The sequence below is a fragment of the Nicotiana tomentosiformis genome, chromosome 2 (genome assembly GCF_000390325.3).
Source record: "Nicotiana tomentosiformis chromosome 2, ASM39032v3, whole genome shotgun sequence".
In the NCBI taxonomy this organism is placed as follows: Eukaryota; Viridiplantae; Streptophyta; class Magnoliopsida; order Solanales; family Solanaceae; genus Nicotiana; species Nicotiana tomentosiformis.
This window is the reverse complement of record NC_090813.1, coordinates 106139086-106211174: the sequence shown is the minus strand read 5'-3', so window position 1 is coordinate 106211174 and position 72089 is coordinate 106139086. Positions and strand designations below refer to the sequence as shown.

Here is a 72089-nt window from a genome sequence, read left to right as displayed (position 1 = left end):
GGGACTAACCCATTATTTGCCTCTCGGATTTGGAAACTAAGGCTACTGAGGCAGTTGTGTTGGAAACTCGTTTGCAACAAAATGAGCAGGAAGTGGAGATCCTTAGCCAAGAGATTGCCCCGTTGAGGGATCAATTTAAAGAGGCTAGGGCCAAATGGGCTAAAGTCCATGATGCAATTCTTGCTGCATCCGATCGTGAGGCTACCTCTGCTGAAAGATTGAACAACTTAGAGGCAGCCTTGAATTCCAAGGCTGAAGAGTTTGTTGTTGCAGGGGTGAAATATGCCCAACTGGAAGAGAAGCACAAGAGGACCATTAAGCATAATAAGATTTTCAGTTCTATTATCTGTGAGCTCGATGTTAACCTCAAGTCTGTTAGATGCGCCCGGGAAAACCTTTCTGCCAAGGTCACTCAACTCAAAGAAGAATTCAAGCGTCGAGCGGCTTCCCTCGTTGTTGAGAAAACTTACGCTATGTACAACATGAGGAAGAAAACCTTGGAAGAGGCCAAAGATGGTATCATTGATTTTGATACCGAAATTGCTAAGGCCCGTGAGCTTGAGTTAGCTGCTAAAAGTGGTCTCCCAGTGAGGTCTGATGCTCCTGGTCCTTCCGGTTCCGGTTCTGAATTTTCGAGAACTGAAGAAGAATCGGAGGATGATAATGCTGAAGGCCAAACTGGTGAAGACAAAAATGTTGAGCCATTGGTGGATCCATCTACTGCTCCTAGGGATGCGGATACTTCTCTTCCTCCGGATTTTAGAGATAGTGCAGTTTAGCTTTTCTTTTCTTTTTCCAATTCTTGTATCTATGCCATTTTGGCACGTTATTGTAAATAGAAACATATTTTTGCTCAAGTATTTGTTTGAGTATTTCTTTCGTTTGAATATTCATGCAAGTCTTTAACCTTTGCATTTTCTTCCTTTTGCTTATGAGTTTTGCGCAAGTTTTTCTGTTTGCGTCTTATTATGTAAAACCTAGAGTGTATTTTCCCTGAAAGCATTTCGGCTCTGGAAAAAAGGGCATCCTGGTGCACTAAGCTTCCGTTATGAGCGGGGGCCGGGGAAGGACAGGACTATAAGGGTCTATTGTACGCAACCTTACCCTGCATTTTTCGTGAGGGCTTTTGTAAGTATTTGCACAAGTTTAATTTTTGAGTCCTTTTGTATACGACTTCGGGTGTATTTTTCCTCGAAGACATTTTGATTGCGGGCATGGATTCATCCGAAACCAACCTTTTAACGTGAGGGTTTTTATAAGAGATGGCCCTCTTATGTTTACGGTGCTCTTAAAGAGGACGTCTCCTATTCATTACGACACTAGCATTTGAAGTACTTGTTTAACTTTCAAATGACAAAGTTGATAAAAAAAAGGATTTCATTTCACTTTATTCCATCTATTTTCAAAAAGTACATAAGCATTTGCTATGCTGAAAAGAAATTGTCAGTACTTATGACTAATTTGTACAACTTGTTTCTACGGGGCTGTCCGCACAGTCCCCGGTCCCGATGACATAATTTTACTTCTAGTTTTTCATTCCCGGTTGATGTGGCAGTCATTGTATATTCATATCATTCCCCCTAGTATTCGAATGCGAAGAATGTGAATTAGAACACTGGAAGTCTCGTATCTTCGAAGATTTCACCAATGAATTGCTAGGTAATCCTTAACTTGGTAACATACTTTACTTCCCCTCAGGAATTTATGGTGTCGAGTGAAGGACTATCTAACAACCCTCTAGTGGTTTGCGCTTGTGAACGGTCGAGTAACCTTCGCTCAATAGCAAACTTAACTTCCCGGTAGGAATTTTCTATAGAGCAAAAGATTACCTAATCATTCCCGAGTGGATCTTTGCTTGTGTGCCTTGCTATTAAAGGTCTTATTGTTGCTGCCTTCGTAGTATGCTTTTTGTTGCTGTCTCATTAAAAACCTTGCCAGAAAAATCCAATTGGGACAAAAACTGAACGAAGGGAAAAAGAGAGCACCACATACTTTCCGTTCGGACAATGTTCATTAGCAATAATATCTTTTGAGGTGCGCCATGTTCGAATTGCTGGGCAATTTTCTCCATTTTGGTTCTCCTATTCATATGAACCTTTTCCGGTGACAGCTGAAACCTGGTAGGGGCCTTCCCACATTGGGCCTAACATCCCTGTGTTGAACTCCTGGGTGTTTTGAGTTACTTTCCTTAGGACCAAGTCTCCAACGTTGAAATAATGGAGGTTGGCTCTTCGATTATAATACCGCTCCATTCTCTACTTTTGGGCTGCCATTCTTATATGCGCCAAGTCCTTGCGCTCATCGTGTAGCTCTAAGTTGACTAACATTGCTTCGTTGTTTGATTCTTCATCTGCTTGGAAATATCTCAAGGCGGGTTCCCCTACTTCTATCGGGATTAAAACTTCTGCACCGTACACAAGGGAAAATGGAGTTTCTCCTGTGCTCGATCTGGCCGCCGCTCGGTATGCCCATAGAACTCCGGGTAATTTCTCGGGCCAATTACCTTTTGCCGCTTCCAACCTTTTCTTGAGATTTTGAATAATCACTTTGTTCGTTGACCCCTCTTGACCATTTGCGCTCGGATGATAGGGTGAAGATATAATCTTCTTTATTTTTAAATCTTCGAGGAACTTTGTAATTTTTGCACCGATAAATTGCGGCCCATTATCTCATGCTATCTCTTTTGGTATTCCGAACCTACGAATTATATTTCCCCACAAGAAATCCACCACTTCGCGCTCGCCGATCTTCTGATAAGGACCTGCTTCCACCCAATTAGAAAAATAGTCAGTCAAAATTAAAATAAATCTTACCTTTTCAGGAGCAGGCGGTGGTGGCCGATGATGTCCATCCCCCATTTCATGAGCGGCCATGGGAACAGAACCGAATGTAAGGGTTCTACCAGTTGATACACCAGTGGTGCGTAGCGTTGGCACTTATCACATTTTCGTACTAAGTCGTTGGAATCTTGTTCCATGCAGAGCCAATAATATTCTTCCCTCACCAGCTTCAATACTAAGGAATCTGCACCCAAATGGTTGCCGCATATCCCTTCGTGAACCTCTCTCATGACATATTTAGCTTCGGATGCCCCTAAGCATCGGGCCAGTGGGCCTTGGGAAAGATTTTCTATACAATTGGCCTCTCTTAAAGCTATATCGTGCTGTTTTGGCTCTCAGTGCATGAGATGCTTTAGGGTCTTCGGGTAGCTTACCGTGCTCGAGATAATCAATAATTTCATTTCTCCAGTCCCAGACCAAATTAGTCGCATTTACCTCATAGTAACCATCTGTATCCAGGACTGAGTTCATCAGTTCTACTACCGTCCCGGATTCCGATTCCTTTATTCCCATCGATAATCAAAGGTTAGCCAATGCATCTGCTTCTGCGTTATCTTCCCTCGGAATATGAGTAATCGACCACTCCTAAAATCGCTCCATCAAAGTCTGTACCTTTACAACATATTGTTACATGCGCTCTTCTTTGGTTTCGAAGGTTCCGTATACCTGATTTACCACCAACTGTGAGTCGCACTTTATTTCGATGACCTCGGAGTCAGGTCCTCGGGCGAATTCGTGCTCTGCAATCAAAGCTTCATACTCGGCTTCATTGTTAATTAAAGGAACCGTTCTAATGGCTTGCTTTAGGGTTTACCCTGAAAGCGTGATTAAGACTATACCAAGCCTGGACCCTTTTATGTTGGAAGATCTGTCTGTCAATAAGGTCCAAACCCTTGATGCTGATTCCGATACCATTACTTCCTCCTTGATTGCCAGAGGCAGTAATCCTGGACTGAAATCGGCCATGAAGTCAGCCAATACTTGCGACTTAATTGAAGTCGTTGGTTCATATTCTATGTGGAACTCACTTATTTTGACGGCCCATTTGGCCAATCTACCCCAGAGCTTAGGTTTATGGAGGATATTCCACAAAGAAAAAGTGGTCACCACGGCTATCAGGTGGCACTGGAAATAGGACATCAACTTCTGAGCAACGACTACGAGAGCTAAGGCCAGTTTCTCCAAATGTGGGTAGCGAGTTTCTTTTGGTCTTGAAAGCAATGGAGGGCTTGACAACTATTTTTTCAAATCCCTCAAAGCCTGCTGGCACTCCGGGGTCCATTCAAAATTATTTTTCTTTTTGAGCAGTGCGAAGAAACAATGACATTTTTTTGATGACCGGGAAATGAACCTGCTTAAAGCTGCCAATTTTCCCGTGAGTGTTTGGACTTCCTTCATGTTTGAGAGTTGGTTCGGGATATCTTCTATGGCCTTGATCTTATCGGGGTTTACCTTAATTCCCCTTTCCGATACCAGAAATCCCAAAAACTTACCAGAGCTGACACCGAACGCGCATTTCTCGGGGTTAAGTTTCATATTATGCTTCCTTAGGATATCAGAAGTTTCTTGTAAATGTTTAAGGTGATCACCTACATTCAAATATTTAACGAGCATATCGTCTATATAAACTTCCATAGTTTTTCCTATTTGATTTTCAGACATCTTGTTCATGAGTAGTTGATAAGTGGCTTCGACGTTTTTCAACCCGAAGGGCATCACATTGTAGCACTATGTACCGAAATTCATTATAAATGAAGTCTTTTCCTGATTCTCTCGGTTCATCTTAATTTGGTTGTACCCGGAATAAGCATCGAGGAAACTCATTAACTCTTGTCCGTCCATGGCATTAATTATTTGATCGATGTTTGGCAGTGGGAACGAGTCTTTTGGGCATGCCTTATTAAGATCTTTGTAATCTGCACACATGCGAAATTTATTATTCTTTTTAGGAACTACTACTATATTGGCTAACCAGTCTGGTTATTTTACCTCTCGAATTGAACCGATATTAAGTAAACGGGTTACCTCTTCTTTCACGAATTTATTCCCAGCTTCTACAATAGGGCATTTATTTTATCTTACAGGAGGTATGGTGGGGTCCAAACTTAACTTGTGTACGGCTACCTCCATCGGGATACCTTCCATGTCCTCATGCGACCATGTAAAACAATCGGCATTAGATTTAAGGAATTTAATAAAGTCAGACCTGAGTTACGGGTGCAGTCTTGTCCCCAAGTGGAACTTTCTTTCTAGGAATTTTTCGAACAATGCAACTTGCTCAAGCTCTTCCGCTGTGGATTTCGTTGCATCCGTCTCTTCTGGAACCTAGAAATATCTCGGCACCTGATAATATTTCGACGCCTCTATCCCGGGGCTAACTTCATATAGTTCAGGAGCAGGTACCGGTTCCTGTAATTGCTACGCAGTGCGTTCCTTCCCTTTGCTGTTGGAGACTGAAATTGCATTAATCTCCCTTGCCACTGGTTGATCACCCCTTATCTACTTAATTCCTTTGGGTGTTGGAAACTTCAGCAATTGATGATATGTTAATGGTACAGCTTTCATCTCGAGCAACCATGTCCTTCCCAAAATGATGTTATATCCCATATCACCATCTACCACTTCGAAGAGAGTTATTTTTATTACTCCTTCGGCATTTGTGAGTAATAAAATTTCTCCTTAGGTTGTCATGCTCGCGAGGTTGAATCCAGCAAGGAGCTTTGCGGCCGGAATAATGCTTCCGGTAAGTTTAGTTCGTTGCAATACTCTCCATTGTACGATATTAGTCGAACTTCCTAGATCCACTAGAACACGTTTAATCTTAAAATCTAGCACATTTAACGAAATTACCAATGCATCATTGTGTGGTAGCAGCAATCCATCTGCGTCTTCCTCCGTGAGAGTGATATCATCTTCTTGGAGCCTTTGTTATTGATACTTTCGTCTTATTTGCTACCGAAAAGGTGACCCCGTTGATCTCGTTCCCTCCAAAGATCATGTTGATCATTTGGCGTGGGGGATCTTCTCCTTCTTTCGAGGGTTCCGCATTGTCCCGGTTATAACCATAATTGTTCTTAGCTCGGTCACTCAAGAATTCTCTAAGGTGACCATTCTTCAATAATGTTGCCATTTCTTCCCTGAGGTGTCGGCAGTCCCTTGTCTGGTGGCCATTCATCCCGTGGTATTCGCACCATAAGTTGGGATCCCTCTTGCTAGGATCAGATCTCATTGGTTTGGGGAACCGTGCTTCCTCATTGTTTCTCAAGGCTGAGACCAACTCCACTATACTGACATTGAAGTTGTATTCCGACAACTTGGGGTAAGAAGGATCCCGTGACCCTGACGCTTCTTTATCCTGCATTAATCTATTGTTCTGACCGCAATATGTCCTTCTGTCAATGGCGGACTTGTCCGCTGTCCGCAAGCTTCTGCCGCGTCCCTCGATCCGTTCGTAGGGAAAAAATCGGACCCTCAAAGTCCGTCTATCCATGTCATAATCATCCTTTGATTTTTCTCCATTCTTCTCTCGTCCATTGGTCGACGATGGAAAACCAACCTCATCATCTTTGATCCTTATCTTTGACTCGTACCGGTTGTGTACATCCGCCCAAGTCGTTGCTTGAAACTCAAGCAGACTTTCCTTCAATTTTTGGGAAGCGCCTGAACTTCTCGGATTCAATCCCTTGGTGAATCCTTCAGCCGCCTATTCATCCGGGACAGCTGGGAGCAACATTCTCTCATTCTGGAATCGGGTAACAAATTCTCGTAGTAACTCAGACTCTCCTTGCGCAATCCTGAATATGTCAGCCTTTCGGTACTGTACTTTTCTGGCCTCGGCATGAGCCTTGATGAAAGAATCTGCGAGCATGTCAAAGGAGTCTATGGAGTTCTCGGGTAACAATGAATACCACGTCAAGTCTCCCCTCATAAGAGTTTCTACAAATTTCTTCAGCAAAACAGATTCAATTTTGTGAGGGACTAAATCATTTCCTTTTATAGCTGTTGTGTAGGTGGTAAGGTGCTCTTGAGGGTCTGAAGTTCCGTCGTACTTTGGCACATCGGGCATTTTGAACCGCTTTGGGATTAATTTTGGTGTCGCACTTGGCTTGTATGGCAATTTTGTATACTTCTTTGATTCCAGGCCTTTCAGTACTGGTGGCGCACCGGGGATTTGGTCCAAACGGGCATTCACTTCCCTCATAAACCGTAAAAGTTCATTCTTGAAAGGATCGTTCTCGTTATTTAGGCCGGATCCGCTCCCCCAGCCCCATCGGAGCTAACTTCGCCCCTAGGAGTATTATTGTCGACCCTCTGTGTTGTTTGATTTGGGGGAGCACCAGGAGGAATCAGATCTCGTCTATTCGCATTATTCGAAGCCCCCAACAATGCCCGCTTCAACTCCATCATAACTATATCCTATCACGTGAGGTGGTCTAGAATGATCGCTTGCTGATCTTGCAAGACCCTTATCGCGTCAACGACATGTTCCTCCTCAGCATCATCGGGAGTTATCCCCCGAACATGTCGAGGATATTGCCTGTCATGCACCGGTGTGGCGCCATTCCCTTCATTGTGGGTGTCATTGATTGAGTCCTCAAAATGAGGTTGATCCCCTCGAATCTCTGGATTGTATATGTTGTCAACAGCGTTATCTACCATTTCTTATTATTTTTTATAAGATAAAATAATTAAAACACGTTAGTAAAAAATACAAGGATCAATTTAATCGCACGACTGTCTAGGCCCCACGGTGGGCGTCAAACTGTTTACCCGTAAAACGGTACAGATAAATTTATACGTGGTTTCTAGATAAGTGAATTAATTTTATCCTGAAATAATAAAATAATTGAAGGATTATGCAATACTTAGCCTTTAGATGGAGACGAAATAACAGAAATAACAGTTCCGGGAACAGGGTTTCCGGGCACAACAGTAATGAAATCGAAAAGCAAGAAGATAAGATTGTATTAAACTTTGAATAGAATGTAGCATAAGTTTGTCAGAAAATTCGTGTCCCTTACAATGATAACTGAACTCACTATTTATAGCTATGTCTAGAGAAGGAGGTCCTAGGATCGTGCTCCTCTTTTAATGTCAATTATGAGGGTCATTGATGAAGATATAATGGTGAACATAAATATCAAATTCCCTGTAACGGGTAATCGTTCTTAATGCCACAGAATATTCTCTATTAAATGCTACCGGGTGAAGAGTATTTATCACATCTGTATGAGCGTTATTCTTTCTGGTGACAAACGGAACAGTTGCCTTCGGTCTTAGTCATACCCCAGTCTTGGGTTCCATGTGTCCCTCGTTTGGGTGGCCACGTGTCATAGTATATTTTACCCCTATACAATAGGTCAAGCTAAAATAAGTATAGCTAGTAAGAACTATTAATTACATAACTAAGCACTAAAGAAAAAAGATAAACTAATTTATGTATTTTCATTGCAAACCAATGTAAAATTAAAAAATAGATATCCAACACTATTGTCATTCCTAGTGTTGAATTGAAATTCTTTTGCTAGCATTAGTATTGATTTGAACTTTGTTTGAGTTACTACATTTATGGGCTATAAAATTTATTTACCATTCAAAAATGTTACGTCCAAACTTGAAATAATACGTTAAAAAATAAAACCGTGAAAAAGATTAAGAAATATTTATAAATTACATTAAAATAAATATTTATTGTATAAAATATTTTAAAAAAAATGTATAAATGTACTATCAAGTTGGTTTGGTTTCGGTTAGACTTTTTTTTAGTTAAAACCAAATCAAACCAATTATGATCGTGGTTTTTTTTCAATACCAAACCAAATCAAACCAAACCACAATCGAGTTATTTTTTTGGTTTGACTCGGATTATCGGTTTGATTCGGTTTATTAAATATCTTTGTACACCTTTATTGACAATAAATGATATTTGTAATCTGAAAAATAGGATAGACATATGTTAATTAAAATGCACAAATAATGTATTAATTCTTTGCACTATTAAGTTAAATTGATAACTATACTGTCTTCGGGAGCAACGAAAATAATTGATAGTGCTACACGAAAAAGACACGGATTCAGATGGGTTTCAAAATTGAAGCCTTAGTCCTTACGGAGCTGGTCTACCTAAGGGACGAGGGGATGCTCAAAAATATATAGTAGTAAGTAATAAGAACTCGGAGACTCAAAGGAATATGAATATAAAAAGAGATCGACACCGAAAAACACATGGTTCCATCCTCGAAACTTTTCACACGTGTATTATTTTAAGTAGTGAAAATATTCCCAAAGAAGTAATATTAGTCCAAAGGAAGTATTTCCCAAAGGAGTAATAAACATACATTGAAGACTCCCACATGGGATGTCTGATCTCTTTAATATGGTTAGGCTAATACTCATTTTGAGCTAGTTTTTGATTTAAGTTAGGCACAATGTCTATTTCATTAATATGGTAATAAACCATAATTCTTCCCAATTCGATGTTGGCCCGTATTATATTGTTCACGCTCTATATATTCAGTCCAAGGCGTTGTTTACCTGTAAAACGGTATGGTTGAATTTATACGTGGTTTCTAAATAAGCGAACTAATTTGATCCTAAAATAATGCAATAATTGAAGAGATGTACAATACTTAGCCTTGAAATATAGATGAAACAACAGAGATGATAGTTCGGGGAACAAGGTCTCCGGGCACAACAATGATGAGATAAAAAAGCAAGAATTTAAGATTGTATTAAGCTTTGTATAGAACGTAGTATCAGTTTATCCAGAAAATTCGTGTCCCTTACAATGATAACTGAGCTCACTATTTATAACTATGTGGAGGGAAGGAGGTCATAGGATCGTGTCCTCCTTTAATGTCAATTATGAAGGTCATTGATGAAGATGTACAGTGAACATAAATGCCAAATTTTCTGTAACGGATCGTCGCTCTTAATGCTGCAGAATATTCCCCATTAAATACTACCGGGTGCAGAGCATTTAACACACCTTTATGAATGTTATCCTTTCCGGTGACAAGTGGAATAACTGCGTTTGGTCTTTGGCCATCCCCGTCTTAGGTTCCACGTGTCCTCTCTTTGGACGACCACGTGTCATATCATATTTTACCCTATACAGATAGTCCCCCTACTTTCCGGCGACATAACTTTGTGTTATCGGTAAGTTGGTAGAAATACCTTTTTGGCAGGAATTATTACAACTTCCTCTTAAGGTTCCTGATAGTTGATTAGCCGCACATCTCTCCGTATTTAATGCCCCGAACACGCGTCATCCCATGATTCAGCACAGTTTTTGCCGATTATCGAGGTAATCATGGCCACGAATTTAGCCGCCAAAATTTTACTTATACGCGACATTTTTTTCGTTTGCGTTTCATAATTTCTCGAGCTTCTGATTTGCATCTTTGTTTCCATCCTTTCTCTAATTCTCTTCAAACACAAAACCTTTTCCTCCTTCTTTTTCAATGGCTTCTTCCTCCAAACGTGTTGGTTCTTCAAAGAACAAAAACAAAGCTGAGGACTTTGCTCCTCCAACGGTGGATTCCATCATCCCAAGAAAACTCAGTACCACAAAGGATCTTGAAGAGAAATTCCCTACTACTAACTCTCGTACATGGGCTGTTAGTAGGTACCCTTCTTCCATTAGTCCTTCCAGTATTCCTGCTGTGAAGGAAGACTGTTGTTGCCATGAGTTGGATATCATTGCTTCTGATCTATCGGAGTGAGTGACCATTCCCAAGGATGGTTTTACATACTTTTACACGTATCCCTTTACTTTATGTGCGTTTTCTTTGAGTTGTGAGCTTGATTCCGTGATTGCGGAGTTTTGCCTTCGCTACCAAGTGTGTTCGGCATAAGTAAGTCCTTCAGTGTGGAGGACGGTCGCCTGTCTTTGACGCTTGTGCCAGGAAACTGGAGAGGAGCTAACCTTAGTTCATATGATGAATCTATATTCTCCCAAAATCTTCCGCGAGGGAATGATAAACCTCTGCAAGCGTGGCCACCATGCTTTGCTGTCTAGCATGGATGATGACAATGACCGTGGGTGGATGGAATGGTTCGTTGCGGTCGCCACCAACGACATCATTCCGACAACGGCTTTAACCTTTTGGTCGCTTGGAACCGCACTCGTAAGCTCTTTGTTTAGTATTTCTTTTTACTAGATATTCTTTTATGGCCATATCAACTCTTCACCCTTAGCATGTTTCAGCAACTCGATGGATCCCACCAGTAGTGGAAGGTTTGGACCAGGGGGTTCAGAAGATCCTGGACGTCACGACGCTCGAAACTCATTTGTGGAAAGAATTGGCCCTGAAATACGGGTGGAAGGCCAAAAATCATGGTAATTTTAATTTACCCTGCTTCTATTTTTTTGTATATGGAGAACTTGGTTGAACCCTTCTAACTTGTCCACGAAATTAGGTCTACCTGCGGGCTCTGTTGCTATCCCCGAGGAGAAAATTTTGGTTGATCCTGCTGATGTAGCGAGGCTGTTTCAGGAAGCACTTACTCGAACAGGTATCTCCGGGCCTGTTTCAGGCGGAAACACTTCTTTAGGAGTCCCCGGCCGGAGGAAAAGCAACCAAAGAGAAGACGTTCCTCCGCGGTCAGGGAGAAGATAAGAGGGCAAAGACTGATGCCCCCGAGCCATCTCCGGTGGCGATGACGATTGGTCCTTCTTCCATGCCGGTCATAGACACTGTGATGATTGATGATGATGAAGAAGCTAGTGATGAGGGAGCTTCTCTACATAGAAGGCGATGACTCTCATCATATCAATAGGATGCTCGACCTGTTGAGATAGTTACACCAACTGAAGACGATGTCGCGACACCTTTGGGAGAATCTGATTTGGTAGAAAATGTCAACCCCCATTTTCAGGCCCTAATTGCTGTGACCGGTGCTGCGGGGCTAAGTACCCGGTCCTTGCCATCATTGGTTGGCGGGCATTCAACAACCAGCACTACATTTGATGCAGTTGCTTCTCACTCTTCAACTCCATCAGCTTCATCTCTACTTTCACCAACACCAGCAACTGCTATATCATTTCCATCTTCATCCACTCTTCCACAAATAGTTGCTACATCACCTCCATCGGGTACATCTAACCATGAAGGTGTTCCTCTTCCACAGTCCCCATTTCATGGGATTTTGGGGCAAATTTATGCTGCCCCTTCTGAAGATCCACAAAGGAGGAGGAATGTTACTCTTTCGATCTCTACCGGATGCAACTTGATATCCCGGCTGGTCAAGCTTGCTAATTATCTAAAGACTTTGGCTTCAGAAAAAGACTGGGAAAAGATTCAGGCACTCGAGAGAGAGTGCTTGTTGAACAATTCCATGCATAATGCCACAGCAGAATGTTCTTTTCTTCCTTCATTACTTCTTTTACTTTTGTATGAATGAATTCTAAGTTTTACTTCTTCTTGTTTTGTAGGACAACTTTATTGCTTATGAGGGCCTTCAAAGGTTGATTCGTGAGAAGGAAGAACTTACTTATGAACATAATCAGCTTTTGGTGGAATGAGAACAAACTGTTCTCCGCCTCTTGGAACTGGAAACCAAAGCTACTGAGGCCGTTGTTTTTGAGGCTCACTTGCAGCAACGCGAGCAAGAGGTGGTAACCCTTAGCCAAGAAATTGGCCTACTGAGGGTTAGTTTTGATGAAACTAAGGCCAAATGGGCTAAAGTCTAGGATGTCGTTCTTGCTACAATCGAGCGCGGGGCTGCTGCTACTGAAAACGTAACTAACTTAGAAGCAACATTGAACTCCAAACTCGAAAAGCTTGCTACTGTGGAGGCGAAACACGCCCACCTAGAAGAGAAGTACAAGAAAACTATTGATCATAATAGGCTCTTTAGTTCAACTGTCTGCGATCTTGACGTCAGCCTCAAATCTACTAGGTCCGCTCGGGAAAGCCTTTCTGCCGAGTTTACCCAACTCAAAGAGGAACTTAAGCGCCGAGCGGCTTCCCTCGTTGTTGAAAAAATTTAAGCCATGTACAACATGAGGAGAAAAACCTTGGAGGAGGCCAAAATTGGTATCATCGACTTTGATTGCGAAATTGCTAAGGCCCGAGAGCTTGAGTTAGCTGCTAAAAATAGACTCCCGGTGCAGTCTGATGCTCCTGGTTCTTCTGGTTCCAGTTCAGAGTTTTCAGAAACTGAAGAGGGATCGGAAGGTGACGATGCTAAAGACCAAACTAGGGAAAATGTCGAGCCATCGGTGGACCCACCTACTTCTCCCAGGAATGCGGACACTTTTCTTCCTCCTGGTTCCAGAGGCGCTGCAGTTTAGCTTTTCTTTTCTTTTTCCCAGTTTGAACTTTTATCGTTTTGGCACGTTCTTGTAAATAAAGACATATTTTTGCTCAAGTATTGTTTGAGTCTTACTTTTGTTTGAACATCTATGCAAGTCTTTAATCTTTGCATTTGCTCAACAGTTCATCGCACGTTTTCATGTTCGCGCTTTACTATGTGTGGTCTTGAATGTGTTTTCCTCGAAGCATTTTGGTTCCGAGCATTATCCCTTTTATGTGAGGGTTTCTATAAGTATTTGCAAAAGTTTACTTTTTACTTCCTTTTCATATGTGACTTCGAGTGTATTTTCACCCAAAGGCATTTTTTATTCCGGGCATAGATTCTTCCGGAACTAACCCTTTAACGTGAGGATTTTTATAATAGAGGACCCTCTTATGTTTGCGGTGCTATTGAAGAGGACGTCTCATATTCATTACAGCACTAACATTTTAAGTACTTGTTTAACTTTCAAATGACAAAGTTTATTCATTGTTCAGACAAGAAACAAGATAAAAACAAAAGGATTTCATTTTATTCCTTCTATTTTCAAAAAATACATAAGCATTTGATATGCTTAAAAGAAATTGCCATTACTTGTGGCTATCTTGTACAACTTGTTTCTACGGGGCTGGCTACACAGTCCCCAATCCCGATGATGCGTTTACTTTTCGAATTTTCATTCCCCGATTGACGTGGCAATCTTTGTTGCCGTATCCTCATATCATTCCCCCCAGTGTTCGAATGCGAAGAGTGCGAATTGGAACACTGAAAGTCTTGTATCTTTGAAGATTCCACTAATGAATTTCTAGATAATCCTCAACTTGGTAACACAACTTTACTTCCCCTTAGAAATTTATGCTATCGAGCGAAGGAATATCTAACAACCCTCTAGTAGTTTGCGCTCGTGAACGGTGGGGTAACCTTTGTTCGGTAGCAAACTTAACTTCCCAGTGGGAATTCGCTATCGAACCAAAGATTATCTAACCGCCCCGAGTGTAAGCTTGCTTGTTTGCCTTGCTATTAAAGGTCATATTATTGTTGGCTTCGTAGTATGCTCTCTTTTGCTGCCTCATTAAAAACCTTGCTAGAAAAACCCAATTGGGACAAAAACTGAACTAAGGGAAAAAGAGTGCAACACATACTTTCTTCTTGAATAATGTTCATCAGCAATAATATCTTTTGAGGTGTGCCATGTTCCAGTTCCTAGGCAACTTGTCTCCATTCTGGTTCTCCAACTCGTATGATCCTTTCCCAGTGATAGCTAAAATTCAGTAGGGACCTTCCCACGTTGGGCCTAGCTTTCCTAGGTTGAGCTCCAGGTTATTTTTGGTTACTTCCCTCCGAACCAAGTCTCCTACTTTGAAATAACGGAAGTTGGCTCTTCGATTATAATATCGCTCCATTCTCTACTTTTGAGCTACCATTTTTACATGCTCAAGTCCCTGCGTTCCTTGAGCAGTTCCAAGTTGATTAACATCGCTTCGTTGTTTGATTCTTCATTTGCCCGAAAATATCTCAAAGTGGGTTCACTTACTTCCACCGGGATTAGGTCTTCAGCACCGTACATAAGGGAAAAAGGAGTTTCTCCTGTCCTCGATTTGGTCGTTGTTCGGTAGGCCCATAAAACTCCGGGCAATTCTTCAGGCCATTTGCCTTTTGCCGGTTCCAACCTTTTCCTAAGGTTTTGAATGACCGTTTGCACTCGGATGATAAGGGAAAATGTGATCCTCTTTATCTTCAAATCTTCGAGGAACTTTGTAACTTTTGCACTGATAAACTGTGGGCCATTGTCGCATGCTATTTCTTTTGCTATTCCGAATCTGCAAATTATATTCTCCCACAGGAAATCGACCACTTTGCATTCTTTGATCTTATGATAAGGACTTGCCTCCATCCATTTAGAAAAATAGTCAGTCATAGTTAAAAAAAAAAAAACTTTCCGAGAGCTGGTGGAGGCGGTGCGACAATGTCTATCCCCCATTTCATGAACAGCCATGGAGACAAAACCGAATGTAAGGGTTCTACTGGTTGATGTACTAGTGGCGCGTAGCATTGACACTTATCACATTTTTGTATGAAGTCTTTGGCGTCTTGTTCCATGCGAGGCCAATAATATCCTACTCGTACCAACTTCAGCACCAAAGAATTTGCGTCCGAGGGATTGCCGCATATCCCTTCATGGACTTCTCTGATGACATAATTAGCTTCTGACGTTCCTAAGCATCGGGCCATCGGGCCTTGGAAGGATTTTCTATACAATTGTCCTCTCTTGAAGCTATAACGTGCAGCTCTGGCGCGTAACGCCCATGATGCTTTGGGGTATTCGGGCAACTTCCCGTGCTCGAGATAGTTGATTATTTCATTTCTCTAGTCCCAAACCAGACTAGTCAAATTTACCTCGTAATAACCATCCATATCCAGAATTGAGCTCATCAGTTGTACTACCATTCTGGATTTCCAATTTCTTTATTTCCATCGATGATCCTAAGTTTTCTAATGCATCCGCTTCTGCATTATCCTCCCTCGGGATGTGAATAATTGACCATTCCCGAAATTGTGCCAAAAGAGCCTGGACCTTTACCACGTATTGTTGTATACGTTCTTCTTTGGTATTAAAGATCCCGTAGACCCGATTTACCACCAGCTGCGAGTCACATTTAATTTTGATAACCTCGGAATCGAGTCCCCGGGCCAATTCGAGCCCTATAATCAAAGCTTCATACTCTGCTTCATTGTTAGTTAAAGGGATCGTTCTGATGGCTTGCCTTAGGGTTTCCCCCGAAGGCGTGATTAAGACTATTCCGAGTCCAGACCCCTTTACGTTGGAAGCTCCGTTCGTAAATAAGGTCTAGACCCCCGATATCGATTCCGACACCATTACTGCCTCCTTGGTTACCAGAGGCAGTAGTCCTGGACTGCAATCGGCCACGAAGTCAGCCAAGACTTGCGACTTAATTGTAGACCTTGGTTTATATTCTATGTCGAACTCACTCATTTTGATGACCTATTTAGCAAATCTGCCCGAGAGCTCGGGTTTATGGAGGATGTTTTGCAAAGGGAAAGTAGTCAGAGATTGGAAGTAGGGCCTCAACTTCCGAGCGGCGAGTACGAGAGCTAAGGCCAGTTTTTCCAAATGTGAGTAGCAAGTTTCTGCTCCCGTTAAAATTTTGCTAACGTAATAAATGGAAAATTGCGTACCTTAATCCTCCCGGATTAAAACCGCACTTACCACAACTTCTGAAACTGCGAGATAGACTAGCAATGTTTCACCTTCTTTTGGTTTTGAGAGAAGTGGAGGGCTCGATGAGTGATGAGCGCAAAACATACACTCAAATTGTGCTTGCTAGTCAAAGATAGTATAATATAATATCGTGTCCACATGGATTGGGTTTAAATAGTATTCTCGTAGTTTTTAGCTTGATTGCTATCCAGAAGGATCAACCGTTGAGATTTATATGATTAATAATAAAATTTTAACTAAGAATCTAAAATCTACAGCTATTGACTAGTGACTATTGAAACAAGGAATAAGCAATGAAGGTTATTAGTGGAAGAGGATAGGGTTTTGACAGAATAAGTGCAAGATAATTGTTCGGGATCTAACTCTAGATAATTCACTTCCAATGCTCAAGTGAGTCTCTCGAATTCACTTTATTATTAGTTCAAACGTTCAGTAAAAACTCCTCTCTCGATTAAGTCTTAACCTCACAAGATGAACCAATTTAAGCACTGTGAAGATATGCAAGAATGCGTAGTGGATCGGTCTTTAGGAAAACTTCTTTCGATTATTCTCCTAACTAGATTTAATCAATGATTCAACTAGTATCTTTAGATTACTTAGAAGAATCTATGAACTCAGCCAACAATATAATGCAAAGATAACATAAGTTATGCCTCTTTTAATTACAAGAACAAGTGAATATAGATGCAATAATTAAATCTTCCAAAAATGATTCAAATACATAAAAATAGAGTTATAATCCACAAACAATCATCAATACACCAAATCCATCAAAACCCAAAAGGATCTACTCCATAGACATGGAGAAGCTCTTTATAAATGTAACTAAAGTATAGGAAAACATAAATTCAATCGAAACCCGGATCTTGAGTGAGAAAGGAATGACTAAATCCTTGTGCTTGTGTTCTTCCAACTCCTCCTTAGCCACCTTGCCCTCCTTAGGACGAAATTGTGTCAATAGTCATCTAAAATGGTGTTTTGGTGTATTTAAGCCGCCCCCAAAACAAATCCCGGAAGAAACTACACTTTTTAGCGAATATGGGAAATCACTCTAACATATTTGGGCTACCGCATCGCGCCGCGCGACGCCCCATGCGGCGCGCATGTAGGAAAGTCCAGAAAGTGTGAAAAACTCATTTTTGGCCACTTTTTGCACTAGCGCCCCGCGGGGCGGTAGTGCAGTTTTCTCAGAGTGAATTCGTTTTCTCATTTTTTGACGTCCAGACTTGTTCTTTGACCCCCGAACATGATCCCGACTTAGTTTCTTGGGCTTTTACTCAGACTTCAAAGCTTCAACTTGTTCAAATTAGCTCCAAATTATTTTAATAGCTTGGAATCACACCTACAAGGAATAAAATACACAATAAGTGCAAAAACACTACCAATTAAAGCTCAACACAAGTAAAGTGAAGTGATTTAGAGTGCAATAAGAGACTAAAACACGAGATTATAGCCTACCATTAACACCGCACATTTAAACAATTGCTCGTCCTCGAGCAATCAAACTACACTTCGCATAGACATGACCGTTTCAAACAACTCTCCTAACTTATCAGACCAAGAATAATCAAACAGATTAAACACAATACTGTAACATCCTCATCTCAAGAGTTGACTCAACAACACCACACATATTTCACAACCCGCTCACTTACTCTAACACAGAGGTAAACGTCATTACCTTTCCTTCGTGAATCAAGTGCCCCCACACAACAATATGGAGTAGTTCCACACATAATAAAGTTTAAGGACATTTAGGAACTCAAGATAGAAAGAATTCACTCACTCTCAGAAGTAACATTCATGTGATACAAAAGACGTACCATAAGCTTGCTCGTAGTGTACTACTCTACAAATTGAGTTCATTCAGTCAAGCATTAAGTAGGACTTTATTTGATTGTAATGTAGGCTGCGGGACGGGTAGGATATATTTGGATATAGTGACTACACCTCCCTAAGAATTTTAATACATACAATTAACCGTTCAAAACCCCACACTTATGTCAAACCTTAAATCCACCTTCACATCAATATACGTCAACTCCCTACTTCTTTACGCACATTTACATCAAGAGTTACCACTATCAATGAATATTGTTTTTTCAACAATACAACTACTTTTTTTTCTTTTTCAATTCAAGTGGCTCTTACTTTTTCAAAATAGTGCACCTTTATCCTTATTTCAATAGTTTCACTCAAAAGCCAAACCAACACCCCACACTTTAACTTATACGAAGTTTATAACAAATTCAAGTTCTCACGAGAGGTGAAAGATACAAATAGATGGTCAATTCAAACAAATGGGTAAGGCTTTTAATGTGGTTGCCAAAGAAACAAGATTACATGCTCAAAGGGGTTAACTAAGATACATAACAATTAGTTGGTTAAAAGCATGTAACTGGCTCAACAAAGAAATGCCTATATCACTTCCAAGACTGAATAAAACTACTATTTCGCTTTGCAAACACACGAAAAAGTTCTAGACATCAAATGCAATGCACATAATACACAAACCCTCATGCACACATGGCACATAACTCACTCAGGATCAGACTCATCGAGACACTCTAGTCAAGGCAGTTAAGCAAAGTTAAGATCATACAATTTAAGGTACTTATACAAGAGTCAAAAACTGAGTCTAAGCGTCACAACTAAAGCACTTATTATTCTCTAGGCATAATAAAGTCAAGAGATATTGCTTTCATTTAAAATCAAATCACAAGATCTCCCGCTCCTAAAAAAAATAAAACTAACTACAAACGGTTCAAACAAAACCCTTGGAAAAGAATCGCGGCACAAAGAAAAACCAAGGGGAAATTATTGCACTACCTAAGGAATACACTACCTAAGAAAATCGATTTTAAAAATTTCAATCAAAAGAAATAAAAACAAACTCACATTTACATATTTACACATTTACATCCTCACCCCACACTTTAAATTGTGGCATGTCCCCATGGCACAAAAATAAAAAGCAAGAGGTAAAGAAAACTCCTCTGGACTTTTTTCGTTTTCGAGAACTTGTGAACTCCACCCCTAATTCTAAATTCATTCTTCGTTTTCACTCCTCGGGATTCTTTATGGAGCTCATTAAGCCCAATTCTTCTGAGGATACCTGCAAGACATGCTCTTTTCTTTCTTTCTTGTCCTCATCTTGAGCGGTGAATTGCTCGTTCATGATGATCCTTAACTTGTTTCTATATTCTTTCGCAGGATCACTCCATACATATTCCTGTAAATCCCCAAAAATAAAATCCATATGATCAAGGTTAGAATAAGAAAATAAAGAAGAAAAGTCATGTGAATATTCCTGTGGTATGTCCAAGACCATTCTTCTTCATTCTCTTCTACTAAAAATTGTAAATGTGGATAGGTGGATGGGTATTTGACCTCTTCTTTTATTGCTTCATAATCAACCAAAGCCTCATTTTCAATCATCTTAGTTGAAACAGAGTCCTCTTGTAGAGTGAAAAACTCTGTCTGTAGATGTTCATCATCTCAGGTATGCTCATTCTCACAGGGTATCTCCTCCATATATTCACCATCACAATGCAATGAGCTTTCTGAAAGTGTACTTATTATTTGACTCACTTGAATTGTTAGGTTGTTAATGGCTTCATCATCTTGTGTAAATATCTCTTCCACCTTATTTATGAACTTATACATAAGCTCTTCTAAACTACCATTCTCCCATTGAGGTGGTTGTCTCACTTTGCTTTCATTCCAGTCATAATAAGGGTATTCATCCCAACCAGAGTTAGAATTGTTCCCATATGAATCCTCATACTTTACGGACTAGAAACAGAGTGAGAATTTCCAAAATATGAACCATAGGAAGAATACCTACCTGCTTGAAAATCAACCCATAGATGGTTTCTACCGCATTTAAAACACACAGCACACCGCTGAAAATGTTCAGCTACTAACTCTTCAACCGTTTTCTTAGGATGGTTGTACTCCATCTTTACAATAATTAGAGTTCAGTGTTAAGAATATGCTCTTCAAGAATTCTTCAACAAAAGAAATCTTGAAGAGAATTTAACATAACAAAACTAAAAATAAAAAAAATAAAAATTAAAAGCTAATTCCTGAATTAGCACTACAAACTATTTCAAACAATATTGATTGCCAATTCCCCGGAAACGGTGCCAAAATTTGACGAGCGCAAAACACACACTTAAATTATGCTCGCTAGTCAAAGATATCGTAGTATAATATCGTGTCCACAAAGATTGGGTTTAAACAGTGTTCTTGTATTTTCTAGCTTGATTGCTATCCAGGAGGATCAACAGTTGAGATTTATATGATTAATAATAAAATTTTAACTAAGAATCTAAAATCTATAACTATTGACTAGTGACTATCGAAATAAGGAATAATCAATTAAGGTTATCAGTGGAAGAGTATAGGGTTTTGACAGAATAAGTACAAGATAATTGTTCGGGATCTAACTCTAGATAATTCAATTCCAATGTTCAAGTGAGTCTCTCGAATTCACTCTATTATTAGTTCAAACGTTCAATAAAAAATCCTCTCTCGATTAAGTTATAACCTCACGAGATGAACCAATTTAAGCATTGTGAAGATATACAAGAATGCGTAGTGGATCGGTCTTTAGAAAAACTTCTTTCGATTATTCTCCTAACTAGATTTAATCAATAATTCAATTAGCCTCTTTTGATTACTTAGAAGAATCTATGAACTCAACCAATAATATAATGCAAAGATATCACAAATTATGCCTCTTTCGATTACAAGAACAAGTGAATATAGATGCAACTATTAAATCTTCCAAAAATGATTCAAATATATAAAAATAGAGTTATAATCCACAAACAATCATCAATATACCAAATACATCAAAACCCAAAAGGATCTACTCCATAGACATGGAGAATTTCTTCACAAATGTAACTAAAGTATAGGAAAACATAAATTCAATCCAAACCTGGATCTTGAGTGAGGAAGGAATGATGAAATCCTTGTGCTTGTGTTCTTCCAACTCCTCCTTAGCCTCCTTAGGTCGAAATTGTGTCAAACGTCATCTAAAATTGTGTTTTGGTGTGTTTAAGCCGCCCCCAAAATAAACCCCGGACGAAACTACCCTTTTTTAGCAGAAATGGGAAGTCACTCTAACATTTTTGGGCTACCGCGTTGCGCCCCGCGTCGCCCCATGCGGCGCGCATGAAGGAAATTCTAGAAAGTTTGAAAAACCATTCGAAATCATTCTTCCCTTTGAGCAGTGTGTAGAAGCGATGACATTTTTCTGATGACCAGGAAATGAATCTGCTCAAAGCTGCTAATCTTTCTGTGAGCCTTTGGACTTCCTTTACGTTCGACAATTGATCCGGGATATCCTCTATGGCATTGACTTTGTCGGGGTTTACCCCTATTCCCCTTTGTGAGACCAGAAACCCCAGAAACTTACCAGAACTGACCCTGAACGCGCACTTCTCGGGATTAAGTTTCATGTTATGCTTCCTCAGGATGTCGAATTTTTCTTACAAATGCTTAAGATGGATACCTGCATTCAAAGACTTAACGAGCATATCGTCTATATAAACTTTCATAGTTTTTCCTATTTGCTTTTTGAACATCTTATTTACGAGCCGTTGATAAGTGGCTCTGGGTTTTCAACTCGAAGGGCATTACATTGTAATAATATGTACCAAAATTCATTATAAATGAAGTTTTTTCCTGATTTTCCGGGTTCATCTTGATTTGGTTGTACCCGGAATAATCATCGAGGAAACTCATCAACTCGTGCCCGGCCATGGCATCAATCATTTAATCGATATTTGGCAGCGGGAACGAGTATTTCGGGCACGCCTTATTAAGGTCTTTATAGTATACACACATGCGAAATTTATTGTTCTTCTTAGGAACTACTACTACATTAGCTAGCCAATCCAGATATCTTACCTCTCAGACCGAACCTATTTTAAGCAAGTGGGTTACATCTTCTTTGACGAATATTTTCCTGGCCTCAGCAATAGGGCCTTTATTCTATCTTACCGGAGGTACGTTGGGATCCAAACTCATCTTGTGCACGGCTATTTTCATCGGGATACCTGTCATATCCTCATGCGGCCATGCAAAACAATCAGCATTAAATTTAAGGAATTCAATAAAACCAGACTTGAGCTCCGGGTGCAGTCATGTCCCCAAATGGAACTTTCATTCTAGGAATTCCTCGAACAATGCAACTTGCTCCAGTTCATTCACCTTGGACTTTATTGCGTCCGTTTCTTCTGAAACTTGGAAATATCTCGGCAACTGATATTATTCTAATGACTCTGCTTTCGAGCTATCTCCTTCTAGCTCAGGAGTAGGTGCCAGTTCCTTTAATTGCTATGCCGTGCATTCCTTCCTTTTTCTACTGGAAACTGAGATTGTATTCATCTCCTTTGCTGTCGGTTGATCATCTCTTATTTGCTTATTTCCTTCGGGCGTTGGAAACTTCAGCAACTGGTCATATGTTGAGGGTACAAATTTCATCTCGTGTAACCATGGCCTTCCCAGGATGATGTTGTATCCCATGTCACCATCTACTACTTCGAAGAGAGTTATGTTCATTACTCCTTCAGCGTTCGTTCGCATCAAAATCTCTCCCGGGTCGTTACGTTCGCAAGATTGAATCCACCAAGGAGCTTTGTTGCCGGAATAATGATTTTGGTGAGTTTAGCTTGCTCCAATACTCTCCATAATATGATATTGGCCAAACTTCCTGGATCCACTAGAACACGTTTAATCTTAAAATCTAACATATTTAAAGAAATTATTAGTGTGTCGTTGTGTGGTAATAGCAATCCGTTTGCGTCCTCCTCCGTGAAAGTGATATCGTCTTCCCAGAGTCTTTTACTATGAGTTATTGATACTTTCGTCTTCTTCGCTGCCGAAAAGGTGACCCCGTTAATCTCATTCCCCCCGAAGATCATATTGATCGTTTGATGTGGCGGTTCTTCCCCTACTTTCGAATGTTCCGCGTTGTCTCTGTTACGACCATAATTGTTCTTAGCTCGGTCACTCAATAATTCTCTGAGGTGACCATTCATCAATAGTGTTGCCACCTCCTCCCGGAGGTGTCGACAGTCCCATGTTCGGTGGCCGTTCGTCCCATGGTATTCACACCATAAGTGGGATCCCTCTGGTTGGAATCGGATATCATAGGTCTCGGGAATCATGATTCTTTAATGTTTCTTATGGCTGACACAAACTCCACTATACTGATGTTGAAGTTATATTCCGATAACTTGGGGTAAGAAGGATCCTGAGACCCCGACGTCTCTTTATCCTGTAGTGATCTATTATTTCGACCGCGATCGGTCCCCCTGTCAATGATGAACTTGTTTGTTGTCTGAAAGTTTCTGTCACGGCCTTCGGTCCGCTCGTAGGGCAAAAATCGGCCCCTCGAAGTCCGTCTGTCTGCATCGTAGTCATCCTTTAATTTTTCTCTGCTCTTCTCCCGTCCTTTGGCTGGTGATATGGAACCGGCCTAGTCATCTTCGATCCTTATCTTTTACTCGTATTGGCCGTGGACATTTGCCCAAGTTATTACTTGAAACTTAAGCAAGCTCTCCTTCAACTTTCGGGGCGTGTCTAAGCTTCTTGGATTCAATCCTTTAGCGAATGCTTCAGCTGCCTATTCGTCTGGGACAGCCAGGAGCAACATTCTTTCTTTCTGGAACCGGGTAACGAACTCTCGTAGTAATTCAGATTCTCCCTGTGAGATCCTGAATATGTCGGCCTTTCGAAAATGTATTTTTCTGGCACCGACATGAGCCTTGATGAAAGAATCTGCGAGCATCTCAAAGGAATCTATGGAATGCTCCGGTAACAATGAATACCACGTTAGGGCTCCCATCGTGAGAGTTTCTCCAAATTTCTTTAGCAGCACAGATTTAATTTCGTGAGGAGCTAAGATCATTTCCTTTTACCGCCATTATGTAGGTGGTAATATACTCCTGTAGGTATGAAGTCCTATCATACTTTGGCACTTCAATCATTTTGAACTGCTTCGGGATTAGTTCTGGTGCCGCACTTGGCTTGTACGACACTTGAGTATACTTCTTCGAGTCTGGGCCTTTCAATATTGGTGGCGCACCAGGGATTTGGTCCATGTGGTCGTTTACTTTCCTCGTAAACCGTAAAAGTTTATTCTTGAACGGGTCATTCTCGTTGTTGAGGCCGGATCTGCTCCCCCAGCCCCGTTGGAACCAGCTTCACCCTTAGGAGTGTTATTGCCGACTCTCTGCGTTGTTTGGTTTGCAGGAACAACTGGAGGAATTGGATCTCGTCTATTTGCGTTATTCGAAGCCCCAAATAGCGCTTGCTTCAGTTCTGTCATAACCTGATCCTGCCGTGTGAGATGGCCTAGAATGATTGCATGTTGTTCTCGCAGGACCCTCACCGCATCCGCGACGTGCTCCTCATCAGCATCATCGGGAGTTGTATCCCGAACCTGTCAAGGGTACTGCCTGTCATGCATCGGCGTGGAGTCATTCTCCTCATTGCAGGTGCCACTGATTGAATCCTCGAAATGAGACTGATCCCCTCGAATTCTAAGACAAAATAATCAAATCGCGTTAGTAAAAAAGGCAAGGATCAATTTAATTGCACGACTGTCTAGGCCCCACGGTGGGAGCCAAATTATTTACTCATAAAATGGTACAATTGAATTTATATGTGGTTTCTAGACAAGTGAACTAATTTAATCCTGAAATAATACAATAATTGAAAAAATGTACAATACTTAGCCTTGAAATATAGATGAAACAACAAAGATGACAGTTCCAGGAATAAGGTCTACGGGCACAACAATGATGAGATAAAAAAGCAAGAAAGTAAGATTGTATTAAGCTTTGTATAGAATATAGTATCAATTTAGCCAGAAAATTCGTATCCCTTACAACGATAACTGAGCTCACTATTTATAGCTATGTCTAGGAAATGAGGTCATAGGATCGTATCCTCCTTTAATGTCCATTATGAGGGTCATTGATGAAGACGTAATGGTGAACATAAATGCCAAATTTTCTATAACGGACCGTTGCTCTTAATCCGGTAGAATATTCCCTATTAAATACTACCGGGAGCAGAGCATTTAACACACCTTTATGAACGTTATGCTTTCCGGTGACAACAGGAATGGTTGCGTTCGGTCTTCGGTCATCCCCGTCTTGGGTTCCACGTGTCCTCCCTTTAGACGATCACGTGTCATATCATATTTTACCCTACACAGACGTGCAGTGTGATGTTGAAGAGTCCCACGATAAGGAGGATGGATGATCTCATTAATATATGATTTGAATAATTTTCAACTTTTGAATTAACTTTTGGTTTGAAGTAAACCATTTCTTTAATAACATAAGATAGAGAGAATATGATAATTGGGGAGATATTCCACCTTTTTCTGTCCATTTCTTTAACAACATAGAGATATAGAGAGAACATAATAATTGAGGGATATTCCACCGTTTTTTTTCTCTTTTGTTTTCTTTCTGCCTATTTTTGCAGTCAACTCTTTGATTCAATCAAGTATAAAGACACATAAAGACACAAGAATTTTCTGCACTTGATCTGACAGATACCAGCTGAAACTGAAAAAGCCTTTTGCTCTAAATAAGGTAAGCTTCCGCCGCTTTTCAATTACGAGACCCTATGATTGATCCCCTTTGTATATGTTTACCCAAATCTCTATGTTACTAAATACTTTTTGTGATTGGAATCCATGTGTAGATTGGAAAAATCTAAACCTGAGATGGATTTTTCATCTGCTAAATGGTGGGCTGAAATGGTAAGACAAAATCATACTTTAATGTATATAGTAGTACTAAGTTTTACAAAAATACTCATATTGCTTCAAAGAGTCCTCTTTAATTTGATATTAATAGCTTTGAAATGATTAATACAGGAGACGATGAGTACGGATGATCATGCATTCATCAATCACTGTCAAATGATGACCCAATTAGACGAATTGCCTTTCAGTAAGCCCTTCTCATCCTCTTGCACGTCCTACGATATTCAACCTTCTCATGCTGCTGCTGGAATATTGGACGTGAAGTCATCCTTTTGCGGCTATGCTACTGAAACTCACCAAATGACCTCTTTTTCTCCTCCTCCTCTTAATTCCTCTAGCGTCTTTTCTTCCTGCAAATTCAACTTGCCATCAGCCAATACTACTGTTGCCACAAACCACTTGGAAAATTTGAACTACACCTCAGTCAAGACTGAGTTGACATCTGGAACTACCCTAAACTTCTCGTCTTCAGTTTCTACGGATTCTGATGATTTTGGTGATAGCCAAAATCTAATCCGGGCCTTGGGATTTGGTTCTGCTGATACTACTACTCAGAAGAAGAGTTACAATAGGACTAGTTTGCAGGCACAAGACCACGTTATGGAAGAAAGAAAGCGAAGAGAACGCCTCACTCAACGCTTCATAGCTTTATCTACCCTCATCCCTAACCTCAAGAAGGTAAATTCTTTTTTATGTTTGGGTCATATTGTGTGAATCACTACTTTAATTTAGGTGGTGAAAAACCTGTATGTAGTGACTTATAATTTTGGGTGATTGTTGAATCAACAGTTAGACAAAGCATCAGTACTTGGAGATGCGATCAAACATATTAAACAGCTTGAAGAACAAGTAAAAACCCTCGAGGAGAAAGCCAAGAAATGTAACGAGGAACCAGTGGTTGCAGTGAAGAGACCTCGCCTGGCCTCCAGTACTTCTGACCACTCATCTTCTGAAGACAACGTCTCCAGCGTTAGCACAGACCGATCACAACCAGATATTAAAGTTAGAGCTTCAAATGGGAATATTCTGATTAGCATTAGTTGCAAAAAGCAAACCGGGATAATAAAGGAAATATACAGCCAAATAGAGAAGCTCAATCTCTCTATTATTAGCAGCAGTGTCATCCCTTTTGCCTACAGCACCACCCACATAACAATTATTGCTCAGGTACTAAATTAACCCTATAGTTCGTTCAGCTATCAATTAATTCAATTGCCGTATATATCTGATAGTGAAAAATTAGCTTTTATAAGGGTTAAAATAAACTGCAACAACAGATAATCATCTATTGTAAGCCTTACTATGATAATTTGGAAAATAAAGTAAATAATTTTCTGTATCAAATTTTTATACACTTGCAGTATAATCTTTTTAAACTCTTCTTGATATTTTGTTTCATAATTTTAAACAGATGGGTCATGAATTGGGCATGACAGCAAAAAATGATGCGAATAGAATACGTGCGGCTATAATGAAGCTCATCGGCGGCCAGGAAGAAGAAGCTCCATTTACATCATAGAGAATTTCGAGATATCTAGAAGTAAATGGCTTTGCATATGTTCCCATCAATAAAATATTAAGTGATATATATAATGTTCAAAAGATAAGGATAGAGGCTATTTTTTGGATCAAGATCACCTGGAACTGGGGTCATAATGACATGGTTTACGGTTAATGGTTTCCATAATTGTGGAGTGATGTGCTTTGGCTTTTATGTGTGTGCTACTAGTTTGGATCCTTTTTTTCAATTTCCTCACGAGGTACAAAGGGGACCGGCTCCTCTTGTTTGACTAGTCATGGAATTCCACTAACTAATGTTTTTCTTTTGTGTAAACTATACTGTATTTATTTTCTTTTTTCTAGTCTGATTTAAAAGGAATGTAACCTTTATTTATTTAGTAAATTTTTTATTTTTATTTTATCTTTAATGGTGTTCTCTTATAGAAGTGACATAGCATGTTAATTAAGACATAAGATTCAAAGAATATTTTTGATATGTTATCATATTTTTAATATAGCATTACTTATAAAAAGTTTTTTTTTATATTCTTAAATAACTTCGTAGTAAAGTTAAGACACATAAGGGAGTATGTTTGATCACTTAGCAACATGTAATAGTAAGTGTAAACACGTTAGGGAACTCTTCTAGTATGAAATTGGTACTTTTATATTATGGCAAATTTCTTGGAGTTCTTTCCTTTTTCTTTTAATTATCTTCTAACTTTCAAGATAAAAACTTAACAAAGTTATACAGATGAACACTAAATGCGTTCATCGTCTTGAACATTTTTTAGTATTATTGTACGGAAAGTAACTGATTATCTCATTGTGATAACTAATGAGAATATGTGATTTAGTTTATCTCCCACTTAATTGTTGGAAAAAGTAAAAAGACACGGAAGAAAGACATGGAAATTAAACCCCTTCACATTTACTCAGGAAATTAAATATTTAAAATCCTAAACAGATAATTACGTGTCTTAGTTTCTCAACTGTTTAAACTTTAAAGAAAGTGTTAACAAAAACGAAAAGAAAATATACTCTTCACACTTTGTCGTCGACGCAAAAATGCAACAAAGATAAAACAGAATCCGAATCCCTTGCATTAAACTAGCAAGCTCTCGCGGGGGAAAATAATAAGTAACTAGGTTATTAAAGAAAGAAGTATATGCTAGGTTCCAAACCCTTCATATTATGCTACTTCGAGATCCACTATTGCTTTTTTTTTTCTTTCTCCATTTGCATGTCATCTACCATTTTTCCCTTTTATTTTTATTCTTAATTTCTCCTTTTAAAGGCCAAAACTTTCTTTGCAATTCACATTTTTACTTTTTTGGCATAAAGTGATCTTCAACTTCAACCTTTAGTTTGCATCAACTGCCAAGTGGGCTCTTCACAAAATTATAAACATCCCTAGAATGTACATGGACCGGGTTGGTTCGGTTTTTATCAAAACCAAACCAAATTAAAATAACTATATCAGTTTGGATTGGTTCGGTTTTGTCGGATTTTTCGAATTTTCGGATTTTTTATTACTTAAATATTATTTCAATCTTACTTTGTTAAATATTTGATAAGTAAATATATATTTAGTAAAAATATAAAAAAATTGACAAGCATATTATCGATTAAAATATTCTTAGGCTAGAATTCTATTAGTAACACATAATAGTTATTTTTTTAGTCGTCTGACAATAATTTTTCGTTGATGTACACTTTCAGGTTAAACCGAATTTAGTAATTAAACATAAAAATCAATATGATATATAAATATTAATAATCACTTCACATTCGAAAAAGATATAAAATTTAATAGATTTTAACATATGATATGCATATGGAAGAACAAAGAGATAGACGCATTTCAGTAACACTTGATAAGAAAGTGATCATACAACCCATTATTTAAGGTCAATAAATATGGAGCACTTCATATTCTATTAAAATTTATATTCCGCAAGAGAATCCCAAATATTTTTAGACATTTCTTTAAAGAAAATTCTATATAAAATCTTAATAGTATATATAAAAATTATATATTTATATGTCGGGTTAGTTCAGAGTTTTTTACTCAATACCAAACCAAATCAAACCAAGTCGGGTTTTTAATCGGTTTGATTTGACTTTTCGCTTTGGTGTGATTTTTCGGTTCGATTTGTACACCCCTTACCTCCCAAAATCCCGACCGACCAACATCAAATTAAAGGACATTTGGACTTAATTTGAGTTGATGTGGAATTGTTTTAATAAGCGTTCGAATTTTTTTCCCCAAATGTCTGAAATAATACGTATGTAGTATAACATAGGAACCAGCGTTTTGGTTGGCGCGTACTTCGACACCAAGCGGACCTTCCTACTGATTTGGACGGTGACCACAATTTTAGGTCAAAAGTAGTTCCGAAGTGAGTAGCTATCGATCCAAACAGCCAAACCAAATTCATATAATTACTAGGTTTAGTATAAACAATAAGATTCCCCAGCCTTTGGGATAAAGCATCTTTTTGTCTTCCAGCAGTATCATATCACAAAACTACTACTATACTGAAGCAAATTAAATAGAAATGTTATTTACTTTATATTCTAAGTAGGTTTTTTCTAATTAAGTATATAATATATAGATAACTACCTCTAATTGTACGTCACTTTGATATGATTGTACCTTATATTGGCCTAAAAGTTATCTTCTAGTAGAGGGTACTATCGTACTAGCATTTAAATTGAGACCAGCTATAGCTAAATTAGTCAAGCTGCAAGAGGTCAAATGTTGTGTAATTACGTTTTAATTACTCGCTCAGAGTCCGGTTGATTAGCTGGTTTGCCTCAATTAAGCCGAGAAGACTTATAGCTTGTTTGGCCAAGCTTCTCTAACTCTAAAAGTACTTTTTTTAATCAAAAAAGATGTTTTTTTTTTTTTCAAAATTGAAGTTGTTTACCCTTAAAATGGATAACAATTGAATTTGTACGCGATTTTAAGGATATGTGGATTGATTCAACACAAGTAATCAAGAATATTAGATAAACGAATGAAAGACAAAATGATTAATCAAACGAGTTGTAATGCTATGGCCCAGCTTGAACTGGGTTTGGACAATGGTTTTGCCCTCGATCGGACCCTCGGTTTGAAGCCAAAAGAGAATGAATAACAAACAGTAAAGTAACAACTTTGCTATAGCTAGAGAAAAGTAAAAATAAAATTATATTGCCTTGGTATGCGTGTTACAATGTGTTCATTAAATAAAAACTACCCCCTTATATAGTAGGAGAGTTTCACCCCAGCACAATTCTAAGAAAGGTAAAAAAAATCCTCTTTTTCGTTAATCACTAATCCGCTGACGATACAGGCGAGATTTGCGCTATGATATCCGATGGGTTGCGGATATCGCGACCCACTGTTGGTCGTGTGTAATCGTTATCGTATTTTTCGAGGTCTCGGAGCTCGTTCTAGGATCGGAGAAGTAATGTCTTATCAAGCCCGGTGGCGACCTCTCCATTCGGACTTTAGTACGAGGCGTCCCGGCTTCGATTCTGACCCTATATATTCATGCCCTGGCTACGTTTGAGCCACCAGAGAGTCGAGGTGTCGGTTACCCCCGGTTTTATCCGTATACAGATAGTCCCCTCATTTCTCAGAGAGTTGGTTCGTCGAAATGATGGGAAACGATAGATGTTCCCCGGTTCCTTCCTTCGTATGTTACAACCGAAACGACAAAGAAGCCGAAACATCCCATCAGTCATGTCGTTCTGACTTCAGACATATGTCAACCATTGGTTGGTTGCCCCCGAATGCGAAACGTCGCGTATTTCCCCTATAAAAGCTTCTACCCTTTGCTATTTTTCCACTTTCCGATCCAAGCTTCCACCTTCGAACTTTCCAGCTATTACCAATTCCTTCAAACCTTCATATCTTTATCTTTGATCTTCAAATCTTCATAATTATTCTTAGGTTCTTACACAGATCTTTATCCTACCTTCAAATATTCATACTCTTCTCTTTAGCCTTCAAACTTGTTCCTTCAGACCTTCATATTTTTTCTTTAAATTTTCAAACTTTCTCAAATAATAATGGCTAAAACTTGCAAATCAGTTCCCCAACAAGCTGCCTCTTCATCTTCTCACCCGGCCACAGGTACCGAGGCAGTTATTCCTGAAGTGGTTGTTCTTGAAACGGCTTCTCTCGAGGAGGTTGCTCCCAAAGTGGCTGCCATCGAATCGGCCCCATAGCCCCCCCATGAAGAGCTTTATCCCCGGGGGCTGCTTGATCTTAGACGACTTCAAAGTCGAGAAAGCCTCATCCAAACAAGACCGAAGTGAAGGGGCATCGTGGTATATATGCTCTATCACGAAGATACCCATCCTATTGTCTGAGAGGACTGCAACTCGGAAGGAAAAGACGTGGTAGTCCCAGATCCCGAGGACGATATCACTACTCATGTGAAGGGATATTTAAGTGCTTACACTTATCCCTTCACACTAGGCCCGATAGACCTAATTGTTTTGGATTTTTGTAAGAGACTTGGTATGTCTTTGGAAAATCCACCCGTCTTTTTGTAGGATTGTGATCCTTCTCCGTTACTTTCCGAATAACACAAAGTCTCATCGGTTCACCATAGAATACCTCATTCGTCTATATAATCCCTTAATTTTCTGAGGGGGACTAATTAAGCTTACTCACTGGGCTAGCAAGGCCTCTTTTTTTCTAGCATTGACAACGATCCAGACCGAGGCTGGCAAGGGCACTTCGTTCGGGTGAAGACCGAAGATTTGATCCCTCCCGAGTTTCTTCCATTCCCCGAGAAGTTGAAAGTATCTCGTAAGTGTACTCTTTCCTTAAGCATCGAGTTTTCTTTGCTCCCTTTCTTTACCATCAATATTTGTGATCGTATAGTTATTGACCGGGTTCCCAATGTGGTCCCTCGGCTCCAGGAGTGGATCGAAGGCATCTGCTAGCAGATGTTGTATTTTGAGCGCTCGTGGCGCAAGATTTCGAAGGGGCGATGGGAGGCCCATTCACATGGTAAGGCATTTCTAAGAATGGTTACTATTATGCCCCGAACGTACATAACCCTGACCCTTTATTTTTCCTTTGTAGGTTTGCCTAAGACCACTGAACTTAGGCAACTGAAAGAGGGCGAGGATGCGTCCCCATATGTTGATTCTTCCATAACAGAACAGCCCGGGGCTACTGCGGGGGAAAGGAAGAAAAGGAAGAGAAAGTCCCCGGACTCCCCGAGTTCCGAGGTGAAGCCAAAGAAGTGGGTGGATTCCCGGACTCATAAGCCCAAGAAGAGCAGTAACTCCCGGGTGCCGGAATTTGATTCGTTTCTCTGACTCAGGGATGAGTCCGAAGAAGACGACATTTTTTGTCGCCCACGGATCGTCCCTCGCCAGTGAACAGGCGGCAACCGAGGGGAGGGTCTGTGAGGCCGACCTCCCTCAGACTCGAGAGGCCGATATGGAGGCAGGGGATGGGACCCCCCGAGAAGCTAGCTCCGCTTCGAAGGAAGAGACCGGTGTAATAGACATTATGGAGACGCCCTCCTACACCGAGTCCATGCTTGAGGAGGCCTAAGAAGGAAAAGAGAAGTCAAGCGAAGGAGTTCATGGCACGGACAACCCCCTTCATTCTTTCTTTGATGGTGTGGACTCATCCACTGTGGAAGGGTTTTTCGGGCTGGGCGACGTGGAAGTCACGAAGAAGGACATATCTTTGGAAGCCAGCGGGCCGAGTTCGAGCCTAAAATTGATTAATCAGTTTCCCGATACGAGTGTGGACCCCGGTCGCAAAAGATCGGTCATTCTTACTATCTCAAAGGATGCCCGGGTTCTATCTGCTCTCGTGGGCATAGCCAGCTACCTCCAATGCCTGGTGGCCAAGGAGGACCAGGCAAAGATTAATGAGGTGTGCGTACCATGTCTCTTCAATGAGGCGCAATAGGAACTGAACCGGGTAAGGAACCAATACTCCCTCTTGAATTTTATTTAGGTTTTGGTATCTCTCACTATTTGCGTTGTTTTGTAGGCCTCGGTTCTTCACCATGAAAGCTTTCTTCGGTACCGCTCCGAGATCAACCAGATTGAGTTCTAGTTCAAGGAGAAGGCTCGAAAGAAAGATATGTACAAGCTCATCAGTGAGCAACAAGACGGGGCCATCAAGAACCTTCAGGCCGAGCTGAATAGGGATCAGTAGGAATCTTCAACCATGAGGCGGGAGCATGCCGACCTGGTCGAAAAGGTAAAGGTTTTTGAAGTTAAAAATGAGGAGCTAGTCATGGAGACTAACGACAATACCTCAAAGTTCCAATAGAAGATCGACTAGATCGACCAACTTTGAATCGAGATGAACGAGGTTCAAGCCATGGCCGATGGGTGGAAAAGCAAAATGGACCTGCTAGCTTCGGAGAAGGAAACCGCCAAGGTGATGTTGGCATCGATGGAGGTCCAACTTCGAGTGGCGGAGGAGAAAGCTTACAAGTGGTCTCAGCTAAATGACGGTCTCCGAGCATAATTGAACTCGGCTATCATAGAGCGGGACGCCCTCGGCAGAGAATACGAGGCAATGAAGTCGAAGTTAGATATAACCTCCGTCGATGCCGATAAAATGGTGGCCAAATAAGGCAACCGAAGCTCGTCTGAAGGCAAAGGCTGAATATATGAAGCGGCTATCCCGAAGAGAGACCCTCGAGCAGATCCACGCCCGAGGTTTCGACCTATCACCGAGATCGAGGAAGCAAAGAAATTCGAGACCGTAGCGAAGAAAATCTACGATCCCGAAGGTGCCGAAGGCTCTAAAGATTCCGAGGGCTCGGAGGGTGTTGACGGCTCTGGCGGCGAGTCGAGCCCTGGTGAAGATTAGACATAGACTCCTTAGTATTTTTTGGTTTTTGTCTTATGTAAATTTTTATTTATTTTGAGGCTGTTTTTGTTGGGCCTTTATGAATACATACATATACATACATATATATATATATACATACATATATATATATATATATATATATATATATATATATATATGTGTGTGTGTGTGTGTGTGTGTGTGTATGCCGAAGGCTCTAAGGATTCCGAGGGCTCGGAGGGTGTTGACGGCTCTGGCGGCGAGTCGAGCCCTGGTGAAGATTAGACGTAGACTCCTTAGTATTTTTTGGTTTTTGTCTTATGTAAATTTTTATTTATTTTGAGGCTGTTTTTGTTGGGCCTTTGTGAATACATATATATATATATATATATATATATATATATATATATATATATATATATATATATATATTCATGCAAGTAATTTCGAGTCTCTACTTTTTCAGTATTTTTTTATATTTTCTATTCATGCAAGTAGTTCTAATGTCATAGCATAGAATCAAATATAGTAATGGGTCATTTTTTATTTAGAGGTCCGAATGGAACTTGACTTCGATGCAATTTTTCTTGCTTGAGGCTTTGAAAGCTCGGTATGATCGGAAGTTATTTTGAGATGCTTAGGTGATTTTAGACTTTGCCGAGGGTAACCTTTTAGCAGATTTTGAATTTTTATAAAGGCCTTATGTTCTTATTATGAGCTTCAGACATCTCCGAGCCATATTTTAGGGTGGCCGTAGCCTTTTGTGTTTAGGCACTGCCTAATAGGTTTTGTGCCTCGGGGATTTTGTTAGCCCGAGTTGCCCGATAGTCCCCGAATAGGGGTAGCCATTGGGCTCGATAGTCCCCGAATAGGGGTAGCCCATTTTGAGGACCCGTAAAAATTTTAACCAAAAACTCGGGGTTTCGTGGTGCCAAGATATATTCATGCGTTGCTATGAATCGAGTATTCATTGACGAATTTTAACCAAAAACTCGGGGTTTAACAAATGCCCCGGTAGCTTTCATGGATCTTATGAATCGAGTCTTCAGGCCGTTTCTTGACTCCTTCGTGATAGTATTCATTGATGACATCCTTGTATATTCACGAAGTCGAGAGGATCATGCCGACCACCTCAGGGCAGTTCTGCAGACTCTTCATCACCACCACTTGTATGCAAGGTTCTCGAAATGTAAATTTTGGCTTGAATCTGTTACATTCCTGGGTCATGTCATCTCCGGAGAAGGAATTAAGGTTGATCCTCAAAGGATTGCGGCAGTGAAGGATTGGCCTAGACCTACTACTCCAACAGAGATTTGCAGTTTATTGGGTTTGGCCGGATATTATAGGAGGTTCGTGGAGGGGTTCTCCACTCTTGCCTCTCCATTGACTAAATTAACGCAGAAGTTCGTTAAGTTTCAGTGGTCCGATGCTTGTGAAATGAGCTTCCAGGAATTGAAATCAAGATTGACTTCGGCACCGGTATTGATCCTGCCAGAGGGTACCAAGGGGTTTGTGGTGTATTGCGATGCTTCAAGGATTGGTCTTGGGTGTGTATTAATGCAACATGGTAAGGTTATAGCATATGCTTGGAGGCAACTTAAGAATCATGAAAAGAACTATCCAACTCATGACTTAGAGCTTGTGGCGGTGGTTTTTGCATTAAAAATTTGGCGTCATTATTTGTATGGAGTCCATGTAGATGTATTCACGGCCCATAAAAATCTTCAATACATTTTCAAGCAGAAGGAATTGAACTTAACGCAGAGAAGGTGGCTTGAGTTGCTCAAAGATTATGACATCGACATTTTGTATCATCCGGGGAAAGCTAATGTGGTGGTGGATGCTCTTAGTCGGAAATCTATGGGTAGTTTGGCTCACTTGGAGGCATGTCATAGGCTCTTGGCCCGGGAGGTTCACCAGTTGGCCGGTTTGGGAGTTCGTCTTACGGACTCTAGTGAAGGGGGAGTGATTGTGCGGAATAGGGCGGAATCATCGCTTGTGACGGAAGTTAAGGAGAAGTAATATAGTGATCCAGTGTTGGTGCAGCTGAAGGAAGGGATTCATAAACAAAAGACTACGGCTTTTTCTCTTGGAATGGATGATGGTACATTACGGTACCAAGGACGACTATGTGTTCCAAATGTAGATGGTCTTGGGAAAGAATCATGGCAGAAGCTCATACTTCTAGATATTCCGTGCACCCAGGCTCTACAAAGATGTATCATGATCTCAAGAAGTTTACTGGTGGAATGACATGAAGAGGGGTGTGGCAGACTTTGTGGCAAAATGTTCAAACTGTCAACAAGTGAAGGCCGAGCATCAAAGGCCCGGTGGGTTAGCACAGAGTATAGAAATTCCAATGTGGAAATGGGAAATGATCAATATGAATTTTGTGGTAGGGTTGCCGCGCACTCCGTGTAAGTTTGACTCAATTTGGGTGATCGTTGATCGACTCACGAAATCAGCACACTTCTTACCAGTTAAATCCATCGACACTGCGAAAGAATATGCTCAATTGTATATCAAGGAAATAGTCATTCTTCATGGAACTCCAGTTTCCATCATTTCCGATCGAGGGTCCCAATTCACAGCTAATTTCTGGAAGAAATTTCAGCAAGATTTGGGCACGCAGGTAAATCTTAGCATGACTTTCCATCCACAGACTGACGGGAAAGCAGAGCGGACTATTCAGACGCTTGAGGACATGTTGTGTGCGTGTGTGCTTGACTTCAAGGGTAACTGGGATGATCATTTGCTGCTCATAGAATTTGCTTATAACAACAGCTTCCATACTAGTGTTCAGATGGCGCCGTTTGAGGCCTTGTATGGTAGAAGATGTAGATCATTGATTGGGTGGTTAGAGGTTGGAGAAGCTGAACTAATAGGACAAGACCTTGTGCATCAGGCTATGGAAAAGGTTCAGATCATAAAAGAGTGGTTGAAAACAGCTCAGAGTCATCAAAAATCCTACTCGGATGTTCGTCGCAGAGACTTAGAGTTCAAAGAAGATGATTGGGTATTCTTGAAGGTATCTCCCATGAAGGGGATCATGCAGTTTGGAAAGAAAGGGAAATTAAGTCCAAGGTAAGTCAGGCCGTATAGAATCATTCAAAGGATAGGTCAGGTGGCGTACAAGCTTGAACTACCACCTGAGATGTCATTAGTACACCTGGTATTCCATGTGTCCATGTTGAAGAAGGTAGTTGGAGATCCGTCCGCTATTGTGCCAATTGAGACCATCGAGGTTAGTGAAGAATTGTCATATGAAGAAATTCCGGTTGCTATTTTTGATAGGCAGGTCCGAAAGTTGAGAAACAAAGAAATTGCATCCGTGAAGGTGTTATGGCGAAACCAACAATTCGAAGAAGCTACTTGGGAAGCCGAGAATGAAATGAAAGAAAAGTACCCTCATTTGTTTAAATAGCCATGTAATAGTTCTATGAAGTTGTTTCCCCTAAAGTTTGTATCACTTGTTCGGCTAATATAAATACACTCATTTCTAGCTATATGTCCCCCATGAGACTTCGGTTGGCGTTATTTTGCATTTTGTTGTGTCATTTAATTCTTTATATATTGCTAAGATGTGTTTCAGGAGCTCTCTAACAGGTGGATAGGCCTAAATACAAAGGAAACTCTAGCAAAATTTTCAAGAAGTTAGGAAGTTAGGCAAATTTGGGGCTGATGGTATGTGGCATAACTGAAACTGTGTTATGTGAACCTTGATCCTCATTCGAGGACGAATGATCTTAAGTGGGGGAGGATGTGAGGACCCGTAAAAATTTTAACCAAAAACTCGGGGTTTCGTGGTGCCAAGATAGATTCCTGCGTTACTATAGTAGAAATTCTTCACGACGAGCTTGCGAGCCGCGGTTCAGACTTTTTGGACTGAACGGTATCCTACGAACTTAGAGAAAAATGTTTCGCAGAAGAAAGCATTTATGCGGCCCATTATGCGGCCGCATAATCACTCTGCGGACCGCATATCGGTCACATAATTTCCTCTTGGGTTTTTGCGGAGGGAGTTCTGCGGTGCATTATGCAACCGCAGAACAAGTATGCGGACCGCATACTGGTCGCATACCTGAGCCAAAAGTTTAGGCCCCTGAGGGCCATTTCTGCGGTCACTTTACGGACCGCATAACCATTATGCGGTCGCATATGCGACCATAGGCCTGTGTCGGGGAACCATTTTTCTTAATTTAAAACCCGACCCCCATTCCATTAAAATACCCCTTAGGTCTATTTTGAGCTCATTTTCTGATATTTCTAGACTGAGAGAGAGATGGTTCAAGAGGGAGGGCCTAAGTTTTCATAAAATTGATATTCAATCATCACTTGAAGCTTTGGAAATATTTAAGTAGAGCACCAAATTCTTCATCCAAAAGGGTAAGACTTCATCACCCCAGCTCTTAATTTCAAACATAGCTATAATAGGGTACTAGTGTGATACTTCATGGGTATAAGGGTGGTTTATCTTGCATGCATGTATGATAAAGAGTGCGGGAAAAAATGAGCTAGAACCATGAACGCTTTCCTAATTTTGGGTTTAATTTGTATATTACTAAAATAGATTGAGGTTGCTAAGGGGTCCGGATAATTGTAGAGTCTAAAGAAGTGCAATCGAGGTATGTATGGCTAACTCTCTTCTTCTTAGAATCGAACTCCCGGTGTCCCAATAATGGGTGTAAGTTCTAATTTGATCATACTAGAATTGTTTGCCTTAGTAGTGTTGGATTGAAAGATTCATATTCCCTAATTGTTTTAGGTGGTTACCATGTCATCATGCTATTTGAGAATGTAATTATGTTGTTTCCAAGCTCCTTCCCTTATGTGTACAATGCCTTATGTGATGGTACTTATCGACATAAATGATGATGTTATTTGAACGGATAAAAAGAAAAAAGACTTGAATTGTAAAATGTTCCCAAGTGCCAAGAACTACTTAATAAATGAGGTTGTTTGTGCCATGTAACGAAAGAGGGTAAAGAAAAGAGGGGAAAGAAATGTGAATTGAGTGAACAATTGAAAGAGTTTATGTCTCAAGTGAGATGGCTTAGCCGATCGGGCCGAGATCGGATGCCATGTTGTACACATGGTGGCATTTGTGTTGGAATTATTGATTTACATTATGGATATAGATATGTCTTACTTGAGATGGCTTAGCCGGTCGGTCCGAGATCGGACTCCGTGTAAAAACACTGTGGCATTATGACTTGTGGCTTTGGAACTAAAGATTATTAATCTAGAAAGATGAAAAGATTGAATTGGAAACTATGAGACCCTTACTTGGTGTTTTCTTTGTATTTCTATAAAGCTCTTATTGATTATTATGTCTGCCTTCTCTTTGTTTCACTGTTCATTCTACTAAGATTGGTGTTTGCCTTACATACTAGTACTATTCGACAGAACTAATGTCCCTTTTGCTAGGGGCACTACATCTTTGAATGGATGTAGGTGGTTCCATTGCATATAGTGCCGATCGCAGATAGTGGTGCTCTCTTTCTCTCCTCACAGCAGTCTTTGTGAGCCCCATTTCTCCTAGGGGTCATTTAGTCCTTCTTTTGTATAAGTTTTCATATTTTAAGGTATAGTCGGGGCCTTGTTGCCGGCATTGTTATGTTGCTCTTTGTACTCTTAGAGGCTCCGTAGATATTTATGTGGGTCATGTATGTATGTTGGGGTGGTCGTTGGACCGATTTGTATTTTGAGAACTCAACTATGACATAATGTATATAAGGAAAAATGAACTAGCAATGTTTATATATTTATATAACTGATCTCTCCCCTGTTTTACAAATGGTAATGCGATCACTTTTTGGATTATGAATGAGTCGGGTAGGAAAGGTTTAATAGGCTTGCTCGACCGGGTTCACTCAGTTGAGTGCCGGTCACGCTCCCCGAGGTTGGGGCGTGACACCCATGGACTCTTAGGGTCCATAATTTAAGAGGCAAAAATGCATAATAGCAAGGTGGAAACTTTCTTTCATTTCTATATGTAAAGTACATGATCGAAAGCGTGTAAAGGCTTTTATCATAGTGGATTAAGAGGGCACGGTTCATTCGACCGTTTGGCCCTTACAATAAATCCTAACCACCTAGCCTTAGCTATTCAAGTACAAAATTTCCTTCTTTCTTTGCTAAAAACTTTAACCCGAGGGTAATGGCCCCCAGTATTTGAGGTCGATCTTGAGAGGGCTCGGATACTGTTATTGCAAAATGAACGCCCATTGACACCGATTTATACCGGCCTTCGATTCTAAGTTAGCACGATTTACGGTTACCTCGTTAAAAACCTTGCCAAAAAACCCATATTGGGACAAAACCCATTCAAGAAAAAATAGTGCAACGCGTGCTTTCAGAACTAATAGTCACATTCTCCCTTGGCTATTGCCTGCAAGTGTTAGTGCGATTCATAATATTATTTAAAACATAAATGAGATCGTACCTTAGCAGTAGTATCGTTTTAGGTGCATCACATTCCAGTTGTTCGGCAGCCGCACACCATTTCCTGCTTCGACTATTCTTTATGATTTTTGTTGCTAAATTATGTGAAAGTTGGATTTAATTTTGTAACTATCAACATGAAAATTTGCAAAATTATCCATGCGGTAAAATGCTTAAAAATTAATTTAACATTTAAATTTCAAGAGATAAGTAAAAATTTTATTCCTAGAAAATACCTAATCCCAATACATACGTCTTTAAAATAAAAAAGAACGACGGCCCTTCACTCCATCACCAACATCTTCTTATTTAAAAATCTATTATTCTCAAAGTTTCTATTTGATCCAACTATGCCAGCAAATTTCAGCATTCTCACAAACGGTGGCAATTGTTATGAACAATATACAAATAAAAATGCGCACCATAGCAAGGCTTCTTGGTTGGCAAAAATATTCTCCAAGGGATATGTATCTATCAAATCAGGCAACTTTTCAACCTATTAATTATATTACTACTTATTTATTTTTATATTGTTGCACCAATATTTATCATTTAACGGGTTTATATAATAATATCATCTACTATTTCATGAAGAATATAAAAAGATGGTAAATATTTTAAATACAAACTTTATTCTGAATTTATTTTAATTTTGTCAACTACTTAAATAATAAAATTATAATTCAAGAAAAAATTGTAAAATTTGAATATACCTGAATGTATGAATATTCAGTGTATTTACATGTTCATAAAATGATATCATTTATATTCTTCTTTGTGTGTGTAGTACTTTTCAAGTAATATTTTTTTATAAAAATTATATTTAATATCTTCGCAATGTACGAGTGTGAATACTAGTATATATAATATTTTTGCTTAAATTAAAGTACTTTATACGAATAGTAATAAGAAAATATGCTTACAAACTATAACTAATAAGGGGACGAATGGTGACGAATCTTCTTCTTTTTCTTAGAAAAAATGTCAATGTCACATGGATGTCTCCATCCATAAAAAGTTTTGATGGTTGAAGCTAGCTTTCACTATATGCTAATAGCCTGTTTGGCCAAGGTATAAAAATCAACTTATTTTGAGAAGTATTTTTCTCAAAAGTAATTTTGGTAAGAAATAATTTGTGTTTGACTAATTAATTTGAAAAGCACTTCTGAGCAGCAATTGGTGTTTGGCCAAGCTTTTAATAACTTCTTCTAAGTGTATTTTTCTCAAAAGTATTTTTCAAAAAAATTCTTTTTGGAGAGAAGCTACTTTTTTCTGCTTCTCCAAAGCTGCTTCTGCTTCTTCTCAAAAGTACTTTTTTCCTTCCAAAAGCTTGGCCAAACACTTATGTATACAGGTAAAACCGGGGGTAACCGAAACCTCGACTCTCCGGCGGATCAAACGTAGCGAGGGCATGATTATATGGGGTTGGAATCGAAGCCGAGACGCCTCGTACTAAGGTCCGAATGGAGAGGTCGTCACCGGGCTTTATAAGACATTACTTCTCTGATCCCGGAACAAGCTCCGAGACCTCGAAAAATAGGATAACGGTTACACACGACCAACAGAGGGTCGCGCTATCCACACCCCATCAGATATCACAGCACAGATCTCGGCCAATATCATCAGCGGATGAGTGATTGACAAAAAATAGAATTTTTTACCTTTCTTAGAATCGTACTAGGGGTGAAACTCTCCTATTATATAAAGGGAGATTATTTTTATTTAGTGAACACATTGTAACACGCATACCAATGCAATATAATATTTTTTACTACTCTTTATCTATAGAAAAGCTGTTACTTTACTATTTGTTATTCATTCTCTATTGGCTCCGAATCGAGGGTCCGGTCGAGGGCAAAACCATTGTCCAAACCCCAGTTCAAGTTAGGTCATAGCATTACAACTAGTTTGATTATTCAATTTGTCTTTCATTCGTTTATCTAACATTCTTGATTACTTGTGTTGAATCAATCCACATATCCTTAAAATCGCATAGAAATTCAATTGTTATCCATTTTAAGGGTAAACAGTTTGGCGCCTCCCCTCCCCCCGTGAGGCTAAGGATAATAGTGGTGGATTGATACAAATCTCCATAACGCACTCTATTTTACACTTGTTCTTTAATGTCTCAATTTCAGGTCAGCTTAAAAATATCAAATTCTCAATCCGCTCACTTGAACGTTAAGGATGGGTCTGGCTATCATGGCAAAAATAACAATCTGGTGCCTAGCAATGAGGTGGCCCCTGTTGATCCCAATGAGGTCCCAGTCGACGCTAACTCACATGTGGCCATCGACACCAACCTTCCTAGTGACCCCAAAAACAGCGTTCGCGGATGTACCTGACCAACGGCTCAGGGAGCACCCAAAGGCGAAGGCGATGGGGTCAATCTACGACTGATCTTCGAAGTGCTACAGGCTTAGCAGTCGGCGATAGTGCAGCTGCAAAACCAAAGCCCCGCCACTAGCAGAGTTGAGCCCAAACTGCCCCGGAAAAACGCACGAAGAAATGAGCAGATCACCGAAAGGCAGGGCGAAGCTGAGTCCGGTGTCATCCCTGAAGAAATGAAAATGCTAGAAGAATTAACGAAACGAATGGAATCTGGTATAGACATACAATTTCCTAGTTGATCAAATCCCAGGAGCGCCTATGATATTGAAAGGCCCAAACTCCAAGAAATTTGTCCAAAAGCCTTTCCCTCCCAGCGAGGCACCGAAACCAATCTCAAAGAGGTTTTGTATGCCCGATATTCTAAAATATAACGGAACCACAGATCCAAATGAGCATGTGACCTCTTACACATGAGCCATCAAAGGTAACAACTTGGAAGACGACTGAATCGAGTTGGTGTTGTTAAAGAAGTTTGGGAAAACTCTGTCAAAAGGAGCGATGATATGGTACCGCAACTTGCCCCCAAATTTCATTGAATCATTCGCTATGCTCGCAGATGCTTTTGTAAAAGCAAATGCCGGGGCCATCAAGGTAGAGACCATAAAATCGAACCTTTTCAAAGTTTAGCAAAGGGAAAATGAGATGCTCATGGAGTTTGTGTCAAGTTTTCAAATAGAACGGATAGACCTACCTCCTGTTGCGATCGATTGGGACGTTCATGCATTTACTCGGGGACTCAACCCCCGAAGCTCATTGGCTTCGCAACAGCTAAAATAAAACTTGGTAGAATACCAGGCAGTACCTTGGGCCGACGTCCACAACAAGTACCAGTCAAAAATCAGAGTCGGGGATGACTAACTCGAATCCCATTCCGGGTCCATTTATCCCACCAGAACCAAAAACAGGCCTAAGAGAGTCATCGATTTTGAATCAAGGCCGGTCCGAGATCGGTATCAACCATACAGAGCAGATCGAAGGGGAAATGGGTCAGGGCGCAACTCTATAAGGAACGAAAGGAGAAGCGATCGAGGGCCCAATAGCCGAGGCCTGATGAGAAAAAATGGTTTCAACAGACCGCTCAGGGGAGGGAAGCTCAAAAATTATCAGAGTATAACTTCAACGTCGAGGAAGCCAGCATCGTATCTACCATTGGGCACATAAAAGAGACCAAGTGGCCTCGACCATTGCAGTCCGATCCTACCCAGAGAGATCCTAACCTGGTGTGTAAGTGTCATGGCACTCATGGCCACAAGACCAAGGACTGCCGACAATTGATAGAAGAACATGCCCGGTTATTTAATAACGGACAGCTGCGAGAATTTCTGAGTGATCGAGCCAAAAACTACTTCAGAAACAGGGACGCCAACAAACAGACTGAACTAGAGGAACCCCAACACGTCATCAACATGATCATTGGAGGGGCCGACACAATGCACTGGTAATTTCCATACTTATCAACAAATTACGAGTTAAACATGTGTTGATTGATCCAGGTAGCTCGGCCAATATTATCAGATCGAGGGTCGTAGAGCAGTTGGGGTTACAAGATCAAATAGTGCCAGCAGTCCAGTTGTTGAACGTGTTTAACATGGCATGTGAAACCACTAAAGGAGAGATAACCCTACTTGTGAACACTGTTGGGACCGTCCAGGAAATAAAGTTCTATGTGATCGAAGGGGACATGAGATATAACGCTCTATTCGGAAGACCATGGGTTCATAACATGAGGGCAGTACCTTTGACCTTACACAAGGCGTTAAAATTCCCTACTCCGGGAGGAATCAAGATGGTATACGGAGAACAACCGGCTGCAAAGGAAATGTTCGCATCTGATGAAGTACACCCGGTGCCCACCGTCTCAACTTTAAGAAGCACAGAACCGACCAGAAAGGTTGAAGTCAAATAGCAATCACGGACATCGAACCCGGTCAGACCGGACGATCGAGGAGCTGACGAGGAAGATGATTACGGAATTCTGAGATCCTTCATAGCTCCTGATGAGACCGACGCCACCAAATCGACGGCCGAGGAGCTGGAGCAAGTCAAAATCTACTAGTCGTGATGGCACCTAACTTGGCCCGCTAGGTAAGCCAACTAATAGTCAATACAATCTAAATGAGATTTATAGGAAAATAGTGAAGAATTATCTGAACATTTATATATTAATCCAAGGATTGATAGTACGAATCATGAGCTTCTAAGAATTTGAAATTTACAAAGCTGGTACAATTAAACACGTCATCTGTTTGAAAGTTTACATAAACAGATTAGCAAGATCTAAAGCTACCAAGGACAAGTGGCAGCCATAATTGGAACACATGTACATATTCAATGTCAGCTCTCGACATACACAACGACTCCAGCTCCAAAATCTGCACGCAAGGTGCAGAAGTGTAGTGTGAGTACAACCGGCCCCATGTACTCAGTAAGTATATTGTCTAACCTCATCGAAGTAGTGACGAGGATTTTTAGTTTAAAAAGATACTCATTGTTATAACCTGTGCATTAGACTAATAGTAGAGACAATTATAGAACATAACAGATAAAGGTACCAATAACAACAATGCGAGGCAGTAAACGATTACTAGGAGAAATCTCATTAGTAAATTCATAACTTTCCTGGTGTGAGAAGTATATTCAAGATATCAAATCAAACGGCACGGTAACACTCTTCGCGCTTTTATCTCTTCCTCACCTTATATATATATATATATATATATATATATATATATATATATAAATATACATCAAATCAATTAGCATGGCAACTCCCTTCGTGCATTTATCTCATCCTTGCCAAATGTGCATGTAGCAGTACCAACCAGGTAGAATAATTTACAATATTAATGTCCACTAAGTAGAGAGTACCCATATAGTAACAAATAACAAGTTGGAAACATATAGAAATTAGAAATAGACGAGATAGAGGGCACAAAAGTAATGATAGCAAATATGGCAGAAGAACATAAATTTCACTAACTAACATGGTGGAAGGCTTAGATGTAAATATAACAAACAAGAAGGAGCTTGATCTTTATAAGCTAACAAGTAAAGGAATGAATGACTAACATGGTATAAGGCTTGTACTAAAGTGCAACAAAATAGTTATGACATGGATGTAAATATAACAACCGGAACTAGGCATGATATTTTCAAGTTAAGCAAGTAGAAGGCATGGTCAACACAACAACAATTGAGATAGAGAACAAAAGACAGGACAATAACGACGAGTCACATAGGAAACATAGGTACGACAATGAAAACTCAATGTAAAGGCATGAACGTATACACGAGGAAAAGATATCACAACATAATGCGTATCCCTCGTCCTCGCCTGCACGGAAACATCCATCATGCCATAAACTCGTGATAATATGAAAGCATGATAATATAAATAAAATGGCATGGCATCACCCTTCGTGCTTTACACTTTTCTTCACATGATACAACAACAACAACAACAGCAACAACAACCAGTATAATCCCACTAGTGGGGTCTGGGGAGGGTAATGTGTACGTAGACCTTACCCCTACCCTAGGGTAGAGAGGCTGTTTCCGATAGACCCTCGGCTCCCTCCCTCCAAGAACTACCCACCTTGCTCTTGGGGTGACTCGAACTCACAACCTCTTGGTTTGAAGTGGAGGGTGCTCACCAATAGAGCAACCCCTCTTGTCATGCTTTACACTCTCCCTTACTAATAATATATTTATACAATGGCACGACATCACCCTTCGTGCTTTAGACTCTCACTCACATGATAATATATATACTATGGCACGACATCACCCTTCGTCCTTCACACTCTTCCTCACCAAGCACATGTATATCAATGACAATCAAGGTAGGAAGCATAAATAACATCAAGGAGAGTGGTTAAATGAATGTTCCAAATGAATCTCAATCACAACCTTCAAGCCGACAATAATTCAATAACCCTCAGGAAACTTATTGTTCAAGTATTTCAACAATTCTCAAAATGATCGACAACTCAAATATAGAATCTAATATCTCAAGACTAACGGTCGTAGCAATGTATTAGTGATTAAGCATAATGATGACCGAATTAGACACATCAAAGTTTCTCAACATTTCGTCAAATTTTAATCAGGTTATAATAAACTAATTCTTGGTTTCTAACATTTAATTCCATATTCTTAGTAACTAGAAGTCAAGTAAGACATGAAGCAAGAAGGTCACGTAATTCTACAAGGAACAATTTATAGCATAATTTACCCCCGTGCATGATTAACCCTGGCATATGCATATATGCTTGTCACCTCATATATGTATCGCCCCCGCATGCAGCAAATAATGTCAATTAGAAGGAAAAATTCTTCCAATAAAGTTAGGCAAGACACTTACCTCAAACAAGCCAAATCGATACACTAGAAGTGCCATCCAGCTCAAATCATCCTCCGAACGGCTCGAAACTAGCTAAAAACAACTCAAAATCATCAAATAATGCCATAGGAAGCAAACCCAATCGATAAAAGTCTAATCTTTACACATTTACTCAAAGTACACCAAAAAGTCAAACCCGGGTCCGCACCTCAGAACCTGACAAAACTCACAAAACCCAACAATCCATTCAATTACGAGTCCAACCATACTAATTTAACTCAATTCCGACTCCGAATCAATGTTCAAAACTCAAAAAATCACTTTAGGAAAGTTTAGACAAAAACCCCCAATTTCTCTTTTGAAACCCTCGATAAAATGCCAAAAACAAAGATAGATTCATGATATAAAATAAAAAATAAGTAAAGATCAGTTACCCCAATCCACATGGTGAAAATTGCTTCAAATATCGCCTCAATCCGAGCTCCATAGCTCCAAATATGTAAAAATGGCTGAAATCCCCGAAATAAAGTACTTTATATTCACTAGACATGAATACCCTACGTGATCGTAGGACATCCTTCGCGATCGCGTAGAACAAATGATACTGCCATCAAAATACTCTGCGCGTTCGCGATACTGGCCACACGAACGCGATAACCACAGGTGTTAAGGCTCTGCGAACGCGAACTGACTTGCCTGAACGCGATGAAGAATTCTCCAGCTTCAGCTCCTGCTCAACCCTATGCGTCCGCGATACCCCATGCATGAATGAGAACATCAACCAATCCAACGTTCCGCGATCGCGTACCACCTGCCGCGTCCGCGATGAACAAATCCACCAGTAGACCAAATTACTCTTTGCAATCGCGAAGAACACTAGGGGCATTAGATGAGAGGAAAAACCAACAATGCATGAAAACTCCAAAATGGTCCGAAACCAATCCGAAACACATCCGAGCCCCCCGCCCCTCGGGACCCCGTCCGAACATACCAACAAGTCCCATTACGTAGCAAGGACCTACTCGAGGCCTCAAATCACACGTAACAACATCGAAACGACAAATCGTACCTCAAATCAAAATCAATGAACTTATAACTTTGAACTTCCAAAACTTGCGCCGAAACATATCAAATCAACCCGGGATGAACTCAAATTTTGCACACAAGTCCCAAATGACATATCAAAGCTATTCCAATCCCCGAAACCATAATCCGAATCCGATATCCTCAAAGTCAACTTTCAGTCAAACTTATGAACTTTTCAAACCTTCAAATTTTCAACTTTCGCCAACTAGTGCAGAATCCTTCTAGAAATATCCAAATGCAAATCCGAGCATATGCCCGATTCCAAAATCACCATCCAGACATAACGGAACCATCAAAACTCTAATCCGAGGTCAAAATGCTAAAAAGTCAAACTTGGTCAACTCTTCCAACTTAAAGCTTCAATAATGAAGTTCATTCTTCCAAATAGATTCCGAATAACATGAAAACCAAAACCGACGATTCAACAAGTCATAATACATTATGTGGAGATACTCGTTTCCTCAAACAAGCGAGCAAAGTGTAAATGCTCAAAACTACCGGTAGAGTCGTTACATTCTCCCCCACTTAAACATACGTTCGTCGTCAAACATGCCAAGAGTCGTTCTGAGGCCATAAATCATGGTGTAACCTTATCATGAACATACCCGGGGTGATCCCACGTCACCCTGCTCCATATAAGCCTACCAACACAACATAACTAGACATCCTTACTTTAACCTTAACTCATAAGCCTTAGAACCCAAATTTCCAACATTCGAAATTCCTTATAAAGCCTGAATCTCATATCAACACACTGTATAAGTCTGAACAAGTTGATTAAGTCATAATCATAACTCAAAATGTAATCACATGATATACCCCATCACTCAGATACTCACCGCAACAACTGCTGACCACCATGGCTGCCCAAAATAGATTCGGTACCGGTAGTAAACCCCTCATATCGATTAAAACCTCGTCCAAAATCTTTATACACTACCGATAATGAAAGAAACACGTGGAATCTCTTAACCACTCATCTGATCAATAAGCCAAGAAGCTCCCTCGCCCGACCAGGGCCATTGCCCAACTCCTCAGCTAAAATATAGTACCATCTTTGCAAACATTCCTTATCCCAATACGATAGTGCAAATCTCGGGTCTAGAACCTCATCTCAGCCAATACAAGCAGCCCAACCGACAAGTCTTAACAAAAAATCATCTGGAGCCCCACACAACGCATTCCCGTACACCAACAAGTAATAATTCTGACATAACCGATAATAGTAAGAAAATTCAATAAGAAGGCTACTAAGTAAGCTAAGCAGACACGGTAAATTTAACATTTTCTTATGAACTATTTTCAACAAGGTGAAAGAAAAATACACGAAATAAGCATAAGGAGTTACATTTTATCACAGTACCGTTACAGCGCACAACCTGATCCCATCATATATGTCACGACCCAAATCGATGGGCCGCGAGGGGCATCCGGTGCCTTACCTAATCGAGCACCAACATAACGTATCTTTCTTATCATACCATCATGGGTAAATGGGTCAGAAGGGCCGTTATGATATAACCAAAATAAAATATAAGGGAATACTCGACATAGGATGACCCAATGTGGAATACAAACTTATACATGTGACATACGGGCCTATTAGACCGACATGGTCATTTGTACACTCAAAACATAGGCCGACAAGGCCATACAAGTATCCATATATATGAGATATGTCTACAAGCCTCTAAGAGTACATAAACGTCATAATGGTCGGGACAGGGGCCCTCCATACCGATCAATACATGTCCAAATCATACTGACCAAATAGGAAACTTCGGAGAAAGTGGAATTTACCAACACCTTTCGCTGAGTTAATAGCCTACTAGAAGGACTCTCAATATATCTATTGGGACCTGAAGGCATGAAACGCAGTGTCTCCAGGAAAAAGGGACGTCAGTACAAATAAAATACCGAGTATGTAAGGCATGAAAGCAGTATATAAAAGACATGAAAGAAACATGGAATAAAGAACTCAACCTGTAAGTCTGAATAGCTCCGTGAATGATGACACATTTATAATGTCATGCATATGCATATAAATGTCACATCATACATAGGTATGTATGTACATAATATCATTAAGCCTCTGAGGGTATCCCATTATATCATCTCGGCCTCTGTGAGCGAAATCATCATCGTAGACCAGCTGATCAGGTGGTGGTGCGTATATAACGCCATAACCTTTTCCCATATCCTATATACATATAATATATGCGTATATAATGTCATCTAGTCATGGGTCAATGTATATGTATAAATGAATGCAATGCACAATGAAGTAAGTCAATAAGATCTCTCGAAATTTCATAAGACCCATGAACAGACGATATGATAGTAGGACATATGGGGAATCAAGAACATAGGCAACCCTAGTACTTCTACGAATAGAATCATTTGTGAAAGTTGTGTGCTTGCTCGTTTCGTTGCATTATATGGATCGTGCCAAAAGGAAAGAAGGGATAGACTTAACATACCTTAACTCCATTTAGTCTTTAATACCTTCAAATCAATTATTCAAACAACTCAATTCAATCTACCATAGCATAAGGAGATTCAAAATCAGTGTTGAGTAAAGGCTAAGTCTGCAACTTAAACTAGTAGCTTGTTTACGTAAATTTGGGCAGCATCTCCCCTGTAACAAGAGCCTCCTCCAATACCATATACTAACAACAATGACCATAGCAATCCAACAATACATAATTATTAATAACAAGACACCATATAACAATAACAAGTCATAACTACTTCACGACGAGCGACAAGCTCCAATTAGAATCCGTATACCCCATATCACCCCTTAAAGACTTCTTACTTTAACTTAATAGTATCATTAATAATAAAGTCATTCATCAATGATTCCAGCCTTAAACCATATATTTATAACAAAGAAAATAATCTACAACTCTAATTATCCTCAATTAGCAACTTTATTCACTAGTTCATGTCTAGTCCATCCATTTAACTTAATCAATGTCAAGATAACCTTAAGCACATACAAGAACACAATATACATACCTACTACAGTAGCTTCAAGTCAAAATCCAAGTTACATTTAGCTTATAACATCCCTCAATGTTAATACAACACCATAAAAGTGACTTAAGCTAATCTTCACTTGTAATCTCAAGTTTCATATGTTTCTTTCATCAATTCACTTGATCAACATATATACATGCATAACAACATAAACCATATCATAATAAGGTTATTTTCACCATTTTCCATCCATAACAACATATATATATCCCCTTAAAATAACCCAACAAAAGATAACAACATCTATTCCCCTTTCAAGTGTTATCTTGTAATCTTCATCCAAATAACTTAACCAATATAGATAAGATTAATCCCAAGAAATAGGGTATTATACATATCTTAAATAATCTGGAAAACCTCGAAACAAAGCTTTCCTTAGCTTACAAGCACCCTTAATTATATCACAACACCATAGAGACTCTCTTCTTCACTTAGGCTAACTTTGATGTTTGATTATGGTGTATTTCTTTGGAATTTGTTTGGAGCCTTTGGGGAACTGTGAGGGAGGTTTTGGAGAGTGTGAGGCTGGAAGTAGGACGAAAAATGAGCAAAGCGCATCCCAAAAACGAGTTAAGAATAAGTGAAGGTCGGCCCCCAACCAAGTGGGTCTCATAGGGGCTTCCTACGCAGTCTCGCAAAAATACAAATATCTCTCTACACTGATGTCGTATTGATGAACAGTTTGTAGAGTCAGAAACTAGATACATGGGGATTTAATTCCATATAAAGATCTCCCTGTAACTCTTAATATATTGGGAGAAAATTTCCTCACAACCTAGCCTATAAACCTGCCAGTTTCTCCGAAGTGCGGCGACGTGACTTGGCGACCCTACTTTAAAAATTCATATTTATCTACCCCGGTATCGTATGAATAAATGGTTTGGACCATTGGAAACTAGGTTCAAATACCTTCATTTTTGTATGATATATGTCCCAAAATCACATCATAAATATTATGAATTTAATTTCTCAAAATAGCTCGTTACAAGGTAAATCTTTAGCTCGATTTTTCCGCAACTTAAATCCGATTTTTTTCAAACTTTATATTTTATATCCAAACATCATATATAGTCATATCATGACTTTAAACTCATTTAAAACATGATTAAAAAGTCTCTTATTCATCTTAACTTACTTAAGATTTCGGTAAACCTTTCTTATCCTTGTAGAAGGATTTTATCCTTTTTGAGCTTACATTAGATAATCCTATAATGACAGTGACGTCTGAAGTATGGTGTGTAAAAACATTAAATTACTTCATATACTTTCAAATAGGATCTCATTTCCGAGCTTACATAAATTGACTTACGACGTACTTTCACGTACAAAAACATGGGGTGTAACAATATCAATCCATATAAGGTACCCTTCGAGCCATAATACTCGAGCTCACTGATCACATGTGCGTCAACATCAAACACGATAGAGTGCACCAATATAATTGTGGGAAGATGTTTAGGTATGACAATACTAAGAAAGACAAGCATAACTATGGTGCAATAAGCAAGTCGACATCATGAGGGCCATCCTACCCATACCGCCATAAGGCCCATATGAAATTACAATATGCGTGTAAAAAACATGTAACCATCACAACCTTTCATAGCATAAGAGAGAAACGCATAACTTAGACCAAGGCATAAACGATGATATGCATGTGGTAACAGCTGCGCAGGTGCAAGCACATCCGATTCGATACAGAATACACATTCTCATTAGGCCCACAAATACTCCCCAAATCAAATTTCGATCATTCGCATACAGGTAAATAACCTTCCAAAAGTCCATATCAACCTTTTCATAACACACACCATCCATCACCCAATCCTCAACGTTTCTTCACAATTCGCAATCAAGGAATAGTCTGCCAATGAGAACATCAGTCTCCAAACCTCATGTATACCAGAATTTCCATATCCAATCTCAACATCGCTACTCAAATGGCTGATACGTCACTCCTACCCTATCATCTTATAGAAAAATACCCACAAGTCAAAACACAATGCACCTGCCAACAGTCGAACTCTCCTCCGGCGATAACAAATAGTGCCAGCATAATCTTAAACACCCGAAATCGTCCGTGTCATCAAGAACTCATATCTTTCCCTCCAAAACTAAACTGCAACCTTGTACATACAACTTTTCAACCCCACACGGTGCATCGCCTCTAACATGCTAACTCATGACACTACAAAAATTTCATAATCAACTCTGAACCATGAGCAAATTGAACATCTCATCAACCGCGAACCTTTCATTTAACTAAATCCAGGAGAACGTCACCACACTCACAATATAGATTCTATACCTGTAGCAAACATCAACTCCGGTCATGGTCATAACCATGATGAATTCTTCGAAACTCATTAACACATAATCTAGTCACCAGAACCGATCGCCTCTAACTCAACCGAGTCACACATTCTACCAACCCGAAAGTAACTAAATCCGATATGCTCGCTCTGAAGGAACCTTCTGCGAACCCGAAGTCATTTCTTGCATATCTATAATATTGCCATGCAGATTCATTCTTGACATAGAACTACTGCATATCCGATCACCATTTACTACCAATCTCAACCCTACCGGTACACAAATTCAAAAGTCCTTAAATGCTACATAAGGCCTGGAACTCGTCAAAACCTTCTCAATAACCACTCACCTTACTCTGATCTTCATTACACAGCTAATACGCATCGAGCGACCGGCGCTTCACCATCACATGACTATTCGAAGAAACAATCAAGCAATCCCTCGGCCCGAAAACTGATACAACACATGATCCTACAATTCGATCGTCATTAGCAGACTCCCCCACTTAGCCCGAAGCCATAGAACACATCATCGGTAGTCCAAGATACCATATCTTCATAGCTGCCTTGATCCCGCATGGCTATTCAGCTGAATACTTCAAAACTCATGCAATACTGGTCATAGAAATAGCCTACCAAGTGCTTACCCATCCTAGCAATAGTCAAGCAAACTTCCCCCAAATGCTCTGAAATGATAATATGTGCACTCCACCGAATGGAAACCTCATACGAAACACACGCTCCAAACTCATCACGCAGGAAATAGCCTACTGGCTATACTTAAACCGACACCTTACCACGAACCCACCTTAATCACAACAACTAGGCCACCAATCAGTCTTCTGCAAATGAGAACCCACATTGTACCGCAAATGAACGGCTGGAAGATTTAACACTGCATGTGCTCCTAAGACTAGACAACACATCGCGATGATAATCAAGCATCCATAGCCCTTCGTGATCCATCTGCAGCATCACATATCATCGGCACATATCGAATACTGAGTGCACCACATCACATATGAACGAATAGAAAGAATTAAAATTATAGGTTTCAAGCTGAAACAAGGCCGCACGATAAGGAAAGAAGAAAGGGAAATTTTCCTAAATACCCCGAAGCTTCCCGAAGAAAGGTATGTACCTCATACCGATTCGCAAGACTCTACTAGAAACTTGCTCATAACTCATAGAACCTACGAACCTAGTGCTATGATACCAACTTGTCACGACCCAAAATCCACTAGTCGTGATAGCATCTAACTCGAACCGCTAGGTAAGAAACTAACCGTCAATACAATCCAAATGAGATTTATAGGAAAATAATGAAGAATTATTCGAACATTTATATATTAATCCAAGGACTGGTAGTACGAATCATGAGCTTCTAAGAATTTGAAATTTACAAAGCTGGTACAATTAAACAAGTCATCTGTTTGAAAGTTTACATAAACAGATTAGCAAGATCTAAAGCTACCAAGGACAAGTGGCAGCCATAATTGGAATGCAAGTACATCTTCAATGTCACCTCCTGACATACACAGCGACTCTAGCTCCAAAATCTGCACGCAAGGTGCATAAGTGTAGTATGAGTACAACTGACCCCATGTACTCAGTATATATTATCTAACCTCATCGAAGTAGTGACGAAAATTTTTAGTTTAAAAATATACTCAATTTTATAACCTATGCAGTAGACTAATACTAGAGACAATTATAGAACATAACAGATAAAGGTACCAATAACAACTATGCGATGCAGGAAACGATTACTAGGAGAAATCTCACTAGTAAATTCATAATTTTTCTGGTATGAAAAATATATTCAAGATATCAAATCAAACGACATGGTAACACCCTTCGTGCTTTTATCTCTTCCTCGCCATATATATATAAATATGTGTCAGATCAATTAATACGACAACACTCTTTGTGCATTTATCTCATCCTTACCAAATGTGCATGTAGAAGTACTAACCAGGTAGAATAATTTACAATATTCATGTCCACTAAGTAGAGAGTACCCAGATAGTAACAAATAACAAGTCAGAAACATATAGAAAATAGAAATAGACGAGATAGAGGCCACAAAAGTAATGACAGCAAGTATGGTAGAAGAACATAAATTTCACTAACTAACATGGTGGAAGGCTTAGATGTGAATATAACAAACAAGAAGAAAGAACTTGATCTTTATAAGCTAACACGTAAAGGCATGAATGACTAAAATGGTATAAGGCTTGTACTAAAGTGCAACAAAATAGTTACGACATGGATGTAAATATAACAACCGGAAGTAGGCATGATATTTGCAAGTTAAGCAAGTAGAAGGCATGGGCAACACAACAACAATTGAGATAGAGAACCAAAGACAGGAAATAATGACAAGTCACGTAGGAAACATAGGTACGACAATGACATCTCAATGTAAAGGCATGAACGTATACACGAGGAAACGATATCACAACATAATGCATGTCCCTCGTCCTTGCCTGCATGAAAATATCCATTATGCCATGAACTCGTGATAATATAAAAGCATGATAACACGGTATCACCTTTCGTGGTTTTACTCTCAAATGAAATAGTACGGCATCACCCTTCGTGCTTTACACTCAAATAAAATGGCACGTCATCACCCTTCGTACTTTACACTTTCCTTCACATGATAAAATATATGAAAAGGCACAGAATCACCATTTGTGCTTTACACTCTCCCTTGCATGAATCTCAATCACAACCTTCAAGCGGACAATAATTCAATAACCCTCAGGAACCTTATTGTTCAAGTATTTCAACAATTCTCAAAATGATCTACAACTCAAATATAGAATTTAATATCTCAAGAGTAACGGTCGTAGCAATGTATTAGTGATTAAGCATAATGATGACTGAATTAGACACATCAATGTTTCTCTACATTCCGTCAAATTTTAATCAGGTTATAATAAACTAAATCATGGTTTCTAACATTTAATTCCATATTCTTAGTATCTAGAAGTCAAGTAAGACATGATGCAAGAAGGTTACATAATTCTACAAGGCACAATTTATAGCATAATTTACCCCCGAGCATGATTAACCCTGGTACATGCATATATGCTTGAGACCTCATATATGTATCGCTCCTACATGTAGCAAATAATGTCAATTAGAAGGAAATATTCCCCCAACAAAGTTAGGCAAGACACTTACCTCAAACAAGCCAAATCGATACACTAGAAGTACCATCCCGCTCGAATCATTCTCCGAATGGCTCGAAACTAGTCAAAAGCAACTCAAACTCATCAAATAATGCCATAGGAAGTAAACCCAATCGATAAAGGTTTAATCTTTACACATTTACTCAAAGTCCATCAAAAGGTCATACCCGGCCCGCACCTCAGAACCCGACAAAACTCACAAAATCCGACAACACATTCAATTACGAGTCCAACCATACTAATTTCACTCAATTCTGACCCTGAATCGATGTTCACAACTCAAAATTCTGTTTAGGAAAGTTTAGATAAAATCCCCCCAATTTCTCTTTTGAAACCCTCGGTCAAATTCCAAAAACGAAGATAGATTCATGATATAAAATAAAAAAATCAGTAGAGAACACTTACCCCAATCCACATGGTCAAAATTCCTTTACAAATCGCCTCAATCGGAGCTCATAGCTCCAAATATGTAAAAATGACTGAAACCCCTGAAATAGAGTACTTTATATTCACTGGCCACGCGAATGCGATAACCACAGGTGCTAAGGCTCTGCAAACGTGAACTAACTTGCACGAACGCGATGAAGAATTCTCCAGCTCCTGCTCAACCCTATGCGTCCGCGATACCCCATGCGTGAACACGAACAGCAACCAATCCAACCTTCCGCGATCGCGTACCACCTGCTGCGTCCGCAATGAACAAATCCACCAGTAGACCAAATTACTCTTCGCGATCGCGAAGAACACTAGGGGCATCAGATGACAGCAAAAACAAGCAATGCATGAAAATTCCAAAATGGTCCGAAATCAAGCTGAAACACATCCAATCCCCCAACCCCCCGGCACCCCATCCGAACATAACAACAAGTCTAATAATGTAGCACAGACCTACTCGAGGCCTGAAATGACACGTAACAACATCGAAACGACGAATTGCACCTCAAATCAAAATCAATAAACTTTGAACTTTCAACTTCCAAAACTCACGTCGAAACATATCAAATCAACCCGGGATGAATTCAAATTTTGCACACAAGTCCCAAATGACATAAAAAATCTATTACAATCCTCAGAACCACAACCCAAATCTAATATCTTCAAAGTCAACTTTTTTTCACCAATTAGTGCCGAATCCTTCTAGAAATATCAAAATGCAAATCCGGGCATTCGCCCGAGTCCAAAATCATAATCCGGATCTAACGGCACCATCAAAACTCCAATCCGAGGTCAAAATGCTAAAAAGTCAAACTTGGTCAACTCTTCCAACTTAAAGCTCCAATCATGAAGTTTATTCTTCCAAATCGATTCTGAATAACCTGAAAACTAAAACCGATGATTCACACAAGTCATAATACATCATGCGGAGATACTTGTTTCCTCAAACTACCGAGCGAAGTGCAAGTGCTTAAAATGATCGATTGGGTCGTTACATCATATTGATCGAACATCTGCCCGACCGAAAGGTATACCTAGGCACGGGGTTAACTCCCGAGCTCAGGAAAAAACTCATTGAATTCCTTATACCTAACATGGATTGTTTCGCTTGGTCCCATCTTGACATGAAAGGGATCCCGCCGGAGGTAACCACTCATAATCTGAGTTTGGACCCGAAGTTCCATTTGGTCAAGCAGAAAAGGAGACCACAGTCTGAAATCAAGCACGTATTCATCAAGGATACGGTATCTAAACTCCTTAAAATAGGATCCACTCGGGAAGTTAAGTACCCGCACTGGTTAGCTAACGTAGTGGTGGTGCCTAATAAAGGAAATAAGCTAAGAATGTGTGTAGATTATAAAAACTTGAACAAGGCATGCCCTAAGGACTCTTTTACTTTGCCTAACTGTCACGACCCAAACCGATAGGCCGCGACGGGCACCCGGTACCTTACTCAACCGAGTACCAACATAATGTATCTTTTTGTATCATGTTATGATAGGTAAATGAGATGGAGAGTCTGCCATAGGATAACTAGAATAAAACACATAATACCAACTTATACATAAGATATACTGGCCTATAAGCCCAAAATGATCACTCCTACACTGAACATAGGCCGACAAGGCCATACAAACTTTCACGTACATGAAATATGTCTACAAGACTCTAAGATTACTTTAATGTCATAAGTCCGGGACAGGGCCCCGTCATTCCAATCAATACATGTCTAAGTCATACTAACCAAATAAGCGACTACGGAGCAAATGGAGCACACCAACATCTTCCGCTAAGCTGATAGCCTACTTGGAGGACTCTCAACCTTTCTATCGGGACCTGCGGGCATGAAATGCAGCATCCCCACGCAAAAGGGACGTCAGTACAAATAATGTACCGAGTATGTAAGGAATGAAAAGCAGTAAATAATAGACATGAGAGAAATATGGAGTAAAAGAATTGACATGTAAGTCTGAATAGCTCTATGAATCCTTTAATAAAATGTCATGCATATGCGTATAAATGCCATACCATGTATGAGTATATGCGTTCATAACATCATCAAGCCTATGAGGGCATCCCATCATATCATCTCGGACACTGTGGGCAAATCATCAACGTATACCAGCTGATCAGGTGGTGGTGCATATATAACACCGTAACCTTTTCTCATATTCCATATATATATATATATATATATATATATATATATATATATATATATATATATATATATATATATATATATATACACGCATATATAACGTCATCTGGTCATGGGTCAATGTACATGTATATGCATGAAATTCATAAGAAATACATTAATAAGATTTCTCGGAATGTCATAAAAATCAATATACCTTTCGGATAAACTTTATCAAATACGTATTTTTCTGAGACCCATGAACAGAAGATATAATAATAATTCACATGGGGAATCAAGAATATAGATACCCCTAGTATTTTTATAAATAGAGTCATTTATGAAAGTTGCGTATTTTGCTCGTTTCATTTGTATTATTTGGATCACGCCAAAAGGAAAGAAGAGATAGCCCTAACATACCTGAGTCGATTCTCTTGACAATCCCTTTAATACACATCTTTGGCGAAGAACACATAACGGCAGATCGAAGTAGGGGAAAATTCGTATGATATTCTTGAGAAAGATCGCACCGTACTTCCTTAGAATCGTAAAATCTCACGTTGCTAAATATAAAGTATTCTTGTATGATATTTGATTGTAGCAAATCACGTGTATAATTTGTATGAAATTATACACTGTTTTGATAATACACCATTTTCGTCCATTGTCAAGTTGAGCTTAATTTTGTGCTCAACCAATGCTTATATCTTCTAATATCAAGGGGTAAGCAAACATTAGTTTGCATGTGTTAAAGTGATTATAATCATGTTCGGAGGTTAAAGAGGGGTGAATCTTGTTGTATGCTCTTATAATATGACACATTTATACATGGTATAAGGGTCACTTTATGGACCATAGGTGGAAGCCACGTTAATGCACTAAAGCTTATCCAAATTTTCACCCCTTTCCCTTAATCAACTTATTAATTCCCCACTAATCCAATAATTAACTAATTATCCACATAATTAAGAATTATCTCAAATTACTTTAAAATACTACTCACTTTTTAACATACTTTATACACCTTACTATCGTGGCCATGTGGTACCTTTTATGGTACTAGCCCATAAATACCGGGTATTTTAGCTCGGGCCGTATTTTATCCCAAAATTGCAAAACTTCAACAGAACTCATTTTCTTTGATTAGCTTACCCTCTCACCTTCGCGAATTAACTTATCACTTATTTGAAATAGCATAATGCTTATAATCTCAAAATAATTCTCATTCCCGAACTTACATCGATTAACCTACGACGAAATCTTAACGTGTGAAAATGCGGAATGTAACATCTCATTTCCGAGCTTATATCAATTTACTTATGGCGTATTTCTATGTACGAAAACATGGGGTGTAACATCATTCCCCCCTTTGGAACATTCGTCCTCGAATGTTGGTGATGCACTTATCATTCTCATAACCCATAACTCTTGTGAATACTTTAATACTCTTCTTTACATTTAGGCAATTGTTCTTTGAATAAATCCAAAGTCCATGGCATTCCACCGTTCAGGACTCTTTCTCGCACCACGGTTTGTGGTTGGAATTCTTTCAATCTCGTAACTCTTGCTATCTTTTATCATGCAGCATGTACGACTTTTTCCTTGTATGTGAGCCTATGCGATTCTTCTTTCCTCTTTCCTTCGGCTTTTAGCCAATCTCTAGGCCTCACTTTGCAAACATATACAGAGCTTGATAAAATGTCCCTCTGGGCATCTATTGGTATATTGAAGTTCTTCGCTCGGTACTTTTGTCGAACTTACGTATATTGTTATACCTTATTTCATAGATCCGCTTATCCATTTGTATGACTTTACTGCATCTAGGTGGGTCATACTATACCATAACTCTTACTTTAATTTATCATTACTGAGGTCTGCTACCGAACTCCAGGTTACTTTCGTTACTTATCCTATATGTATAAATCCAAGTCCTTTAATGCTTCCTCATTACTTGTTCATCTTAAGAATGACAGCCTAATCTCACCTCATACTTTGTGACTTTTGTCCATCTACTGTTGATTCACCTTAATGTTGATCTATAATCTACCACTGATGACTTGACCTCTTATGTAACACTGCCACTAGGGCTTACGTCTTATCGGGGAACATCTGAAATGATTAGACTGATCCACCTGGAGGGCGATTCCATGCTTCCATAACCATATTTCATAGCATCCCAATATTATTCACCTTACATAGGTATTTTAATCCTGTACCATTCATGAAATCATTTACTCAATCGAAGGCCCAAACATCATCCTTTATTTACCACAATTACACACTCATTCTTCTACAAGGGCAGTATTCCATCTCTTATAAATGTTACTAGTCTTAGACTCCTTTGAGTTCATTCAGGCTATACTGAGCTTTCTATAACTTATAGAAATCATTAGCTCTCTTATTTTCACAGGCTTAATCCCGAAGACTTATCCATTTTCGTCATCTTCTCACTTGCCTTTTCTTATCCCCACTCTTGTCTTCCTAAAACCTTGTCGCTCTACCATACTTTAGCTTGCGACCTACACATATCTATTTATACTACTTGCAACCTTCCTCCAACTTGCTTGCCCCATAGATTTCCTTATGTTATTCTAGAACATCAAGCGAGATATCATATCGTCTCTAACTCTTCTTTGCTCTCCTGACTAGGCCTCTCAATACCTAGAAACCATAGGCTGGAGAATATACCATTGATGACGCCGCTATCATTCCTGGATATTGAATCCCCGTGTTTCTATCCTTCTATCCGAAGTATGGACTATTCACAACCTTCTCATTTGAGCATCTCGTACGTTGCTCACCTTTACCTTACTTAACTTAAAATCTCACATCATATCTATTATCTCTTTCATAACCTCCCTTCCACATAGGTATGATTCACATCCACAACTTGAAGCTTTATTATAATACTACAATCCGGTAGGAGCTTCATACTAACTTCTTATGAGGCTGTTACTTTTCTAACTAGATTTATCGTAGATCCGTTATATAGACAATGGTTATTGTACTATCTCTCTTGTACCTCTGATATTAAGGGTGATCCTACAATGTTCTCGATCACGATTTTTAAAATTTCCCAGGTCCAATAATCAGACTCCTGATTTACTTAGTTGATGTAACTCTTTAGTTTCCTCTTCCCTCTGATCAACTTTTGTGTAGGCTTAAGCTATCTTCCGATCTGCGGCTCATGGTATTAGTTATTACTTTATCCCTACATGGACGCTATGGAATATACATGATAGATTCTTCTAATAATTCAATCCTTTGTCTATGACCTGTACTCAATTCTTTCTTTTAACTTATACCGGAGTCTTCTACGGCTGTATGATTGTCAACATATATGCATACTCCGAAATCGCAAGTGCGTTCATAACATAACTAACTCTGGATCATTGATGAAATAATTCCTTTCGTTGCTTCTCAACTTTCTTTAAACATAAGCTATTAATTTTTTTGATCTTTCTACCCCTCGTTACGTGCATACTTAGCTTATCTTTGTTCTCACGTATGTCAGAATTTTCTTGCAACTCATATGATCTCGAATATTACTTTTGACCTTACTTCCCGTTCATTAGCCACGGTAGGTGCCACTTTCCTATAGAGTGTATACAATGTTGTAGTGAGAATGGTTTTACATGACCATTTTTCCTTCGAGTTACCATGTTTAGGTTGAAGCTTTCTTCCTTATTTACTCAGCTAGTCTTTTATTGTATTACTTAGGGAGGACCCTCTGACTCTTGTAAAGCTGCGAGCTTATCACATCGTATCCTCGACGGAATTTTTGATGTCCTTTCTCGCTTATAATTATCCGTAGTTTCTTACCTCCACACCCTTGTGCTTGTAGGGTTGTTTCTGAACTTGATATTTTGACTGTCTTCCCAGTGGCATTCTCTTTTATTTCCATAATACTCATACGGTACCTTTAACTACCCCAACTCCTATCTGAATATTTCTCAAGGATCATGATGTCATATCTGCGAGGCTGAATTCACTATATTGGGTTTTACTATGTTTATCTTACACGATCTACTGATTCGTTTGTAACCTCTTGTCTAGCCATAACTAGGCTCTTCCGAAATCAACTACCAACTACTCGTTGGCCCATTCTCATATCAATACTTCACGTAATCTTTCCTGGGTTATTTTCTTTGTCTTAACTTACCTTTCGTACTGGCTCCTTATATATCAATAACATCCCGGGCAGGGAACCCTTACTTCCTTTCCTTGACGTTGTGTTTGCATAATATTATGGAATCATAGCATATCTGTATGATTTGAATAATTGCAATCTCATCCCTTTCTCATTTTTATCGTATTCTTCCGTTACCATTCCATAATTACTAGAACCACTAAATTCTGACTCAAAGCCACATCACTCCATATTCCCCCCTTTAGGGGAGTACTAAGAGTTGGAGCCACGACGATCTACCTATAGTTGTTTTACCTTTTCCTCTTTGGTATCTTTTCACATCATTGATGACTCTTACTCGCCTTGGGGTAATTCTTCTGTACCAATGATAACAAAATTCTTTGCTCACGAGGGTGACACTTAGTATAACTGGCACACATAGTCCCTTAAGCTTAACTTTGGTCACATTGCTTGCTTTAGGGAAGCGTCGTCCTGAATGACCTTTAAAGGTTATTCTTATGTCGTCCATTCTATTATTGCTGGAATGCAATCTGAAATTCTCATGATGCCGACTATCACTCAGTCCCCAATTCATGTCTAGTTTACCTTGTTCACTAGCCCATACTGATTTTTTATTACTTTGAGGTCTAACTTTTCCTTCTGGTAATCACGTTAGAGTCACAAACTTGTTTTTCGAAATGAGGATATGACTTTATGGCTTATACTCTCTTGTTTTCTCAAAGCCTGTCACTTCTCGTCTTTTTCTTCACTTGACTACAGACTCTGTAATACTGTCATCTTTTTTTTTTGATCTACCATTGTCATCCATGTATCACATCTTACTCATAATGCTTCATTAACTCTCTTCTTATTTCCTGTTATCATTTCTATCTATCACTTTATTCTGAAAATCTAACAATCCATCCACTATTTTGGGTTACCCTAACCCCAACCGGATCCTGATATCCCATCCTTCTCTTAAGCCATATCTGTTAGCTCCCATAGGGCATAATTGACATAGGTGTAGCTAATTGTATAAATCTCCGTTACGGTTGAAAGTAACTCTGATTGCTTATCTTTCTCTGCTTGAATTATAAATACTGCTAATCTTCATTAACTGGGTACCTCGTACCTTTCTTCATCCTGCTTCTTTTACTTATTGAAACTTGTACCTTCTGATTCTCTCGTTGCTTTTTACCATATGGGTGGATGGATATTCTTGCCTTAAGGATCCTTATCAAGAAGCTTATACGTCTTAGTACACACATGGTCTGCTGAAGACCTTACATTTACTCATCATAAGCATGATGCAAAATCGAGTCCCTCTGATTTAACTCTTCCATAGCCGCATCTAATCCCTTACCAACCGTCTTTCTAGATGTAGGCATCGTCATATTATGAATAAGATAGAGTTTAGAAAATTGAGTTCTTACAACTGGGTTCTACCACACGATCTAGAGTAAGAAGAAAGAGTGACAGTCCTAAATGCCCTGTAGCCTCCTGCTTATAAGTGTTGTGCACAACACACCCATAAACAAGACTCAACTAGACACGACTTATAGACTCCCTAGGACAGAACTGCTCTGATACCACTTTTGTCACGACCCAAACCGATGGGCCGCGACGGGGCACCCGGTACCTTACTCAACCGAGTACCAACATAATGTATCTTTTGGTATCATGCTATCATAGGTAAATGAGACGGAGAGGATGCTGTAGGATAACTAGAATAAAACACGTAATATCAACTTATACATAAGATATACGGGCCTATAAGCCCAAAATGATCACTCGTACACTGAACATAGGCCGATAAGACCATACAAACTTTCACGTACATGACATATGTCTACAAGCCTCTAAGAGTACATCAATATCATACGGCCGAGACAGGGTCCCGACATACCAATCAATACATGCCTAAGTCATACTAACCAAATAAGCGACTTCGGAGCAAATGGAGCGCACCAATATCTTCCGTTGAGCTGATAGCCTACTTGGAGAACTCTCAACCTTTCTATCGGGACCTGCGGGCATGAAATGCAGCATCCCCAGGAAAAAGGCACGTCAGTACAAATAATGTACCGAGTATGTAAGGAATGAAAATCAGTAAATAATAAACATGAAAGAAATATGGAGTAAAATAATCGATATGTAAGTCTGAATAGCTCTGTGAATCCTTTAATAAAATATCATGCATATGCGTATAAATGCCATACCATGCATGGGCATATGCGTTCATAACATCATCAAGCCTCTGAGGGCATTCCATCATATCATCTCGGTCACTGTGGGCAAATCATCAACGTATACCAACTGATCAGGTGGTGTGTGTGTGTGTGTGTATATATATATATATATATATATATATATATATATATATATATATATATAACGTATATAACGTTATCTGGTCATGGGTCAATATACATGTATAAATGCATGAAATGCATAAGAAATATATTAATAAGATTTCTCGGAATGTCATAAAAATCAATATGCCTTTCGAATAAATTTTATCAAATACGTATTTTTCTGAGACCCATGAACAGAAGATATAATAATAATTCACATGGGGAATCAAGAATATAGACACCACTAGTATTTCTATGAATAGAGTCATTTATAAAAGTTGCGTATTTTGCTCGTTTTATTTGTATTATTTGGATCACGCCAAAAGGAAAGAAGGGATAGCCTTAACATACCTGAGTCGATTCTGTAGACAATCCCTCTAACACACATCTTTTGCAAAGAACACATAACAACGGATCAAAGTAGAAAAAAATTCGTATGATATTCTTGAGAAAGATCGCACCGTACTTCCTTAGAATCGCAAAATCTCACGTTGCTAAGTATTAAGTATTCTTGTATGAGATTTGATTGTAGCAAATCACGTGTATAATTTGTATGAAATTATACACGGTTTTGATAATACACCAGTTTCGGCCATTGAGCTTTCTCAAGAATGCTTATATCTTCTAATATCAAGGGGTAAGCAAGTTTCATTTAATTTTGTGCTCAACCAATGCTTATATCTTCTAATATCAAGGGGTAAGCAAACATTAGTTTGCATTTGTTAAAGTGATTATAATCACGTTCAGAGGTTAAAGAGGGGTGAATCTTGTTGTATGCTCTTATAATATGACACATTTATACATGGTATATGAGTCACTTTATGGATCATAGGTGGCAGCCACGTTGATACACTAAATCTTATCTAAATTTTCACTCCTTTCCCTTAATTAACTTATTAATCCCTCACTAATTTAATAGTTAATTAATTACCCACATAATTAAGAATTATCTCAAATTACTTTAAAATACTACTCACTTTTTAACATACTTTATACACCTTACTATCGTAGCCATGTGGTACCTTGTATGGTACTAGCCCATAAATACCGAGTATTTTAGCTCGGGCTGTATTTTATCCCAAAATTACAAAACTTCGACGGAACTCATTTTCTTCGATTAGCTTACCCTCTCACCTTTGCGAATTAACTTATCACTTGTTTGAAATAGCATAATGCTTATAATCTCAAAATAATTCGTATTCCCGAACTTACGTCGATTAACTTACGACGAAACCTTAACGTATGAAAATGCGGAATGTGACATCTCATTTCTCACCTTATATCAACTTACTTATGGCGTACTTTCATGTATGAAAATATGGGGTGTAACACTAACATCGATCGAGTGATCGATGCGACGACCGGGCACGAGATACTCAGTTTTTTCGATGCCTATCCGGGTACCACCAAATTCGGATAGACTCGGGCGATCAAGAAAAAACTTCCTTTATCACTAAATTTGGCACCTAATATTATAATATAATTCCATTCATATTAAAGAACGTCGGTGCCACCTATTAATGCCTAGTAAACCGGATGTTCGAAGAACAGATAGGAAATTCAATGAAAGTTTATATTGACGACATGTTAGTTAAATCCCTACGAGCAGAGGACTATTTGAAGCATTTGCAGGAAACCTTCAACATATTGAAAAAATACAATATGAAGCTGAATCCGGAGAAGTACGCATTCGGGGTCGGATCGGGAAAATTCCTCGGATTCATGGTATCCAATCGGGGGATCGAGATCAATATTGTCAAGATCAAGACCATAGAAGACATCACCGTGATGGACAACGTCAAGGCCGTTCAGAGGCTGACGAGGCTATAGCTGCCTGGGGTCAGTTCATATCAAGGTCCTCGGACAAAATCCATCGGTTCTTCTCACTATTGAAAAAGAAGAGTAACTTGTCTTGGACCCCAAAATGCCAACAAGCTTTAGAAGAACTCAAATAATACCTTTCGAGTCCGGCCCTGCTCCACACTCCGAAGGCGGATGAGCAACTGTACCTCTACTTGGCGGTGTTTGATGTAGCGATAAGTGGAGTTTTAGTCCGGGAAGAGGAAGGTATGAAATTTCTTATTTACTATGTTAGTAGAACTCTAGGCTAGGCCAAAAAAAGGTATCCTCACCTGGAAAATTGGCGCTCGCTTTGCTAAGCGCCTCCAGGAAACTAAAATCGTGCTTTCAATATCACCACATATGTGCCGTAACCTCTTACCCACTGAGGAACATAATGCTTAAGACCGAGCTCTCGGGTCGATTGGTCAAATAGGCCGTCGAAATCAGCGGGTACAATATCGAGTATCGTCCTCGAACTTCCATAAAATCTCAAATTTTGGCAGACTTTGTGGTTGACTTTATGCCAGCCTTAGTGCCCGAAGTCAAAAGAGTATTATTGTTAGCCTCGGGGACTACCTCGAGAATTTGAACCCTTTTTATGGATGGCGCCTCAAAAGCAAAGGGGTCCGGGCTCGGCATCGTGCTTAAGCCTCCTACGGGAAATATAGTCAGGTAATCTATTAGAACTGTGAAATTGACTAACAATGAGGCTAAGTATGAGGCCATGATTGCATGTCTCAAATCGGCTAAAAGTCTTGGGGCCGGCATGGTTGAAGCTAAGTGTGATTCCCTCCTTGTGGTTAATCAAGTCAATGACATGATCAAAGTAAAAGAAGAACGAATGCTGAGGTATCTAGATAAGTTAAAAGTAACGCTGCATCAATTCAAGGAATGGACCCTACAGCATGTTCTCCAAGATCAGAACAACGAGGCAATGCTCTGGCTAACTTGGGGTCCTCGGTTGATGATGATGAGTTCAGCTCGGGGACAGTAGTACAACTCATGAAGTCGGTAGTAGAAGAAGGTCACGACGAAGTAAACTCCACAAATTTAACTTGATATTGGAGGAACAAGTACATAAATTACTTGAAGACTGGAAAGTTACCATTGGATCCTAAAGAATCGAGAGCTTTGCGTACAAAGGCTGCCAGGTTTAACTTGTCTGAGGGGACTCTATTCAGAAGAACGTTTGACGGCCCACTGGACATATACCTGGGGCCGGGAGATACATAATATGTCTTGAGAGAAGTTCACGAAGGTACTTACGAAAATCATTTGGGGGCGGAATCAGTGGTTCGGAAATTAATCAGGGCCGGCTTTTACTGGATCGACATGGAAAAAGATGCGAAGGATTTCATACGAAGGTGCGACGGCTGTCAGAGACACGCACCGATGATCCATCAACTCGGAGAGCTATTATATTCGGTCTTGTCCCCAAGGTCGTTCAAGAAGTGAGGAATGGACATCGTCGGTCCCCTGCCGTGGGCACTTGGTAAGGCTCAATTCATACTATTTATGATCAATTATTTTTCTAAATGGGTCGAAGCTCAAGCATTCGAGAAAGTCCGGGAAAAGGAAGTCACTGATTTCGTTTGGGATCACATAATATGCCGATTTAGGATACCGGTCGAGATCGTGTGTGATAATGTGAAGCAATTCATCGGCAGGAAAGTAAACAAATTTTTCGAAGATCACAAGATTAAAAATATCCTATCAACGCCCTATCACCCTAGTGAGAACGGACAAGCGGAATCAACAAACAAGACCATACTTCAAAACGTAAAAAATAGGTTGACCGATGCCAAAGGGAAATGGAAAACAATCTTGCCCGAGGTCGTATGGACGTATCACACGACCTCGAAGTCTAGTATCAGGGCCACCTCGTTTTCATTGATTTACAGTGCCGAATCTTTAATACTAGTCGAAGTGGGGGAACCGAGCCTCAGGTTCCGATATGCGACCGAAGAATCAAAAGGTGAGGCCATGAGTATGAGCCCGGAATTATTGGATAAAAAGCGTGAGGCCGCCCTAGTCTGGTCGGTCCCCAGAAACAGAGGATAGAAAGATAATACAATGAAAAAGTCAACCTCCGATACTTCAAGATCAGGGACTTGGTGTTAAGTAAAGTAACATTACACATCCGGAACCCGGACGGGGGGAATCTAGGACCAAATTGAGAAGGACTATATCGAGTCGTCGGAATTACTGGCAAAGGCTCCTACATAAAATAAAAATTCAATGTTTAATGTAATTAGAAATGCCGCATTTCACAATCATATTAGTAAAATTAACCACACTAATTCTAAACTAACTAATTTTATTACATTATTTACTTATCTTTCCTAATATTGTCAATTGTCTTGAGCAATATCAAGTGACTTTTTATTAGGCTGCTACTTGGCTTAATATGGATATTTGAAAGAAAAACCGCATAAATAATTATTTGCATAGGAGAACATGGATAAGAATCAACTTGAAAGAAGAAACCGCATTATAATTCTCTTGACACTTGGCTTAATCTTACGAATAATTTTTTTGTCCTAAAACTGCGTGACTTTTTATTATGCTGCCACTTGGCTTAATATGATATATTTGCCACTTGACTTAATATGAAGTTTTAACGATGTGGTCCTTAAGTGAAAATCTTATTTCACATACTATATGAACCAAAATCAAGTACTATGAAATAATAGTAAATAAGAAAATCTATTTGGTGGCCTGAAATTTAAATTTCATTTCTTATTAAGTGTAAAAGTATATGCAATTTGTATTATTGCAAATGCAAACCGAATATGGTGATTTAAATAAAAACATTGTGATGTAAAGATTACTATGCAACTTTGAAAATTGAGAAGACGGAATAAAGATTTGAGAGACCGTGTTTTTGAAGGGAAGAGAGAACGGAAAAAGAAAATACCAGTTTTAAGTTTTAGAAAAGGAAAACAATATTAGGAAAAAATTGGTAATCTGTTATAGCAGGTAAATATTACCCGATGATGTAAAAAAAGTTGTACACTGACTGTAAACTAAGCTTTTACTCTTTCATATATCCAGTATTCTTTTGCTCTTATAATTTGTACAGAAAGTGAAGCCACCTAGTCAACAGCCCCATGGGGCACAAAACCAAGTGCAACCAAAAGTACGATTCCTTTGCAATTTGACTAAAACACTTTCCTAATTAGGACATTTATCTTGACTTTAAAGATGTGAAGCAAAAGTAAAGTTTCAACTTTTCCTTTTACTGGTCTCAAATAAGAAGAAACATAAAGCGCCCGTTTGGATTCACTTAAAAAAAAAAAGTGACTTTTAAGCTAAGTGCTTAAAAGAACTTTATAAGTGCTGGAACTTATTTTATAAATAAGCAGTTACGTATTTGGATAAATGTGTTGAAACTTAAAACAAGTTGATAAAGTGTTTTGTAAACAAGTGCTGGCAAACACTTTTTCTTGTTAAAATGACTAAAATATTTTTAAAGTTGTTAACATTATAAAGAAGATGATGACTATAATATTATATTTTCCGTTCATAGCTTCAAATTCAGGGGTAACACGTAAATTTATTGAATGATTTGATTTTAGAATATAGTTACACCAATTAAAAAAAAAGGAAAGGATTCAACGACCAAAAAAATTAAATGTTATGGAACCAAAAAAAAAAAGCCAAAAAAATAATATTTACAAAATATTGGTATGTATCAAACATTATTTAAAAAACTATTGTTTGCTTCACGTTAAGAACTTCAAGAAATTGACAAATATTGGAGAATGGAGAAAAAAAATAGTATGTTGTAGGGTTTTAATTTAGGGGTAATTTCGGGATTAAGAAAAATTATAAGGGATAAGAATGTAATATTCT

General features: G+C 39.3%; 2 protein-coding genes across 2 annotated transcripts; one reads left to right on the top strand and one right to left on the bottom strand.

Moving 5' to 3' along the window:
* Positions 1–5748: 5748 nt before the first annotated feature.
* Positions 5749–7041, bottom strand: LOC138905346 (uncharacterized). The gene is made up of 2 exons (XM_070193856.1): positions 6664–7041; positions 5749–6543 (listed from the first exon to the last, which is right to left on the bottom strand). The coding sequence occupies exons 1-2, from the start codon at positions 7039–7041 to the stop codon at positions 5749–5751; spliced, it is 1173 nt and encodes a 390-aa protein (XP_070049957.1).
* An 18771-nt stretch (positions 7042–25812) lies between these two features.
* Positions 25813–28110, top strand: LOC104104867 (transcription factor bHLH18-like). Its single transcript, XM_009613054.4, has 5 exons — positions 25813–26006; positions 26119–26176; positions 26294–26860; positions 26972–27349; positions 27594–28110. Exons 2-5 carry the CDS (start codon positions 26141–26143, stop codon positions 27699–27701), a joined length of 1089 nt encoding a protein of 362 aa, XP_009611349.1. The 5' UTR covers positions 25813–26006; positions 26119–26140; the 3' UTR covers positions 27702–28110.
* The last annotated feature ends 43979 nt before the right edge of the window (positions 28111–72089 follow it).

Excerpts from the sequence above, each read along its gene's own strand:
- LOC138905346 (XM_070193856.1), bottom strand. The coding sequence starts at position 7,041 with ATGAGGGAAGTGAATGCCCGTTTGGACCAAATCCCCGGTGCGCCACCA. Across the intron at positions 6,544-6,663 it reads CTCATGCCGAGGCCAGAAAA|GCGGCTGAAGGATTCACCAA; the intron begins GTACAGTACCGA and ends CCGGATGAATAG.
- LOC104104867 (XM_009613054.4), top strand. The coding sequence starts at position 26,141 with ATGGATTTTTCATCTGCTAAATGGTGGGCTGAAATG. Across the intron at positions 26,177-26,293 it reads CTAAATGGTGGGCTGAAATG|GAGACGATGAGTACGGATGA; the intron begins GTAAGACAAAAT and ends TGATTAATACAG. Across the intron at positions 26,861-26,971 it reads TCATCCCTAACCTCAAGAAG|TTAGACAAAGCATCAGTACT; the intron begins GTAAATTCTTTT and ends TTGAATCAACAG.